Source organism: Mixophyes fleayi, unplaced genomic scaffold, assembly GCF_038048845.1.
Source record: "Mixophyes fleayi isolate aMixFle1 unplaced genomic scaffold, aMixFle1.hap1 Scaffold_1607, whole genome shotgun sequence".
In the NCBI taxonomy this organism is placed as follows: Eukaryota; Metazoa; Chordata; class Amphibia; order Anura; family Limnodynastidae; genus Mixophyes; species Mixophyes fleayi.
The window spans coordinates 1-72,089 of NW_027445994.1; the positions used below are offsets into that span (position 1 = coordinate 1).

General features: G+C 41.0%; 2 protein-coding genes across 2 annotated transcripts in view; one reads left to right on the forward strand and one right to left on the reverse strand.

Annotated features, from left to right (window-relative positions):
- Positions 1–98: 98 nt before the first annotated feature.
- On the forward strand, positions 99–15,794 carry LOC142115251 (mitogen-activated protein kinase-binding protein 1-like). The gene is made up of 6 exons (XM_075194117.1): positions 99–353; positions 4,715–4,805; positions 5,466–5,725; positions 6,115–6,915; positions 8,451–8,536; positions 12,319–15,794. Exons 1-6 carry the CDS (start codon positions 122–124, stop codon positions 12,622–12,624), a joined length of 1,776 nt encoding a protein of 591 aa, XP_075050218.1. The 5' UTR covers positions 99–121; the 3' UTR covers positions 12,625–15,794.
- A 50,041-nt stretch (positions 15,795–65,835) lies between these two features.
- The window catches only part of LOC142115250 (cofilin-2), a 30,328-nt gene continuing 24,074 nt past the window's right edge, over positions 65,836–72,089 (reverse strand). The window contains exons 3-4 of the mRNA XM_075194116.1: positions 69,609–69,685; positions 65,836–67,152 (exon numbers count right to left, since the gene is read on the reverse strand). Of these exons, the coding sequence (XP_075050217.1) occupies positions 67,037–67,152; positions 69,609–69,685 (193 nt within the window). The 3' untranslated portion in view covers positions 65,836–67,036. The remainder of the gene's footprint in view (positions 67,153–69,608; positions 69,686–72,089) is intronic.

Consider the following 72,089-nt stretch of genomic DNA (forward strand, 5'->3'; position numbering starts at 1 on the left):
TAGAATTAAACCTTTTACATTGTGAAGTCTTTGTACACGCACTTTGCATGCATTAAATGTGGTTAGATAAAGCTTCTAACACTGGAGTCCTCCATTTCAAAATATCATAGCCCCATCCAACATGGAAATGGTTTTTACTTTTTATGCTGTTTTATTTTGCTTCTTGTGCCGAGAAGATTCTGAAAGCACGGAGCCCCTGAGTGTAGATGGGAACTCGTCTGATCTAGAAGAGCAAGCAGAGGTTGGGGAGCTGGACATGCCCTGCCTGGTTCTAGATGGTGATATCCCACAGACACCTGATCAGGAAATGTTCCTCAAACAGCACTTTGGAAATCTGTCCGCTAACGGCCCAGGTTAATATGATTACCTGCAAAATTCCCTTTTATGTGTAACTTATGTCTTGTACCTGTGTGACAGTAAACATTCCTTAATGAGATGGAGAATTCCAGAAGAGATTCTGCAATGCTGTAGGAATCTATTTTAAGTTGCACTCTTATTTACTTGTTCCAGTGTTCTGTCTCCTCCCATTTTTTTTTCCTTGATTTAATTTGTAGTCCCCTATATCCACTCCCTTATTCTCCCCTATTGCCTCTTCTCAGCAATCTGCTGTCACTTACACTTTTTCTGTGACAGTCACCAACATTATTTACAGTTATTAATCAATGTATAAAGTGCCTTCCCTTTCCTGTAAATGTGTGAAGCAGATTGTCAGTGTGACATGTTTTACGGTGGTTCTTATATTTAGGTGTGTGTTTTTTGTTGTTTTTTTTTTCCCTTCGCAAAGGGTAATTTCCTCCTCTGACTCCATGCCAGCCCTAAAGAATGGGTTAATCCTCAATCAGCTGAGTAGATGGGGGGGGGGGGGAGGGTGTTAATTCCCCTGAAAGTTATACAATGAGACTCCTTCCTATGTGCTTGTTTTTGTTTTTTTGTTTAACGGTCTATTTAAAGCTGAGTAAAGCAGCGGTGTGTCTAGTACAGATTTGCTGTTTATTTTAATTTTTATGTGTATCTGGGCTTACCTATGATTCCCGGGAAGATCCAGAGGGTCCACATTTACTACTATTAGTGGTACCAGATTTATCCATATTTACTAACTATCTAGCAGAAAAAATGTAAATGATGTGCCCAACTGCCCCATCAGATAATGATGTCCCTTCAGGATCATCGCTTGCATGGAGAGCGGTGAGTTTGATTGTAGAAAGCATTACTGAGACCTAGTGCACAGCCTGGGATCAGCCCTGAAAAATTCGAAAGACTCCCTTTCCAGGTAAGCTCCTAGCTAGGGGTTTTCTCATACGTCCAATTGGGGGACACTGCTATACATAGGGATATAATAGGTGATACCAAGAGTCCAGGCACTTAAATAGTTAAATCTGTGAGTGACACTCCACCCCTGATATACCCCCTCCCACAGGAAGGATATTCAGTTTCATTTTTGTGCCTTTGGAGTAGCGCATATCAATCATCAGGGAGTACGCACAGTGCCAGGGCCATGAGCGAAGTGACCAGGATAATGCTGTGGGCAGAGAAACGCTTTCAATTATATCGGCAATATTAGTTCCAGGTGTAGACAACTGGGAGGCCGTTTATCTCTGCCGAAACAGAGTTCGTCCGGGAGAATGGTCCCTTCATCCGGGGGTCTGCAATCTCCTGGTTCAACGCTGGGGTTGTCCAGAAAAAGATCTGATGGCCTCGCAGTTGAACTTCAAGGTACATGGATTCTCTAGTGATCCCTTGATGGTTTCACCTAGTTTACCCATTCCCTTCCCTTCCTATGATCCCGAAGGTTCTCAAGAAACTGAAAAGGGAACAAGTGAAGGCCATCTTAGTGGCTCCGGACTGGCCGCGCCGAGCCTGGTACTCAGACTTGCTAAGAATGGTAGTAGAACCTCCATTCAGACTGCCTCTCAGGCTAGACTTAAGTCACTCAGGATCCCCTTCAGTGCCACTCGTAGGTCGGTTGACTTGAATGGTGTGGCTATTGAAACCATGATTCTGAATGCCAGGGGTTTTTCTGCTAAAGTAGTTAAGACCATGATCAAGGCCAGGAAGCCTTCATCAGCTGCTAATTATTATAGATCATAGAAGACTTTTATGTTTCATGGTGTGAATCAAATCATTTTCACACTTCCGGTTTGAAGCGCTCTAGGTTGCTAGCTTTTCTTCAAGCGGGTTTGGACAAGGACTTCCGCTTAACCTCGTTGAAATCACAGGTTTCAGCGTTGTCCATTTATTTCCAGAGTAAACTGGCCTCCCTCCCAGAAGTTCATACTTTCTTACAGGGTGCACTTCATATTTTGCCTCCATTTGTTCATCCTGTCGAGCCATGGGACTTGAATTTGGTTCTTCAGGCTTTCATTAAGCATCCTTTGGAGCCTTTACAGTCGGTGGAACTTCATTTTCTTAGTTGGAAGATGGCTTTTCTTTTGGTGGTGACTTCAGCATGCCGAGTTTCTGAGTTGGGGGCTTTATCTTGTTCTCCCCCATTCTTGATTTTTCATGAAGACAAGGGCGGTGCTTCACACTAAGCCCTCTTTTGTCCCTAAGGTTGTTTTCCATTTTCATTTAAATCAGGATATTATTGTTCCTGCCTTTCCTCAAAGTACTAGGTCATGGGATCAGTCTTCGTTGTTTTTGGATGTAGTCAGGGCTCTTAGGTGCTATGTGGACCACACAGCTAGTTTGTTCAAAACCACAGATCTTTTTGTGCTTTGATGCGAAGAAGAGAGGTTGGCCTGCTTCTAACTTCTCTTTAGCTTGGTGAATTACCTCTACCATTAAGCTGGCTTATTCAAGGTCAGATAGACCGTTGCCAGGAGGTTTCTCCGCTCATTCCACTAGGGCTGTGGGTACTTCCTAGGTGGCGCGTCACGGAGCTTCTGCTGAACAGCTGTACAACACATTCATTTCTCAGGAAGCCTGACCACAAACATGTGAAATGCAGTGGTTTAAAGAAACACTTGATGACTGCCGGTTTCCAAGCACATTCAGAGATACTGTGTCTATAACACAGCTGTGCACGCAGTTCAATATAAATAAGTGAGCTCAGGTTCTGGAGGGAAGCTGCTGACATACATTCATGGGCACGAACGATCTGCCTTTTTTTTACCACAATAGACTGAGAGAAATAGGGTTGTTGAAACACTGTTAATTCTTCAGCAATGATTTGTAACAAGGAAATCCTAGCTCCTGGAAATAGTATTATGCTCAATTGCATGCACACTGAAGATCATCAGTGGAGAGGCTGTGGAAGAAATAGCAGACGTTCCATTCTGGCCTTGTCCACCATGGTCCGCAGTAACATTGGAGATGCTCCTAGTTAAACCTTGGTCACTACCGCTTCAGTCATATCTTCTATATTAAGTGCTTAATCACCCAAATGTTGGAGGCTCTTCTTGATGGTGTGGAGATTGAGTGGTCATTGCTCAAGAGTGTAAATTAATCTGACAAGGTTATTTGAGGTGGTATTGCAAGCAAGAAAAAGTACTAGAACTGTTTGAACCCTTACATTAAGTTTCACAAAAATGGCTATTCTTACTGACCATCACATTTGCTAGAAGAGTGGGAGAACGTAAGGCTTTATGGTGTAAGGAATCATTTTTGAACATGTACACAGGTAAACTAGTACCAAGAGCAAAACCTGCCTTCAGTAATTTACACATTTCATATCCACCCAGAAATTGTACGTCCATCTTTGTCCTAAGCCATCTAATGAAAATGAGACGTTTACATACTGTAGAAATGGTCAGAGACGAGGTCCTTGTCTATGGCAAGGCCCATCCTAAAGACACCCTTGCAAGATGGATTTGAATAGTCATTTCACAGACTTTTATAGAAGAACAGATATGAGGTTGCCAAAATACAGATGGGCCCATTCCACAAAAGGTAGTGGCAACCTCCTGGTACACAAGGGTCTAGCTTCAGAAGATAATCTGGGCAGAGCAGCATGCTGGTCATTGCTTCGTTACTTCTCCAGACAATTACCTTCTGGATGTTGTGGCTTTGGCTGACGCTCAATTTGACAGAAACATTTTTCAGGCTGTTGATCAATAAAATATTTTTCATGCATTGATCAGTGTTGGCACCCTCTGTTATTACTTTGGTACATCCCATTTGTTGGGACTGCCATGGAGTCTGAGGAGGAAATTGGCAAATTATTTTCACTGATCATTTTATTTCCTTTAAGTACTCCATGGCAGCCCAAATATTCCCTCCCATGCTATCTGCTTTTCAAAAACAGCTTGGGAAGTCACTTAGACAAGGAAGGAGGCACATTATATATCTTATTGGGGCACCAAGTTTATTTTTCAACTGATTAAGGATTAACACTTTTTTTTATGTAATGGAGTATTTCAAGGAAATTAAACTATTAATGAATGTAATTAGCTTATTTATGACACAAATAAAAAGGGACTTTCACTATATTCTTTAATATGTTTTATTTTTGCATATGTGGTCCTATATGCCCATCTAGCACATTTCAAGTGCAGGTCTAATCCCTGGTCTTGGTTTGGGACTGCCCTGAGCAAGGTTGATACACCTTCTTTTGCATGTTTACTGATGCCCCTGAACATATGACCTCACAAAATACCATTTGTGCTGCGAATATACTGACTGTGTAATGGAAGGCTTTCAAAGTGTGTCTGGCATGTTGAGTCCATATGGACATGACAGATTAACATGGCTTTACACTTTTTTTTGTTACATTTAGAGGGACCGGTCCTGACCTCGGAGAAAAGTGAATGTGCCAGCACGAGCATCTCATCACGGTTCCTAGCACTGGCTCATATACCAGCTTTCAGGTTTATATATAGATTGTGTTAGATGTTAATATATCAGCCATTCTTGCTTTTCCAAACACAAAGGTTGATTCTTGTTGCCAGAATGTTGTCAGTAGGTGGCATGAATTAACATTTTTTTCTGCTGTAAGCTTAATTTTCCATTATATAAAGGCTTGTTTTTTAGGATGTCTGTAATATAACTGCTTGTCTATGTGTTTATTTTTTTATTCTTCTCTAAAACTCAAATGAATTATTTACTTACTAGCATTTTTAACTCATGTTGCAGTATCCAGGCGCATGAAAACATTTTCAGGCGGGATCTTTAAAGAAAAAAAACTAAATATTACGTTTTAGGCTTGTTTCTTTTAAATCTCATGAATCTCTGGGTAAACACTTCTAGATGCAGCTCCTTGTCTTATATATGAGTGTAAGACTGAAGCTTGTGCAGAGGGATATGTTTGTTTTTTTTGTTTTTTTTACAGCGAAGCACAGCCTAGAACTTGATTATGCATTATAATTTTGTAAAATTTATTTTTTCTTCATTTAGAGAGATGTATAGCCTTTCTTTTGACTAGGTAACACATTGTTTTCTTTACAAAGCAAAGATTAAACTCCGCATAACTAAGAACAAAAAAAAAACTTTAATACAAATTATTTCTTTCCTTCCTTTCTCTTAAACAGAGATTGGCCTGGGCCCAGCACTAGTCAAATGTCTGATCAAGAGGTCGGTCTAGACTGTGATCAGACCACGTTCATATATCCCACACAAGTTAATGGATCGGAGGCTTTGATACAAGAGGGTGCCAGCCCTCTAAAACCAGCCTACCAGAGGAAATGGAAGCAGCCAGCGGAAATAAAGATGGGGAAAATGGGGCCATTTTTTTCATCTGTTGAAACTAACATGAGAAAAACACAGTCTGTACATGATCTTGTACATGAAGGTAAGCACAAGGGCGAATGAGGTATAATTTCATCAAATAATTATGGTTAGATTTTATTGGAAATTATAGTTATTAAGGAGTAAAAATTTTCCTATAGATTGTAAGCTTGCGAGCAGGGTTCTCTTACCTTTCTGTCTGTATGTATTACCCAGTATTGTTTTATCAATGTTTGTTCCCAATTGTAAAGTGCTACGGAATTTGCTGGCGCTATATAAATGTTGATGATGATGATTTCCTCTCCACTATCAAACTTTCTGGTGTTTGTGTGTGGGGGGGGGGGGCTTGTTTTGTATTAAAGTCAAATGCTTACTAGTATTTAGAAAGTTTATGTATTTATACACTCATGCAAATGCAAAATTCTTATATTTTTCAACGTAATTTATTTGCAGTAAAAATGCGTCCACAGGCTCAAACTGTTGCAGAAAAAGAACAGAAGGCCATACACCGTCGGACCTTACCAGCCATGCTAATGAAGACAGAATGCCAGTCTTCACCACTCCAGGGCAAGGATGTAAAGCCATCTAAAGGCAGATCCTATATGAACCCAACAACTAGCTCTATGGCCAAGATCTCACGGAGTGTGTCTGTTGGGGAGAACTTGAACCTTGGTGAGGCACAGGAAACATCCGGTGGTTCAGATGTAAAAAACAACTCTTATGAACCTGAACTGGGAACTGTTTCTGTAGATCCAGAGAAGAGCCATCTCACATTGAAGGACGGTGTCCTTGTTAAACCTCTTCTGCCACTTATCACAAACTGCTCTTCACCAAAGACCTTTCAATCAAAGAACAGAGCACATCTGACTCTAGACATTGCCAAACCATTGCCTGACCGGCCTTTGCTTTCTTTTGGTAAATGTAGAAGTTCACTTGAAATTGAATCGCCAAGATCACCTGGATTTAGCTGGAAACCTAAATTATCTATCACAGATATGACTTGCAGGAGTGACAATCGAACATCAGAGGACATTAGTTCTAGGAAAGGGAGTCTTGAAGAGGCTGTCATGACGAACTGTAAACTCAATGAACATGAACACAGAGTGGACTCAGGCTCAGAATGCCTAAAGCCTAGTTACAGAGGGAGAGCCTCTACTATTGGTCACACTCCAGATCATAATCCAGGACTTTGTCCTGTTGAAACTATTAGGCCTAGATCTCCCTCTCTCAATGCAGCATCAGCACAGGACTCAGGTGGGCACAGAGGTCCACCCTTGGTGGTATCTCCCTTTAAGTCTCCTGTTTGTGTGAGTGACCTCGCAACTCCATCTCATCTCTCTCCGTCCAGTCTCTGGCCTTTTTCGTCTTGTTCGCACCTGTCTCGCTTTGTATGCCACTCTCAGAAGGGTGAGGCACTTGCTCCCTCCAATCTCTCCCCTCCCCCCTAATTTTTGCTACTTTAACATAATGTTACTTTAATGTTTGTATGTTTTTCAGGTGTTTGTCTCACCACCCACCCCTGCCCCTAAATATATTTCTCACAGATTACATTGGGAAACACAGGAAAGTAATGTAATGCAAATTGACATTGGCACTAGCAGTATGGCTACTAAGCTACTAGCCATACAAGATGCATTTGGATTCAAAGAAAAGATCTTAAGAGAAATAAATATAAAGCTCCCATTCTCAGCATGATGTTTTGTAACCCCAGTTTGCCCACCTTCTTACTGCATAATTTCCGGTTGTTTTGTGCAAAATAATCATAACCTCCTAATAACAATTCCCAGAATGCTTTTCCCTAACACCACTAATTTAATTTGTTATTTTGGGGTGGGTGGGGGTAGAGGTGTTGATTGGTGTGTGTGTTTGTTTGGTTTTTTTGTCTGTTTTTTCTTGTCCACATTATTATATCCTGGGAAAGACTTCTCCCAATTTCCTGGGAATGTTTTGGAGTGGTGGTATAAGGTGCCTTGGGCTCCTTATTTGGTGCTAATAAGATCTTGCTACCACTAGATATGGTGGGACCTATGGTTTTGCGTAAACTGGCGCTAGCATCAAATCTAGGGTTATGACTTATGGTGGAGGAGTGGTTTTTAAAACCTTTTATACTAAAAATAGTTTAAGAGGAAGAAATACATTGAGCCACCTTGCATTTTCAAGTATGTTCTGTATACATCAAATACAAGTGTGACCTGGTTACAGACAGAATGCTGTGTTTTTAGTGTTACAATCACAAACCTTCTTATAGAATAGAGTCGGACATTTTACAGGTGTGACTTTTGAATTGACTGATAGGTTGTTCCATAAATGGGGAGCTTGGTAGTAGCAGACAAGCCTGGTTCCTTATTAAATTTTAAAGTATTAGCAGGCGTCTGCAAGTCTCTCTGTAACCCATAGGATTAATAAATCTTTTCTAGTATTGAGGAATTTGTCCTGAAAGCCTTTGTAAGATAAAGAGGCAAAGTGTACTCTTAAGTCTGGGCTCTAGGGACAGCCAACCTAGATCTGATGGTGGGTTTTGTAGGTGCACAGTAAAAGAAAAGGGCAGATTGAGTTGTAAAATGCATCAAGCTTGCCAAGGTGAATTTGGGGGTTGTGTAATAAACTGCATCGCCATCGCCGCAGCACGAAAAGCCAATGCTTCACACTTTCAATAGAGACTATTTGAAAATAACCTAAATACAGTAGGCGGGGAGTATAATTAGCAAAAATAACCATTTGGGTCAACTACATACATAGAAATGCTGTACTAATCATTTTATACTAATAAATGTGACTTTCTGTTTCAGTGCATCCAGTCAGCTTTGAGCAGTGTGAAATGATTGCCTCAGAGTTACAGGACAGCCTACGACGGGCATTGAATCTCTACCGATCGGTGGGTGAATTAATTGCTAACTAATGAATATTCATAGTTCGTATGGTGTATTTTTTTTTTTTTTAACTCAAAATTTTTATTGCATAATAAAGTATGAATGACATAGACTTTAGACAACAAGCATATTGATTGGAATAATCATAGAGCATATTAGATATCCAGCAATGTCACTCACAAAACAGTAAAATATATTGCAATATAACAGAATGGTAATGGGTAAGGGGCGGGAGGGAGAGGGAATGGACATTGAAGGAGGTGTAGGGTAGGTAAGGGGGGGGGGGGGGGAGATGGTCGATTCATAGGATATACTTAAGAAGAGCATGTTCACCTTCAGAAGGGAGCGCTGTCAAATCTGCATGGGAGTGTTTTAAAGGAGTAGAGGGGCCAATGTTATCTGGAGTTGTGAAGGGAGAGACTATTTGGAGGAAGAGAAAGCTGCGGGGATCTTAGGCATAAAGCCAGGGGGCCCAGACTTGATGAAATTTGTCTTCTTTGTCTCGCAGCAGCGACGTGATTTTTTCCATGTTGGCAATAAACCATATATAAGATCTAAGAGAAGAGATGCGGGGGGGTTCGCCTGCTTCCAAAATTTAGCAATCAGACATCTGGCGGCTGCCAGGACATGCGAGGCAAGTTTTGCGGAGTGGGTGTCTAGGTCTTGTATAGGATAACAGAGGAGGAAGGACCATGGATCCTTTCTGATGGGGCATTGGAGGAGGGAGGAAAGAAGTCTCGATACCCTGTCCCAGAAGGAGGAGATAACCTGGCATGACCACCAAATATGCATGAAGGTGCCTCGATGACCACAATTTCTCCAGCAATCGGGAGAGGCTGACTGGTACATTTTTGCGAGCCTGTCAGGTGTGAAATACCACCTGTAGTAGACTTTGTACACATTTTCCTTAATTAATGTGGAGATGGAACTAGAAGCCACATTCAGCCTGATGGTCTCCCAGCAGTCCTCCTCCGGGGGAGGGCCCAGATCCCTCTCCCACTCCCTCTCATGTGCGTTCCCGGAGGGTATCAGTTTCCCTAGTAGTAGACTATACAAGGACGAGATCATACCCCTTCGCAGAGGGGAAGAGAGGCAGAGAGATTCAAATTGGGAGGGGGAGTGAGGTGAATTGTCCGACAGGAGTGACAGGAGGAAGTGCCGAACCTGCAGGTATTGGTAGAACGGCGGGTAAAAGTTAGGGACTCTGGAGCAGAGGGCGTCATAGGATATGGGCCTTCCTCGCTCAAGAAGGCTCCCCGCAAAACGAAATCCCGCCCTAGTCCATAGCCGAGAGAAAGATCGGGACTTTCCCGGAGGGAAGGTGGGGTTATGCCACAGGGGTATAATGTGCAGAGGGTTAGGAAAGATAGAGAGATGACCCTTGCAGGTCTCCCAGATCCGAGCTGCAAATTCCAGAGTTGGAAAACGTTTGGTTAGGACCTTCCGAATATCAGAAGGGACTCCCCAGAGGCCTGACAGGCCGGGTATGGAGAGATAGGCAGCCTCCAAGTCTGCCCATGCATGAGATGCCGGAGGAGCAAATGAGGAAGCTATTGAGCTAAGCTGGGCAGCCCAGTAGTAGGCCTTAAGATCGGGGAAGTCCCTGCCTCCACAGCCTTTAGGTTTTTTGAGTAGTGCCAGTCGAAGCCTGGGAGACCTGCCTCGCCAGACAAATTTAGAAAGGTGTTGTTGCATAGAGTAAATTTCGGATAGGGGTATTCTCACAGGCAGTGTCTGGAAAAGCGTATGGTGTATTTAATACCAGAAACTTTAAATGGGTTGTCTGCTTTGGAACCCTTTTTTTGTTGTAGCAATTGGAGGGGCCCCTGTTCTCCTCGTGCCACACACTTTTATTTTTGCCCCCTACTTATGCCATTTTGTTATAGAAGGGAGCTGCATTGACCCCTTGAGGGCTTGCACAGTTCATGTGATTTAGTTGGATAGAATGGAGAATTGAATGCAGCATCTGTTTGGATAGGAGTTGCAGCCATCCACTATAGTGCTGGATTCATGTTACTATTCCTGTCCTGGCTGATTGAATTGCATGGGTGGATCCCGTCCCAGGATTAAAATCTGCACTCTGCGAAATGAAGTGGTTCAGCAGTCGCATCAGGTAATTGTTGTCCCGTGGGAGGTAGAATTACTTGTCTCATTGCTTACATATTTACTTCTGGTGCATTGTCTTCTCCATTGATGAACTTTATTTCTCACTTATCCAATTGGGGGACACTGGGTTATAGCTCAAAGTAGGACACTGGCACTTTAAAATAAATTCCCATAGCTTTTCATTTTCTAAATGCCAGCTTGTGGGCAACTCAGCAGAACATGGTGCTTTACTGGGTTGCATCAACAGCGTGTATTACTTTTATTTTTCCCTTATGCTTTTGACTCTCACTGTGGTTGTTTGAATTCACTGCTGAGATTGTTTGAGTTTACCGCTCCAGTGCTGTAGATTAAGAAGATATTAAAAATAAAAATCTAAATCCTTTATCTCTGCCAAAGAGGCAACAATTTATTATACAACCTTTTAAAACATACAAGGTTAATTAGCTTGTACAGAATGTGAATAGAACATGTATAAATAACAGTAATAGAAATCAAAACCTTTTCATGACGTTTAAATGTCTTGTGCCGTCACAATACGACGATTCTCCTTTTTATTGTCTCTTTGTAAGAGACAATGGTTTAATAATAAAGTGTATTTATATACAGGTTCTATGACTGCAAATCGCAGGAGGAGTCGAGCACCTCAACATTTATGTAACACAGATGTGTTCAATGTCAGCGACATAGAAAATAGCCACAGTAGACCGTCTTCATATTAATATGTTGCGATCAATGTCTGCCAAAGGGATATCAAAATATGCTGGTGGATACTTGCGGCTCCTACTCAGTTTGTAAATGCACAATAGTTTATACCAGATGCTGTTCAGCCATCACACGTGATGCGGTCTCCCCATATGTTGTAGAACTTTCACACAGTGCAGTGTCGTTTACAAAAAGTTAAGGATCGATCACAAAAACTTACTGCACGTAGTACGCAGGGAGAATTCACAAAACTTCCTGGTGAAAGTGTGGATATTAAAGCAGGCTAGCTGGGAATGTAAATCCAATCCCACAATGTGGGACCTGATATGACCACAGACATGTAGTGCACATGACAGTAACAAAAGCTATGAGAATTCATGACACTGTCGAAATTGGGCCCACTATTCCCTATGGTCTCTGTGTCCTCCCAATTCATTCGGAGAAAATGATTTAACGAAAGTAGAAAAATCCAGTCTCCCTATGTAGATTTAGCTAGAAGTTGTCTTTACAGGCAATTCATTTGTCTACTTGTGGTTTATACAGAAGAACTTTCAGCCATTTTAATCAAGTGAGGCAAATATTAACGTGGGTTGCAAATGTAATACAGAGCAGTCTTCAGTATGTATGTTATGTTGGCTTGTGTGAATTAATTTATATACTCTGTGTGTAATAAACCATTTACTGTATATATGGGTTGCGCATAACCTTTACAATTGGTACAAACAAGCCTATGCTTTATTCTTAGTTCGTGTCTACATCGCTCCTCTTTTCATGTCTAAATTGTACAGGCGTTTTGACATATTATGAGAAGCAAGAAAAACTTTCCCAACTATGCCCTTTGCTCCAGTGCCATTCCACTGATAATGTATACTTGTTTTTGGGAATGCATTTCATTTTAAAATGGAATACATATTTAGGGGTATTGTATAAAGGGAAAGCTGAATGGAATGTAAAGTTTATAACATTTTACCTCCTCTAGGTGACCATATCGGGCCCAGCGACAAACATGGATCACTGCAAGATAGCGGACTGTCTAACAGAGACATTTGGCATAGTGAAGAGGGAGCTGGATTCCTTAAAAGATGGAGACTCTGGGACAGGGATGGGGGAAGATTTGTCTTCATGTGGACAGGACTATAGCAGTAACCTTGAACTTCCAGTAGATGGCGACTCGTCAGTTCATGGGTCTCAGCAACTGGGTGATGACAAGACTCTTGCCTTACTGCAGCAATACTCTGAACTTTTATTACAAGCAGTGGAAAAGAGGATGGATAAGAAACTCTAATTACATGAGCATTTGATGCACATTCAAAATGTTTTGTCTGTTTTGTTAGTGGTATTCTTTATCATGCAAACACCGCAAGCCAAAAAGTTTGCCTCTTAAACACTAAAATCTAGCGTAAACTGTCCTTTAAATCATCTAAACCAGCAAACAGAGTAAGAATGGACATTGTTCTGTTACGGCAATCCCCTTCAGACCAGCAGCACTTGATGTCTCAAAAACAGATCTTGTTTTGGCCTGGGACAATGGTTTAAAGTTGGTTTTTTTTCTGCCTTTAGTTACTCGCAGATGCTAGAACTTTTTTAAAGGAAAAGAAAAATCCAAATGGTTAAATTTTAGTACAATGTACATGTCTTTCACCAATCGGAGGCAGCCGTTTTGTGGGCTGTACGAATATTCTCATAGATATTGCAATTAACAAAAATGGTTGCCTCAACTGTGTGTAGGAAACTGTTACACTTTAACAAACCCTTGAATAAGTATTATATTTGTTGCATTATATATTTTAAATTTATTTATTGTTTTATTATTTTTTTTTTGCTCTAAATGTGTTTTATTGCTGTTTTGGTCCCTTGAGAAGTTTTCCATTAATATATACTTTTTGTCTACAGGCATAAGTTGGCATGCTACTATTTAGCTATTGAAGTGCAATCCATTGTGGCAAAGAATCATGGGAAATGTAGTTTTAGCAGTAGCTTCTGCCTTTTAAAATGGGCCTGCCGCTTGCAAATGGTTAAGGCAGACATTTTATCTTCTGAACCAATATTCAGCCTATTCAGTAGAAATTGGTGACATTAAGGCATAAGCCCCTTGCTCCTTCTTTGTCATTAGTACTGGATTATGGGCTTTATTGTTAGAAATATCAATTCCGTTGAATGCTTGTCTTCATTGTATGTAGCGGACATGACCACTTTAAATGCTGGCACCACATTGATTATCTCAGAAATGGAGCATTTTTTGAGGGATGTTTACATAGTTTATATTGCTTTTTTCTTGTGTGTTCATTGTTAAACGAATTCAAGTCATTTGTTACACTTTTTGAACAAGGGCATATTGCATTTAACTAGCATCTGTTTTACAATACCGAAGACATGGCAGTGAGAAATCTGGGGCAGCGTTTTACCATCCTCAGAATAGTTCATCTCTTGTAGACCATACATCATGCCAACCCTAAGCTTTATATAAAGGCCTTTCTGTCCACTCTACACATCTAGTCCGTACATAGTTTCCCTTTTATGCAGAGTCTCCACATTTTCCTTTTTCTTAACTATACATCTGTTTATTTCTTCTCAGTCTCACCATATGTTGAGTACATTGAGCCTTTTTCGATTTCCGTGGTTGTGCAGATATCATAATTTTTTTATTTTTTTATTTTTTGTGTGTGTGTTTTTACCCAAGTTTTTGGTTTATTTCAATTAGAATGTATATGGGTATGTGCAGATTTGACATAGATTTGAAGATTTTTGGCAATTTCCAGAGTTTGAGCTATGCATGCAGCATTAGTGCGGTCTAACTGTGTTAACCTCCCTTTTGCTGATCTGAAAGTGAGGCAGGTCCTCTATCTATACTAATCGCAATGAGGGGCGGTTTATATGTGAATTCATTGTTTGTTTTTAGCAAGTTGAAGATTTTTTTTTTTCTTTAGAAAAAACAACGATGTGAAATGTTTAACACTTGTAGTTCATATTTGAATTACTAGTTTTATTCAACAGAATAGGTACAATCCTACTTGTGTGTTCACCTTTTTGACATTTGAACAGAAGTGTTTGTTTTTTGAATGCGTATAAAGGAAAGTACATCTGATTTTTAATTTGGTATAGTTGTGTGTGCATGAGAGTGAATTTTGATCTTTTTAATTAAAATTTGGTTATTTTTCTGAATTACTGATGTGTCCTCAAAGTAAGTTAATATGCATTTATGCTATGCGTTTACAACTTTTTTCCCTTCCTTCCTTTCTGTGGACGTCCAATGCCTCACAAGATAAGTTGTAGAGCTGTATTTACCTTTTAAAATATTGCATTATAGTGATTTTATAAATTGACCCCATGGAACGGTAGTGTGAAATATATATAACTTTGAGCTGCTTATTTTTCCTATTTTATTTTCAAAATTTCACTCCTATACTAGTTTACGATTGCCCTGGATTAATCAGGAAACTGAGCCATTTTTTGTAAATAGAAACTCCGCCCCTAATACATAAAAATACGGAACTTTTCGGTTGGTTACATCGGTCTCTTGTATGTAAAGCGATGTTTCCTCTTTAACTGATGTAGGAGGTCTGTGATAAAAAGTATTGCAGGCTAAACCAGATTGTAAGAAACATCTCGGCAGCAATGCTTTATAAATGGAAAACAATGTTTTTGTTTCTCATGTGTTGCATTTTGTTTTTCAAACCAAAGTAAAAATTGTGTGTGGTTTGGCGATAACTGCTGATCTGTAGAACTGTAAAGACCAGGTCAAAAATCATTGCTTCATCATAACAGGATGACCAACAACAAACACATACGTTACATAAAATGCAAAGCTGTTGCTTAATACCTATGGGTTCCATCTGCACCAGTCACTGGTTTTGCTAATTACTGTTTATTGCTGTTGTAAATAGTTTAAGATAAGTTTCCATTAAAAGGATCCATGGGTAGAGCAAATGTGGATATAATGTTATTGGAGCATGGAGATGAGATGCATGAAGATGTCACTTAGGGAATGCTTAATTCATGAGAAAGCTGCATGCTCTTTACTCACTGTAAGCACTAAGGAAACTTGGACAACCTGTGGCCCCTTCAGTAAATGTGGAAGTAGATGTCCAAGCATGCTGGGACCAGTAATTCCATATTGGCTGGAAAGCCACAGGTTGCCTATTTCTGCACTAAATATCAAGTCACACCTAGCAACCCATTGCCCCAAACTGCCCCAGTTAGCAGCAATGGTACAGCCTCTGTTCTGCCTACACACACCAGATTTGTAAAAATACATGTTTTATACTTTAATACAGGGGAGGAGATAACAACATTTTGAAATGCCTTTTTTAATCATTTGGAGCAATTGTTATGTTTTGTGTGTTTTTGCACTGTGATCTGCCTCTTTCTCTTATTTATGAGAAGAAATGGCTGTTTTTTTAACAGTTCCTTTGTACTTCATGTCTTAATTTCAATAAAAGTGTGAATCTTTTAGAACATTGTTGTTTTTTGTGTACCCTCCGCCCCTCCCCCAAATAAATTAAATAAATAAAAAATATATATTTTTATTGTTGCATGGAGAATACAAAAGGAGAGATCATCTGGGATGGACATAAGAAGATAAGCAGTGAGTCCATACTTCTTGTTTTATCCTGTTGCATCTAGGCATATCCTGGTTGGTTGGCTGACCATTTCCTTGCCTTTCCAAGATTTTGTGTATAAACACGATGCTCATTCAATCAGAATTGCTAGAATGGAGGCTTGAACAGTCCTTCGATGGGTAGAGGATGAAGATTTTGTAGTTTTAGATTGAATTAAATGGATAAATTCCTGAGCAAATCCCAAAGCCTCAGATGTCAGGTAAGTCATGTTGCCTATTAGGTGTGAGGAGGGGCTTTCCGCATATGAGGGAAGGTGGAGGTTACAAACTACATATCCAATGCCGACTCAAATGTGAGGTTCAGGTGCCTCCTGTACATGAGGTCATGTAGCCAACGAACTCTGTGGCGCTCAGAGGGGTGGAGCCATGAGTCACTTTTACAGTCCAATACAGAAAAGAGAAGTTATGTATATGACTAGGGCCACCAATGACTCACGATTGCAGAGCGAGTATCATTTAGAAGCTGGTCACAATGGGATCGAGATGTAGGAGCAAATTGTAGAAAATCCTGCTTGGATGATGATGGAAGCAGGCACAATATGGTGCCCTTTAGTTTTCCAGGGTAGCTCAGTCTCGCACCAACCGGACTGCAACCCAGAAGACATGTACCGGACAGGAAGGCCGGCCCTGGCGCCTGAAGGAGCTGTCCAGTATGAGGATACTGGCTGGGAGACAGAGGGAGACCCGATGCAGAGCTTTGGCAAGATGTCCTCAGATTTTTTAAAGTTGGTAGTGAAGCCTGCAAAGAATATACATCTAGTTATTCCTGTGTTAAAGAAAGTTCTATTTGAATGACGTTAATAAAGTATACATTTAATAGCAGATTATAAAATTAATATAATCTTTTTTTAATCTGTGTAATGTATGTGTTTTATTAATTGAACACTAGAGGCAGCGCCGGTGCTAGGGTTCACGGCGCCCTAGGCAAAATAACGCCGCCGCCGCTCGCTCCCCGCCCGCCCCCCGCTCCCCGCCCGCTCACCAGATAAAAGTACTTAATTAAAATTAATTTAAATGTTACTTACCTTTTCTTCCTCTAGCTGCTCCTCGCGATACATGCTGAGAGGGGAGGGGAGAACTCAGAGGCGCCGCCGGACAGACTATCACATGATCACTGATGTCAGTCAGTGATCATGTGTGACTAGTGTGAGATGGAAAAACAGCACCCCGCCGCCGCTGCCCTTCTCTCCTGAACCGCTGACTAGATTAGAAAATCTAGTCAGCGGCGCCCTGCAGGTCCCGGCGCCCTAGGCAACCACACACACGCCCGCAACCTCCTAGTGGCACCCTCTAGTCCTCAGATAATATAAAAACTATGTTTTAAAAATATAATGGTAATATAGGAGGCAACTCCCGCAGCTATAAAAGGGCGATGTGAATTTCCGATTGGATTGTGAAGATAAAAAAAGACGTACAATGTTGACAATTACAATAAACACAATAATCTGAAAGACACATGGTTTTTTATATTTTTTTAATACAATAAACCTGAAATATGAGAATAACTCTAAAATACATATATAAAATACTGATCCTGTGAAGGAACGAACAAATATTTACTCTTAAGGAGCAAGCATAACGATCACCATGCCAGCATGTGAAATTAAAGTGTTGTTAAAGGTAAACTAGATTGTCCAATCCGTATGATGTGGTTCCAAAACAAAAGGATTTATTTGCAAAGTAAATTCAAAAGTACGCAGGTGTGACTAGTATTTAGCACAACCGTTTCAATCCAGAATGCCTACTGCAGTCTACTATATTTGATTGTATTATACTGCATAATAAAGTTACAGATCATTGATCAAGGAGTTGAGACCTCTCCTGATCTCCGTGCACAAATAGTGACAGTCTCCATTGTATCAGTATGCAAGTTGTTTTTCAAACTTATGCCTTCAAGCTCCTGCTTAGATCTTATTTATTTTTAACATACTTTAGCTGCAAATCTACGTTTAATACATTAATCACTACATCAATAATTGTATAAGCATTTCCTATATGTAATAACATTACTTACTATGCATAAAAAAAATACAGTTGCTATGCGGTTGCAAGCAATTAAGAAACATATCTTTTGACATTATAATATATTAAATTGAATGACTTTAAAAGTATATATTGAGCTGATGAATCTTTAAACCTCCATGCTCTAGCACAGGGTTGTCCAACCCGCGGGCCGCATGCAGCCCAGCACGCCTGTAAATGTGGCCTAGAAGGAGTCTTGGTTGTGGCAAGGGGGCAGCACTGTTAATGGAAAAAAAAAAATCCTGCAAAAAAAAAAAAAAAGAAAATACTTACCTTGCAGTCACGTCAGCTGGTACTCCGGCTCCCTCCCTTGGCTCCTCCTTGCGGTGCTCGCAGTGAATGTCGGGCGTGATGTCATCACGCCCAACAGCCATTGCGGCGCGCAGCACAGCACAGAGGAGTCACCCGCGCGAGAAGAACAATCAGCAGCACAGAATTGGAGAAGAGGACAGGAGAACAAGCCGATTAAAAGGTAAGTTAAGGGGGATTTTTTTTATTATTTCAAGGGACGCTGACCAGTGAATAAGTCACCTGGTCCTGGAGCATCATGGACCTTATCTCCCTGCTACATACTTCTACTTGTAATACTAATGGGGCATTATATATTATTCTCTTTGGCCCATTATAAGTTGTTATCCCTTAACTAACATAGTGGTGTAATTAGCAAAACAGGTCACAATTTGGGGTCACAGTGATGTATATGTCAGGTACCCCAGGCCTGGTCAGGGCACCCTGATATACAATGCCTGGCTTAAATGCACTTTATTGATATTGCATCGAAACAATACAAAAAGTGATTATAGTATAATAACTAGAGGATTTTTTGAACAGGGCAATTGAAAGGTAAGTATAGGGGGATTTGAAAAAAAAAAAGTGATATATATGTTAACTATGTTTTCTATGGTTTTTTGGATGATCAGCTATCGTTATTGTTAGTGTATCTTATGTGCGGCCCAAACCAACTCGTCGTCTTCCAATGTGGTCCAGGGAAGCTAAAAGGTTGGACACCCCTGCTCTAGCAGAAGATATGTGAATCAATGTTTAGATGATCCACACTAGCAATGTCCGCTAGTAGCTTTAAAAGTTAAATGGAATAAGATAAATTCCAAAGAAGATCTCCATTAGGAATAAATGAGAAATACCATCCACACATGAATAGTGTCATCCATTTAGCGTTTTCATTATTTTTTTTATTATTTTTTTTTTTATATTTTTTTCTCTCCTTCTGTGCCAATAATAAACTTCTGGTTTATCACTGTCAGGTAATAGGCCTATATTATGTACTGTTCCAGTCAAGGAGGTTTAGTACACCACTCCAAGTTCACGAAGGAGGCACAGGACTGGATTTGTATAAGTATTTATCCACTGTGTGTGGTTCGCAAACAGGTTTCCATATTTTCCCACTTTAGTGGCTTGGAGAAAATGTCGCCATAAAACCATCAGGTCCAGGGCTCTTAACCGACAGACGTCTAAATTGCGTTCTCCAATTCCATTAGCGAAAACAGGCATTCAATGTGATATCTCATTACATCTGGGGCCCTTGGATACTCCACTGTCGTTATCAGCATTTATTTACATAGCGCCAGCAAATTCTGTAGTGCTTTGCAATTGAGAACAAACACTGTATTAAAATAATACTGTGTAATACAGACAGATCGGTAAGAGGGCACTGCTTGCAAGCTTTCAATCTGAGACAATGGGAGTTTGCAATCTGACTGGACCAATATGCAATTGGTAGCAAAGATAAAAAGTGCGTAGTGTGCTATATGAACAAGTCACACAGCAAAGTTGGTCTGGGGATCAGAGAGCTCTCTTGTGTGAATTGTGTAAAGGGTGAAAATAGGGTACCATAGGTAGGTTAAAAGGGTGGTTGAGGAATTTTATAAGCATGACTTAAGAGATGGGCTTTCAGAGAATACTTTAAGGTTTGAAGACTAGAGCAAAGTCTTCTTGTGCAAAGGAGGGAATTCCTCAAAGTGGGTGTAGTCCGAAAAATATCCTGCAATTGGGAATAGGAGCTGGTAATGAGTGTGGATGAGACGCAGATCTTGTGCAGAACAGAGGTGTCAAGTTGGGATATATTTTGAGGCAAGTGAGGAGATGCATGTTGGTGCAGTTTTATAAGTTGCTTAGAACTAGAGATGGGCGGGAGAACCGAACCTGCCCGAACTTCACCTATCTGGCGCCAAATCGAAATCGAGGCAAAACATCATTGTGACGTCGTCGGAGCTCGTTTCTCACGATATTTGAAATCAATAAATGCCCACCTCCACAGCAATCCATCGCCATTTGACAGAGGGTGAGAGCAGGGTTAGGTTGCAGGCAGCATTAGTGCAGGGAGAGAGCAATTATTCTATACATTATTCTTGAAATTCTTCTAGCAATTGTTATAGCAGGAAGAGAGGAGGATAGAGGAGGCATTTTTGCAAACATTACCAACAGTTTGGGGTGGCATATTCCCTCCTCCAGAAACTATTTTCTGGCTGCAGAAAATCTTATCTAGCAGCACTATCTATTGAATATTTAGCACTACAAGTGCTTTGGGGTGTCCCATATTCCCCAGTGTGAAACAATAATTTTTCTGGTGCTGAAAGTATTATTAAAATGGATTCAAAGCAGTCCACATATGAGCAGGATCAGCAAGCAGGTGCTGGCACCAGTCCTGATGTTTGTCTTCCCTGTACGTCATCTGGTAAAGCCAATGTAAAAGTACATAGTCTTTTTAAGTCAGGGAAAAAAAAACAAAAAAATTAAAAAAATGTAACCATGTTGAAGAGAAAAAGATCTGTAAGTGATGAAAAAGTTAAATGGAGAGAAAACAAATTGCCAACATGCCATTCTACACACGCAGTGGCAAAGAAAGAAGGAGGCCTTTGCCTTTCTCTATTACTGCCAGATGTAAAAATGTTACTGAGCCTTCTTCTTGTAAGGTCACTCGTGAGCAAGCATCTCATCTCTCTCCGTCCAGTCTCTGGCCTTTTTTGTCTTGTTCGCACCTGTCTCGCTTTGTAAGCCACTCTCAGAAGGGTGAGGTACTTGCTCCCTCCAATCTCTCCCCTCCCCCCTAATTTTTGCTACTTTAACATAATGTTACTTTAATGTTTGTATGTTTTTCAGGTGTTTGTCTCACCACCCACCCCTCCCCCTAAATACATTTCTCAAAGATTACATTGGGAAACACAGGAAAGTAATATAATGCAAATTGACATTGGCACTAGCAGTATGGCTACTAAGGAATGGCAGCCATACTAGATGCATTTGGATTCAAAGAAAAGATCTTAAGAGAAATAAATATAAAGCTCTTTCTCAGCATGATGTTTTGTAACCCCAGTTTGCCCACCTTCTTACGGTATAATTTCCGGTTGTTTTGTGCAAAATAATCATAACCTCCTAATAACAATTCCCAGAATGCTTTTCACTAACACCAGTAATTTAATTTGTTATTTTGGGGGGTGGATGGGGGTAGAGGTGTTAATTGGGGGGGGGGGGGGGGGGGTGTGTGTGTGTGTGTGTGTGTGTGTGTGTGTGTGTGTGTGTGTGTGTGGGTTTTTTGGGGTTTTTTTTGGTCTGTTTTTTCTTGTCCTCATTATTATATCCTGGGAAAGACTTCTCCCAATTTCCTGGGAATGTTTTGAAGTGGTGGCATAAGGTGCCTTGGGCTCCTTATTTGATGCTAATAACATCCTGCTACCCCCAGATATGGTTGGGACCTATGGTTTTGCGTAAACTGGCGCTAGCATCAAATCTAGGGTTATGACTTATGGTGGAGGAGTGGTTTTTAAAACCTTTTATTTCTAAAATTAGTTTATGAAATACATTGAGCCACCTTGCATTTTCAAGTATGTTCTGTATACATCAAATACAAGTGTGGCCTGGTTACAGACAGAATGCTGTGTTTTTAGCGTTACAATTACAAACTTTCTTATAGAACAGAGTCGGACATTTTACAGGTGGGAAGTTTTAATTGACTCTTATAGGTTGCTCCATAAATGGGGAGCTTGGTAGTAGCAGACAAGCCTGGTTCCTTATTAAATTTTAAAGTATTAGCAGGCATCTGAAAGTCTCTCTGTAACCCATAGAGGTAATAAATCTTTTCTAGTATTGAGGAATTTGTCCTGAAAGCCTTTGTAAGATAAAGAGGCAAAGTGTACTCTTAAGTCTGGGCTCTAGGGACAGCCAACCTAGATCTGATGGTGGGTTTTGTAGGTGCACAGTAAAAGAAAAGGGCAGATTGAGTTGTAAAATGCATCAAGCTTGCCAAGGTGAATTTGGGGGTTGTATAATAAACTGCATCGCCATCGCCGCAGCATGAAAAGCCAATGCTTCACACTTTCAATAGAGACTATTTGAATATAACCTAAATACAGTAGGCGGGGAGTATAATTAGCAAAAATAACCATTTGGGTCAACTACATACATTGAAATGCTGTACTAATCATTTTATACTAATAAATGTGACTTTCTGTTTCAGTGCATCCAGTCAGCTTTGAGCAGTGTGAAATGATTGCCTCAGAGTTACAGGACAGACTACGACGGGCATTGAGTCTCTACCGATCGGTGGGTGAATTAAATGCTATCTGATGAATATGCATAGTTCGTATGGTGTATTTAATACCTGAAACTTTAATCGCAGCGATCGCAATTGAAAGATGACTGGCTGTCACTGCCAGCCAGTCATCTTTCACATGCGATCGCAGCTGCGATCATAGGACCCGCCCCTTCCCCCTGTCAGCTGATGTTCCCGCGCCGCTGAAGGGAGAAGAGCAGAGAGGCTGCATAGATCAACTTTTGGGTAAGTAAGTATATTTTAACCAGTTGTTTATATTGTTGCATATTTGTTGGCAGGCTGAACTTTCCAAACATCTTGACTAAGATAGAAGTATAGTATAACATTAGCTTCGCTAGTTGAAAAGGTCCTCGGTGTGTGTGTGTAACCAGGAAGGGCTTCTCTTACAGCCTAGGGCTAACTTACGATCCTTAGAAGTAATGTGAAAAATTATAATATATTGCCTGTAGGAGTTGTGTTTGAAGAATATTTAGAAGAGAGTTGATCATTCTACGTTGTGTTAGATGTTTACATCGCCAGATCACTTGGCTGAATGCATTATGGGAGCCCCAGAATCATATTGTCTGTACTTGGATTATATGAGAGAAGTCTGTTCTGTTCACCCTGTAGCATCCCGATTGTTTAATATAGTTTTTGTCCTGTTAGAGTTTTAAACATTGGTGTTCAGAAATGCCTGGAATTCAGTTATTACACCAGTATTGGCAGGACCCGTAGTGGATGTTGAATGGGTATGTCATTTTTTGCTAATAGAACTTGAGGTGTCTTTGATTTTTATTGCAGAGTAGATTGTTATACACCAATTGTCACAAACTAGCTATGTGACTTTTATAGGGGTGGCATAACTAATGAAATGCAAGAAATAAACTGTGACATTGTTGTGGCAAAATCATAATACTGTTAAGTCCGTGATTGAGTGTGAAATGTCACTGTGTAGGTGTTCTAAAACATACGGGCAAATCTAACTGTGATTCTGCGAGGATGAGCGTTTCTGTCGTGGTGACTAGTTACTCTGAAATCACAAGGAGTCTTTTGTTTATATACTGCACTAAGGTGCTATCTGTCCTTCGTGGACTGACCACTCCCCCTCTAGTGTCTGGTCCCGCCTCTATGATGGCTGACCACACCCCCTTTGGTGGGCCCCTAGTGTTGCATTCCCCGGTGGGCACTTCATGCCCCAGTCCGACACTGTTTGGGCACATACCTGTACCGTTATAATAACCAAATTGGCGCCTGTTTTACAGAATGCTCGGAGGTTAAGCCCGCTATTATTGCGATTTTGCCACAGGGACCAAAATATAAACTGATCTCGAGCAGTGTGCAAGGTGAGAAAATAAGAGTATTTATGTCGTTGAATATAAATTACAGATATTGCAGTTAAATGTTAAACATTTTTTTATTTCCTTGTTTCGTAGATAAAGAAATCAAAGGGAATAGAAACGACATCAAGACCTGTTCTGCCACAAACCAGTAGCACCTTTAAAAATACTAAATACTAAAAAAATAATACTCTGCAGAACTCAGCTCTGTGATTGGTATGGGCGCGCTCACTTCTCATGCGGATCTTTCTGTGTGTGTTAAAATTTTTGTACCTTTTCCAGCGATAAAAATGTTGCTTGAACACTGTGTGGTTTATTCTGGGTACTTCACAATTATAAGTTAATAAAGGTTAATATAACTTTAATAGGTTATAAAGGTATAAGTGTATAAAGACGCAAAGGGTAATAACACACATGCTTTACACAAGTGTAATGGTCTGCAGCCAGACAGGTGCAATATACATCGATACAAAACACAGTGATGTGCGGATTCCGCACCACGTGGGACTGGGATTGACATAAAAAATTTACATACACACGCCCCCCAGGTCGAGGAAGTATCGGAGGATTGTCGTGGATCGGTTGAAAGTTTATACACACTACACAGCGGAAACGAGATTGGACCGAAAATATTAAACGGTATGACCAACCAAATGAGGCGATAATAGTCCATTTGGGCAGACTTTCGACCATCGTGTCACTGCACACACTGACCCGACTTTTGAACGAGCGGTCGTATGTCTGCTGTTTGAGCCGATTATTGGACGAAAACAGTGTAGTGTGTACCCAGCTTTAGATATTTTTGTTATGGTTTTCCAAGTCATCAGCTTTGTCAGTGCATTGATTAGCTTGGACTGAGCTTACATAGTTTGGCAGATTGAAGATAATCTTCCATTGTTAGGATTTGTTGATCTGCTTTATCAAAATGCCAGTTTAGCTGGCTCTAACACAGTGTCCAACAATTCCTTGATTCCAACAGGTTTCTCATCCAGCAGTGGCACCAGGATGGCAGTGAATAATTTTTAATGTTTAGGGTACTTTGGACAACTTATCTCTTTTGAAGAGGAATTTGAGAGAATGATCTGAGTTGTATAATAATGTCTTTGTGGGCCCTCTGCTTGTGAAGAGGTGAGTGTTTTAGCTGTTCTTCTTTAGGTATTCAAGAAATTTTCCATTTAATAAGTTGTCATAGTAATTTATGAAATTGAAAGCGGAATTTTTGTACTTACAGTCAATCCATTTCTCCGAGTCCACCTCAAGGAAGCAGCAGGTGCAGAGATTTGGTCAACTACCTTGGGGTTGGGTGAGGGAGCAGGATAAAAGATCTGAAGACTGAAGCTCCTCCCCTCTCCCAGCCCCATAGCCTCAATTCAGAAATTGTAACGTCCACAGGATAAAAGAAACACAAGAAAAGTAACCAAACACACAGTCCAAACAACACACATAACTGAACACTGAGCATAAAGGGTTGGAAAACCATTTCCCCAGATGGTTTTATACACGCAGTATCCTATTTTGACCAGATTGTGCAGTAATATATATGGATCCTTATCCTAAGAGTGTACTTAAAGAGGGAAAGTTATAAATAACTATCAATGTATAGATGGCTTTGTTGAAATGGATTGCAGGAAAATGATGATCTCACCTGTTGCACAGATCTGCATGATTATGATTTAGTGTCTATTTCTCCTATTTGCCACATCTGCGGCTCTGTTTGGATATAGAAAACAAAAGGAGAGGGATTGATTAATTTAAGCAGATTTCTCCACCACACTCCTGAGCAGGGAAAAGTACAGAATAAAGTAAAATGTACGTGCAAAGACAGCAAATTAAAATTGTCCTCTCCGGGATGCAAGTCTCAGAATGCTGGACATTATGGGCCTGATTCATCTTCAAAAGTGGCTATATGTTGCCGTATGCAGACAGAAAGGACCCAGGGCAGGATCGGCAGATTTGGGAAAGTCTCCCTATGCTAAGAGCGTGAAGCAGTGGGAGTGCCGGGGTCGCGTGTATACACAATTCGATTGGTTCAAGTTCAGGGCATCTCTTAGGTATGTGATTTTTTTAGTCGTCTCATTTGCACCAGCTACAGGGCAGGTGTAAGTGTCGACTGATAGTGATTACTACAAGTATGTCTACCAGAACGTGTCTTTGCAAGTATTTCATATAAACAAATGAAAGATTTTTTTCTTTTACATATATTTTTATGAATGATTATAGTAATAAGAAATATTAATTTATCTTTATAAAATAGTTTTTTTTTTGCATGCGTTCTGATGAGACTTTTTATATTGCACATATGTATGTGCCTATCGTGCACTGGATCCTTTCTGTCTGCATATGGCAAGTAATGTATAGCCAGAACATACACCCAGATTCAAATGGAAATGTTTGTTGAGATCCGGTTGTATTTGAATATATATTTTTCATCAGCTGGCAAGGCTTTTAGCTGCGCACATGGGGGATTTATAAATGGTGTGGTATTGTTGAAGGGAAGATGGCACAACTGATACAGCAATCACCCCAAATGTGACTCCACCACCTCCAAGCTCATGGCTACTTGGGGTGGAAGTGGGGCAGCTTCCTTCTTCACCATATAAACATATCAGCATGACCTATTTAGAAGTTATAACGGGTTTTGTAAATGTAGGCATACTGTCTCCAATGCCTAACGAACAGATCATACTTGTGTTTTAAGTTCATCGTACTTTACTCCATTTATTAATACAAAATTATCTCAATACAGTTTAAACAAACAAAAAAAATGATCATGTTCCACTAGTTAGCTCATACTCTCCTGGAATTCCCAGGAGGCTTGTGCATTTCGGGGAGTCCTCCCGGAAGAGTAGGCAAACCTTCCGGATTCACCGAAATTCACGGCATTGAATGGCGGGGGCGGGGCTTACTCACGTCATTAAGCATCGCCCCTGCTATTCAATGCCGTGAGTTTCGGCATGTTATAGTGGGGGCAGGGCTATGGTGACGCGACAACATCGCCACGCCCCCTGTTACCCCCTGTCACATGAAGTTTTGAAAGTTGGCATGTATGAGTTAGCTCAAAGTGATGCATGTGTCTTTTCATACATGGGGTAGTTTCAAAATGCAAGTGGCTATAAGTGTTATTGATACCTATTCTGACCACCTCAAATATAATGCATATATAATTTTTTCTTCTCTTCCTTAAAAACTGTTCTGACGCAGCCAGTCTTGTACCCTGAGACAATTGTCCTGTGATATTAGTTGGATGCCAATGAGCTATAGTAACCACTTTTATTTGAATATGGCAATATGTTTTTTGTAGTAAAACAATGTATTATGTAGTTTTGCTGGCATCTAAGACTGTTTTCCCCATTATAAGTTTGACCCATTGACATGACTTCAAATGTATGTGTTATTCAATTCTTTTTATGAAACTCTAACATGACCTATAAATCCAGTCTTGCATGTTTTGTGCCCAGTGTCTGTCATTAAATACATTTTAAATAGCTGTATAGTGTATATGGGGATAAATGCTAAGTTATTACCTGTTGTCTGTTTATTCTGCCTACTTTTACTGCAACTGCAGCATATTCCTTTGGTGGCATGCAAATTATAAAAACTACAGCATGGCCGTTTTCAAAGGCACAAATGTAATTTCTTTTTAAATTCTTTATTTAGTGAGGAAACAAGAAGAATACAAACATCACAATACTCATCAAAATATGAATATACAGGATGTTTGTTCATTAGGTTTATGACTTATATCTGTGGAAAAGCAGGGAGGAGGAAAAGGATCAGAGATGAGGTAGAGAGGGAGAGAAAAAAAAAGGGGTTGAGGAGTAGGAAAGGCACTGGTAACAATGGAAATATAGCTAATGACAATACGTGCAACATATCTGGAGACATACGCCCCATACAGTTAAAGATCAAACATCAACAAGGACAAGAATCTTACCCGCGGTCTACCGCACCCATCCCGCGGGGATCCAGAGATGGCCCAAAGACTATGTTCCAATAGTGGGGGGGAGAGCCAAAGTGGATAGACAACTATGGCTTTCTTGTAAGTACCACGGGGCCCACACCTTGTCGAATGTATGTGGTTTGTCGTGGAAGTAGTATGTAATACTTTCCATGCTTGCGACATGCCAAATGTAATGCCGCAGTTCCTGCATAGAGGGAGGATTAGAGTCTTTTCAATTCTTGGCTATTAGGGATTTAGCTGCTGTTAGGATATGGGAGATAAGCTTGTTGCAAGGGGCGCTCTCATCAGGTATGGGGCGAGAGAGAAGGAATGATCAAGGGTCCTTATCAACCTGTTGTTCTGACAGAGTTTATAAGCGAAGGACCATGTCCCAGAAAGGGACTATATATGAGGGCAGGTCCACCATATATTTAGCATCATACCCCTCTAACCACATTCTCTCCAGCAGCTCGGGGTAGTCGAGGGAAACATACTAGACAGCTTGTCTGGGGTATAGTACCTCCTATAATACAATTTGTAGGCTGTTTCCTTGAATAATGTAGAAATCAAGCTCTTAGTAATCCCCTCCCTGACCTCCTCCCAGCAGGATTCATCTGGGGGGCCCTAGATCCCACTCCCATTCCCGTTCATGCTGTCCTGGCGCATCAAAGGTGGTCTCTATAAGCCAATAATAAATCCCAGATATCATTCTTTTAGTAAGTGGTTATGCAGACACAGGTGCTCAAAAAAGTGAGGGTCCAGAGAGATTCAAGGGGTGGCAAGGACACAGCAAAGTGTTGGACCTGGAAATAGTCAAAGAAAAGCGGGCAAAAAGTTTCAAATTTGTGGTAAAGATTCGACATAGCAGCCCAAGTTCCATTGATGACAAGGTCCAAAACCAACAAAATGCCTGCACGTAACCAGTGCTTAAATTGTTGTGACGAATCACCGGGAGGGAAGCATGGGTTACTCCAGAGAGGAGTCAGGGGGGAAGTGAGGGAGGATAATTTGTATTTGATCCGACATGAGACCCATAGGGACAGACAAAACTTGAGAGATTGGAGGGAGGAAGCCTCTGGTGGTCTGTCTACATTAGGAAGGCCCCAGACTGATGACAGGATAGGGACCCCCGTGAAGTGGATCTCCAAGTTCACACACGCTATGGTCTGGGGAGGGACATAGGTAACTGCAACCTGGGTCAAATTGGATGCCAAGTAATAGAGTTTGATATCTGGAAAACCTCTGCGTCCCCGAGCCCTGGGCTTCTTGAGTATCTTATTTGTCTGCCATCGCAAAGCAAAATAGCCTGTAGGCTGGCCCTGAGAGAAGGGGGGCATGTAGGAGCATGGCATCTGATTTCACAAAGTTAATTTTGTAGCCTGACAGAAGGCTATACTCATCCATAAGACTATATAGGGCAGGCAGAGCCTCCAGAGGGATTTGTGAGGAAGATTTGTTGACAAAGAGCAAGTCGTTGACAAAGGGGGAGACCTTAAATTCCCGGGGTCCCACCACCACACCTTTTATCATAGCCGTCTGATGGATCATTGCCACCAGGGGCTCTATGACTAGCGTGAAAACTAGGGGTGACAGGGGGAAACCCAGCCTCGTCCTGTTAGAAAGGTAGAGGGGTCGGATAAAGAGCCGTTAACCAAAACCCTAGCGGTGGGAGAATTGTAAAGGACTGATAAACCTGTCAAGAATTCAACGAGAAGCCATACGTCTTCAAGACATGAAATATAAAGTTCCAAGAGATCCGGTCGAATACCTTCTCAGTGTCCAGGGAAAGCAACATAGCTGGGGGACTCTGGTTGATTATTTTGACCAGGTCTATCGCACGAAGGGAATTTATCCCTGGCCTGACAGCCTGGGATAAATCCCACCTGATCGTAGTGGATCAGATCTGGGAGGACTCTATTTAAGCGAGTGGCCAGGATCTTTGCATATATCTTAACATCTACATTAAGAAGGGAGATAGTGATTGTGCAAGCTACAATCCTAGTATCTTTCCCTTCCTTATGAATTACTAGAATGCACGTTTCCAGCATCGATTTAGGAAAAGGGTCGCCGTGTAAGACAGCATTGAACATGGTGTTGAGGTGGGGGACCAAGGTCTCGGAGAACCTTTTGTAGTAGGCCGCAGTAAAGCCGTCTGGGCCAGGGGCCTTAGAGGTCATTTGTGCCTTGATAACTGCCAGTTTTTCCTCCAGCGTATTCTCCTCGTTTAATTGTTGTGTTGAGCTACAAGTGAGTGGGGGGAGATTTGCTTGTCTCAGGAAAGCTGCTATGGTATCTGCACGGAGGGGGTGGTGGATGCTTCCAGGGGTCAAACTATCTAAATTATACAATGTAGAATAAAACTTCTGAAACTCACAACCTATATGCTCCGCGCTATAGATGGGTGAGCCAGAGGCTGACTTCAGGGCCATAACATTATTTTGAGATCTCTGAGCCCTCAGACGGGCAGCTAAGATCCTATGTGCTTTGTCTCCCCTCTCATAGAACATTTGCCTCGACCGTTTCAGGGCCATGGCAGTGGACTCCGAGAGGAGGAGATTCAGGTCAGACCGTATTTTAAGAAGCTTATTCAGTGTAGCATCGTCTAAGGAGAGCTTGTGTTGTCGCTCCAGAGCCTGGAGTTGGATAGCTAATGTTGTGCGTTTAGAGATGGACAGTTTCTTACAGCGTGAGGCCATGCTAATAAGGTGGCCCCATACCACCGCCTTATGAGCTTACCAGAGGGTGGCACAAATGTAGTTTAAGCTGGTAGGGCATGTGCGCTAGTAGGCAGAACAGTTACTCCTTTGTTTGTGCTAAAATGATTCATAATCAGGGGTTGGCTGTGCTGGGGGGGCAGGGGCGTATCTGTCCCCCGGGCCGGTCCCATAATGGGCTTCCTTGGGATGGGTCACTGAGCCTTCTGCATTTTTTTTCCTTTAAATTGTTCCTGATGGACTGCTGCTGAGTCGAGTTGTGCCCCCCCAACCTAAAAATTGCCAGCCCTAACCTGCTCATAATACTGCATTTTATGTCTTAATTTGAGTAATGGCAGATTATTGAAGAAAATATGTTTCTGCTGTCATTACTCAAAGCCTGATCTATTACAAGCCACTCTTCCTTTTGTCACTAGGTATAATATGTCTGTTCTGAAACGACAAATGCTAATAGTTGTGCAGTGTGCAATTATAAGTCTTGAAGTGTCTATTGTCATCACTCCCACAAGTAGTACAATTGCCAGTGTGTGCTGGACTTATATCTTTGATTTGTCTGGAACAGGTGACATTGGAGGAGGTCCTGGGTGTCGCAGTGTCTGAAAGAGATCCCTCCTGTGGCGCAAAGACTGGTCTTGTTGCATATCCAGCTGGGTAAGTTGATACTTTTTTTGTCATTTTCCAGGGCTTTTTGTACAGCAGCTTTCTAATATATTAACCAATTAGGAAGCTTGATTCTGACTTTTGTAATCTATTCCTAGAACATGTCTCACTTCTTTCATTTTTAGTGTGTAACATTTATTACATTTATGACTAACTTGGGCTATTTAGACTGTTAGAAGAACCAGTACGTTTTTGTATATACGTATGTAGTGAACTCAGCATGTAAGTTTGCTAGGGTGCTATTAAAAGCATTCTCTTCTGTCCCCGAATGTTAGGGGTTTAAATGTTCCGCAAAAGCGATCTAGCTTATTACACACGCTTCACATAGACAGGGTGGATGTAGCTTTTATACAAGAAACCCGTTTTAAGAAAGGTATAGCTCCTAAATTTTGTAATCGCCATTATCCAACAGGTGTCTAATAATTATTCTTCCAGTAAGACGAGAGGAGTATGGATTCTATTTGATAAACGCCTCCGACTAACAGAACTCTCTAAGTCCATTCTAGAAGAATGTAGAGTCCTTTTGGTTAAAGCTAGGATTTCCAACCAATTATTTACTTTTGTCAACATATATGCACCAAATAGTTCCCAGGTTACCTTCTTTTCCACCCTCCTGATAGGGATTATACCTTTTTCTCACATCCCCATTCCTCATACTCTCGGATTGACTATCTTTTTATTAATCACAAGTTTCTTGATTTGGTTGATGGCTCTTGGATAGGGCAAATGACGGACTCCGATCACGCTTCGGTCTATATGATGTTATGTGCGTATTCTCGCTAACCAATAACTATTGTCGAACCTCGATTTGTGTTTCCAAAGCACAAAGATTTATTCGCAAATAGTAGAATAAATATGCTCAAGCGAAGTAATAGTAAATACAGCCGTTACTTATCGCAGGCGCTCTGGATCCAGTGCAGTCATTCAATCCTGAAGTCTGGGGACAAGAAGTCTGCCCTCTGGATCACAAGCTGCTGCTTATATACACAATCACATACAGTAATACAATGAAGATGGAATAGCTTGCATCTATTGGTCCAGGTCTCAGGAAGGTCCAAGGTGTCATCATCATTGGCCAGTTCATACAAAGGAATCCAAAGGAGGGGGTCATCTCAGCAGGCGGTATGCTCTGCTCTTCCCGCCAATATTCCTTAGTCTTAAGTAGTTCATAATTCCCTATCATTCATAACTTGTGTATGCACTCTGCGATTCCCTCGCAGAGTGAACCAAACAGTAGGATATGTGACAAGGTTCATTATGATACCACTCATGATGTTATTCCTTCAATCCATTCCGTGTATTTCACTAATATGCATGTAACTCTGATATAACAAATAAATACTACTATATTTCGACATAACTGACTATGTGTTGCAACTACCATTACTGTGTACTATTTTATAAGTATGCGTGTTTGGGCGAATGTATGGTAAAAGACCGATTACTGTTGCTGCCACGTGTAGTGGATGCGTACGCCCTTTCACGCCGTAGCGTGCCCTTGTACGTCATATGCGTACCGTACGCATCTTTTCAGACAAAGACAACCAAGTTTGCTAGACTTTAATTGAAATGACTTTATCCAATTTGCTGACTTCGACAATGACTATCAATATGGCTGTCCCCCCTCCCAGACAATGGATGTGGAAGTTTAATAAGTTACTCTTACAAGAGCATTATTGTAAATCCCAACTAGAGTCTTCCCTTGATGATTTTATTTCTATAAATGATAATGGTGAGATCTCTAAACTGGTGGTTTGGGAAGACCACAAATGTTTCTTTCAGGGTAAGTGTATACAACTAGACACTTTTCTCAAAAAACAGAGGGCGGCCGTCAGGGATGCTCTCTTTTTAGGCATTAAAAAATTAGAGACTGATCACAAGCATTCTCTCTCCCCCAAGACTTTGGTTGAGTTACAAAATAAACAATCTACTTTAAATAAACTGTTGAATGATCGAATGAAATTTGCATGGAGAACATGTAGAAATAAATATTTTCAATGGGGTGATAAACCGGGACGTCTTTTGAAAGAGCACTACGAGCTCAAAGATCTCTCACTTACATTCATTTGATCCAAGATACTAAGGCAGTCCTGAAGCACACAGACAAAAATATAGTGGGAGCTTTTCGGGATTATTATTCTCATTTATATAATATTCGGACCTCTTCTTCCAGTGAAGCTGAGGACTCTAGGTTAGAAGAGATAAATACATTTTTAAGGGATATTAGTTTCCCCAGGATCTCACAAGAAACTAGCGATATGCTCGACTCTGCTTTCACACTTGCGGAACTCTCTGAGGCCATTAAATCTTCCCCATCAGGGAAAAGTCCTGGCCCAGACGGCTTTTTGATTTCATATTATAAAGCTTTCATGGAAAAACTTAGCCCCATTCTTCTAAATGCTTTTAATGATGTATCTAGTGCAAATGGCTTTTCGCCCCAGTCTTTAGAAGCTCACATCACGGTCATCCCTAAAGAGGGGAAAGATCCTTCATTGTGCCCCAGTTACCGCCCGATTTCTTTATTAAACATAGATGTCAAACTGTTTGCCAAATTTTATACAAGAAACCCATTTTAAGAAAGGTATAGCTCCTAAATTTTGTAATTGCCATTATCCAACAGGTGTCTTTAATAATTATTCTTCCAGTACAACGAGAGGAGTAGAGATTCTATTTGCTAAACGCCTCCAACTAACAGAACTCTCTAAGTCCATTCTAGAAGAAGGTAGAGTCCTATTGGTTAAAGTTAGGATTTCCAACCAATTATTTACTTTTGGCAACATATATGCACCAAATAGTTCCCAGGTCACCTTCATAACTAGAACCCTGTCTCGAATTGAGGATCAACTTGAGGGTGTAGTAGTGTTGGGTGGAGATCTGAACTGGGCCTTGACTCCTCAAATAGACTCTTCCACTGGCGCTCCTAGAACATCTCTCAATGTCACTCACCGGACTGTTAGTGTCACTAAGTTGGGACATGGATCTCTCTCGCTCCTGCCGGCGCCTCTCTTTTGCCGCGGCCGTCCGCCATCTTGACGAAGATTGCGCATGTGCAGAAACCCTGAACTGTTAATACCTCGCCTCTAGTCTCATTGGTCAACTAATCACCTCTCAGTATTTAAAGCACCTGTTGCCCTATTCCCGTTGCCTGTTCTTGGTTCTCATTCCTTGAGGCTCTGAGGTGTTTCCTGTTTCTGCTCGTGTTACCTGCCAGCTCTTGAACAAGTCTCCTCTCCTCATCGTTAGTGGAAGTTACCCGCTGCAGTCTACTCTCAATACCTCCGTTACCTGCCTGCTCCCAGACAAGTCTTCTCTCCTCATCGTTAGTGGAACTTACCCGCTGCAGTCTACTCTCACTACCTCCGTTACCTGCCTGCTCCTGGACAAGGCTCCTCTCCTCATCGTTAGTGGAACTTACCTGCTGCAGTCTACTCTCACTACCTCCGTTACTTGCTAGCTCTTGGACAAGTCTTCCCTTCACATCAAGTGGTACAACTTGCCTGATGCGGACCACTTACGTTACTTCATTCCACGCCTGCACCTGGACAAGTCTTCCCTGCACATCGAGTGGTACAATTTGCCTATTGCAGACCACTCACGTTACTCCGCTCCACGCCTGCACCTGGACAAGTCTTCCCTGCACATCAAGTGGTACAACTTGCCTATTGCAGACCACTCTCGTTACTCCGTTCCACGCCTGCACCCGGACAAGTCTTCCCATCACATCAAGTGGTACAACTTGCCAATTGCAGACCACTCACGCTATTCTGTTACACTCCTGCGCTGGATAAGTCTTCTCTACATATCCGTAGTGAGACTTACCAGCTGTTGACCATTCATGTTTCCTTGTGATATAGCTACTACTCTGTATGGTATCTATTGGCTGGACTAAGTCTACAAGTGCCTCTGTATTGTAGCTGCAAGTCGCTGACTTTTCCATTATAGTGCTGTTTAGTCGTTGCCTAACGTTATCCAGTTATCGAGTACTGGCCTGCTATATGCTACCTGTGTGTTAGACACTTGGACTCTTTTCTCATTTGATTCTGTTCACTAGACTGCTGAACCATCATAGTTCCACGGTGCCAAGACTCAGCATTTATATTATTGACATTCCTTTCCTCTATTCTACTGTATGGTTCCATCGATTCACCACACTACCCAGAGGTCCGTACTTCTGGTAAGTGTAGCTACATCTGGTGAATTCTGGGTAAAACTCCTAGTGCCCGTGACACTCAGATTCTCGTAGGGTTAGAAAGGAGTTTCATGGCGCCAACGCTTGGCGTATTTTCCACCCTTCCGATAGGGATTATACCTTTTTCTCACATCTCCATTCCTCATACTCTCGGATTGACTATCTTTTTATTAATCACAAGTTTCTTGATTGGGTTGATGACTCTTGGATAGGGCAAATGACGGACTCCGATCACGCTTCAGTCTATATGACTATCAATATGGCTGTCCCCCCTCCCATACAATGGATGTGGAAGTTTAACGAGTTACTCTTACAAGATCATTATTAAGAGGGGAAAGATCCTGAATTGTGCCCCAGTTACCGCCCGATTTCTTTATTAAACATAGATGTCAAACTGTTTGCCAAATTAATTTCTAATCGGCTAAAAAAAACTTCTTCCTAATCTGATTTCTAATGATCAAGTGGGGTTTATTCCTGGAAGAGAGGCGAGAGATAATGCAACCAAAATTATTGATCTTATACACGCAGTCTCCATTTCCTCGACTCCCATGGTCCTCTTGTCAACTGATGCTGAAAAAGCATTTGACAGGGTGGATTGGTGTTTCATGAGAGGGATTCTAGGACATATGGGAATTGGTCCCTCCTGTCTAAATAGAATCCTAGTTTTATATAGCTCTCCCTCAGCTAAAGTCAGAAAAAACTGTATTTTATCTGATTTCTTTTCTATCTCTAATGGAACTCGCCAGGGTTGTCCATTATGACCTTTCATTTTTGTTTTATTCATTGAGGCTCTGGCGAGGGCTATTAGGTGTAACCCAGATATTTCGGGCCTACAGATAGGAAAATATCGTTTAGCTCTATTTGCTGACGATTTATTAGCTATAGTCACCAATCCAGTTATATCTCTCCCTAATTTGATGTCTGAATTTTTAAAGTTTGGCCATCTTTCTAACTTTAAAATAAATTATTCCAAATCAAATATGCTCAACATTTCTGCTCCAGAACAAATGATTGCAGGTCTCAAGGAGGCGTTCCCATTTAAATGGCAAACATCACATATACGCTATCTAGGGGTTTCCATTGCAAAAAATAATGACCAACTTTTCCGCCTGAATTACTCTCCGTTGTCTAAAATTTAAAAAGAATTAGGATCATGGTCCCTTTCCGAAGTTTTCTTGGTTTGGCAGAATGAGTATCATAAAAATGAACATATTACCCAAGGTGTCATATTGTCACGGGCACTAGGAGTTTTGACCCAGAATTCACCTGATGTAACTTTACCCACCAGAGGCGCGGAGTCTAACACAGTGGCTGGTCTTCTCCAGGAACTCCCGCAAGGAAGTAGGGGTTTTAGCGACTTCCACTGTGCAGGTCGCGGCCCTCTGGGGAGTATGGTGAATATGCGGATACAGCTACACACAATAAGTACACGGATCTGCTTAAGCTGAATAGAAGAAGGAATGTCAAACGATGTATATATAGTCTCTGAGTAGTAGAAACAATGGTAACCCGGCTAGTATGATGGGCAGTAATAATGGGAGGAGAGAGTTCCAAAGTGCCTAGCACGCAGGTAACTTTAAACAGGCAGATGCTTGACAACTGAAGAAAAGTCTATACGAGCAGCCAATAATACAGTGTAGTAGAAGAGTCAGCGACTCGCAGCTATCACTACAGAGGCACAGTAGCAATTATTACCGAAAATAGATAACATACAATGTAACTTAGAGTAGGCTGCGGCTGGCAGGTATTACCACTGGCGTGGAGTGAAGACTTGTCCAGGTGCAGATAAGATACGAGGTAGCATGGAGCAGTCTGCGGCTGCCAGGTATTACCACTGACGTGGAGTGAAGACTTGTCCAGGAGCAGGTAGAATACAAGGTAGTATGGAGCGGTCTGCGGCTGGCAGGTATTACCACTGGTGTGGAGTAGAGACTTGTCCAGGTGCAGGTAAGATACATGGTAGCTTGGAGCGGTCTGCGGCTGGCAGGTATTACCACTGGTGTGGAGTAGAGACTTGTCCAGGTGCAGGTAAGATAAATGGTAGCTTGGAGCGGTCTGCGGCTGGCAGGTATTACCACTGGTGTGGAGTAGAGACTTGTGCAGGTGCAGGTAAGATATAAGGTAGCGTGGAGCGGTCTGCGGCTGGCAGGTATTACCACTGGTGTGGAGTAGAGACTTGTCCAGGTGCAGGTAAGATACATGGTAGCTTGGAGCGGTCTGCGGCTGGCAGGTATTACCACTGGTGTGGAGTAGAGACTTGTGCAGGTAAGATACAAGGTAGCGTGGAGCGGTCTGCGGCTGGCAGGTATTACCATTGGTGGGGAGTAGAGACTTGTCCAGGTGCAGGTAAGATACAAGGTAGCGTGGAGCGGTCTGCGGCTGGCAGGTATTACCACTGGTGTGGAGTAGAGACTTGTCCAGGTGCAGATAAGATACAAGGTAGCGTGAAGCGGTCTGCGGCTGGCGGGTATTACCACTGGTGTGGAGTAGAGACTTGTCCAGGTGCAGGTAGCGTCCACAGCAAACGGGTACCATAAACAGGAACAGGAAACTCCCTGGTACCGCAGCAGAATGAGGACCAAGAACAGGCAAAGATAGAAGGACCGCAGGTGTCTTAAATAGTAAGAAGTAATTAATCATCCAATGAGGAGAGGAACAAGGTTTTAACAGTCTGTAGGTCTGCACATGCGCAGACCTCTGGTCAAGATGGCGGGCGGCCGCGGTGCAAGACAGGCGCTGGCAAGACAGAGAGAGACACACGTCTTGAGCTAGAGGAACTAACAGTCTGGTGAGTGACACATATATTATGCAAGCACTATCGATTCAGATTCCCAAGGTATTTATTGATAATCTCTAAAAAACTAATTAGTAGATTTGTCTGGGGGGGGGGATGGGGGAGAACCCAGATTCAAACATTCTATTTTATATAGATGAAAGCATCAAGGGGGGGTTCAATTGCCAATGTTCCAAAGTTATCTTCAGGCAGTATATTTGAATATGGTCTTGGAGTGGACTAGAGGAGGGGATGCTAAGCAATGGGTGGAATTGGAAGGTGATTCTAGTGAAAAATATTTGAGTGCTCTGCCCTGGTTGTCTAAGATCCCTAAGATAAATCACCCTACGGTTGGGCCCACCCTGACGATGTGGAATAAACTCCGCACTTGGAGTAGTGTGGTGGCCTTCCCCTCCCTTTTGACTTCTTTCCTGTCTAATTCAGATTTTCCTCCTGGCTTGTCCAGAATTTCATTCGATAGATGGTCTAAAGCTGGGATTGTTAGTCTCGGCCAACTGGTGGTCAATGGGAAACTCTGTTCCTTTCAGGAACTCCAATCTACATACTCTCTACCCTCAATCGAGTATTGGAGATACTTTCAGGTGATGCACTATGTCAAGTCTATAGGAGGTTACGGATCTCTGGCTAGGGAACCTTCTCCTTTTGAGGCTTTGTGTTTATCTAAAAATACACCCACTCATACCATATCAGGGATTTACAGAATCCTAATGAATGATATATTTCAGGCTACTCAATCCTATATAGGTCCATGGAAGTGTGACCTAGCACCTTATATATCACAAACCTCATGGCCCAAGATTTATTAAAATACTCATAGTTGCTCTTTGAGTGCCTCGGTCTTTGAAACACATTATAAACTTCTGACAAGATGGTATAGATGCCCCTACACACTGCATAAATTTCACCCTCAGATGTCCTCATTATGTTGGAGATGTAATGAAACTTTTGGCTCTTTGGTGCATATATGGTGCGAATGTCCACAAATCACACCCTTCTGAGACAACCTTATTAGGCTCTCTAAGCTCATTGTTGGTCATGAGGTCCCTGAAGATCCGGATTTTTGGCTTCTGTCTCTTTCTAATACTCCTTCATCTAAATACAAGAAATCACTTTTAAAACATTTAAACAATGCAGCCAGAGCGGTTTTTCCTATGCAATGGAGATCACAATGCCCCCCTTTGGTTAAGGATTGGTTTACCAGAGTGGAGTTTTACATGTCTATGGATGATATTCTTTTTTCTGTAAATGAAAAATACTCAGATTTCACAGCCACTTGGTTTAGCTGGTTGGAGTTTAAGGAAACAGAAGAATTTAAGATTTTTTTTTGCACACCCGCTATGATCGACTGAGGGCTACATACATAACAATAACTCTTAACTCCTATATGATGTAATTTAATGAAATAAATAGAGAAAAAGGGGGGGGGGGAAGGGATATATTCACCCTCCTTTTCTATTTCTATTTATATCTTGCCTAGGACTTAGAGGCAGATACACCTCTCAACCGATTAAATATGTGATTTGACAGATATTCATATTCCCCGTGAGATTATCAGAGGATGACCTGAAGAGTTTCTCACACTCTCCCCTTCTTCCTGTTCCTTACCTCCCTTTCCTCATGTCCTTCCCCTATTCTTTACTTCTTTCTGCCCCTTATTTTCTTTTTCTTTCTCTGTGTCATGTTGTGTATATTTAGATGTAAAAAAAAAAGAGGGAACATTGATGGGGTTTTTTTGTTTGCTTTACTACAATTACCGATGGATAGACTTCTATTATATAGATCTTGCATATTTTTCTTTGACATATTTTCATTGTATTATATGCATATCTACACTTCTCTAATTGGTCTTATGCATCGTTGTACATCCTCTTTCTAATAAATAAAGAATTTATAAAAAAAAAAAAAAAAGCATTCTCTTCTTTGCAAATGTTTCCACTTGTAATTTTTTTATTTAAAAATGAAGCGGTAAATCAAAATGTATGAACAAAGAATAAGAAAATGGTCACTATTAGGACACCATCTGTATATTATGCGTCTATTCTTTACAAACTTGGTAACTATAGATTTTGCACACTATGCTGCTCTGAAACAATATTATGTCATCCTTAAGTGAATGGGAAATGCTGAGTATCAATGAAACAGGGGAAAATAAACTGTAGTTTGGCCAGATCAGATATCTGTGTATCTTAAAATAATTAAGATCACCAATTCCCATTTCTGATTTTGGAAAATGGGGACTAACTTTAACTATTTGTGTAATTAGAAATGTAACTCATCTGTGCCCTATACAGTTTTGCTAGAGGAAATAATGCATTAACCCTTTCTTCTTGGTGATTAGGCAGGTCATTCACAGTATTGACATTACTCAACCAAGTGTTGTGGGTATGTGCATCCCTCAGGCCAGCAACTTGTTATATAATTCTCCTCTTCAATCCTCTATGGAAACCATTACAATGGATAAGTCCCCTTCTAGCTCAGGTAGAGACAGGTTCAGTATAAACACCCCCCAAGAGTGTATATAATGGCTGCTTCTCTTCCCATACATCATTTCCAGTCTCTAGTTAGGCAGGTCAGGTAGTGTTTGCTATTTTTCTGTAGTGGGGAGCTTGAACCCTTTGTGGTTCAGATAATGCACCATCCATGGTGTAAGCCAAGGATTGTGCTAGCTACCCGGTGACCACCAATCTACTGTCTCTGGGAGTAGGTCTGGTGTGTAAATTCAAATTGCGTGCCAGTTCACTGACATCCGTGAGTGCAAAATGTATAGCCGGGCAAGCACAGGACTGAGAACTGATTTCAGTGTTCCATGTTCCTGGGAAAAAAAGACTGCTACCTTCACTGTGACTATACAGCAAGCAGACATCTTGTGCACAATGAAGTCCAACCCTAAACAGCTGTAGGGCACCCACTCTAGTTATGCCCATAAGTTAGGGTTGCTTATTATTCTTTCATTAATCTTGTAGTTAGCTGTTAGTAATACCAAGATTGAGATTCTTAATGGAATTTAAAAGACTCCTCTAGTAAACAAACTTGGAAGATTAAAGAAACACCTATTATGTTTAATTTGAATAATGTGGCAATTTTGCTCAGACACCTATACAAGTCTATTTGGATAAATGAGGAAACAAATTGCAACAATATCCCAGGGAAACTTCTTTGTTCAGTCCAAGACTTCATAAACCCCAGCAGATTTTGAATGCTTGCACAACAGTCTACAAACTTTAAGAGGTGCTCAGGCAATTTCTCTTTTTCCTTCAGGTCAACAGGGCACAGATTATTCCTTGTTAGGAAATAGACAAGAATCTTTTGCACTGTTCTGGATTTGAAATCACTGAACAGGATTGTCCATACCAGACATGTTCACATGGAATCTGTGAATTCTTTCCTCGCGGCCAGGGAACTTTCTCACGGCCATAGACCTTCAGGATGCCTATTTTCAAATTCCTGTTGCAGTTCATCAAAGGAAATTTGTCAGGTTTTGGATTATGGATTTGCACTTTTAGTTCACTCGCCTGTTCTTCGATCTGTCAACTGCAGATCAGTTCAACATGGAGCATTTTAGTCAAATTTTAGACAAATACATAGGCAATACTATGTACGCTACTTTTAGGTGCACGCAGCTTTGCCTTCACGGGCAATACAGTATGAAGCGGGACATACCTGCCAACTGTCCCTGCAGTCGGACCAAATCATCATCATCATTTATATAGCGCCAGCAGATTCCGTACCTCTTTACAATTGGGAACAAACAGTAATAAAACACTACTGAGTAATACATACATACAGAGAGGTAAGAGGGCCCTGCTTGCAAGCTTACAATCTATGGGACAATGGTTTGATACACAAGGGTAAGTGCCTTTTTTCTGACACAGTCCTCTCTGCTCTTCCAGTAGCATTCTGGGAAGTGTCATTTTTCTTGACAAGCATGGAGAGGTACTTCTAGGTCAGTAATGAAGTGGTGTCTCTTACTTTAGTGGGATATCACAGTAAGCTCATGAAGCTAATGTCCCATTTACATACATTGTTGGGGTACAGTACCTATGCAGACTTCAAAGCATTTTTTAAAATTAAAGTGGGGGGATTATTGAATCACTTAAATGCTGACTGTCTCAAGCTTCAGGAGGGAAATATTTTCCAATGCAAGTTAAATTCCATAGACAGTCTTGTGCAAGGCGGTTGGGGAATTTGTTCTAAAACAAGATAGCAGACGCAACTCTGCATAGTGTCCCTGCCCAATCAAGTTTACCATCCAATAATAATAGGGGCTGGGTGCATCAATTTACTTGCACAAGGTCACAAGAAACCAATACAGAGATTTAGACAGCATCTCCAAGTCTGTATTATTGTTATACAGTCATGCCAAAGGATTTAACCACTGAGTATTTTTCCCAGAACCGAATCCCCTTTTCAATTATTGTGATCATAACTAATGTAATGTTTTTTGCTTATTTTTTAGGTGCGTTGTAGTGTGATTCAGTCCCAAAAAGAACAAACAGCACTTTATTCTAAACAAATGACAGTGACGTTGGCTAATATATTATTACCGGCAAGTAGTAAACCATCTCCTTACTTACTAGGATATAATAAACTTTACTCTACACAAGTATAATTTGTCGTCCGCATTATTTCAATAATGTGTCCCGCTCATTCTTATATAAAATGTTATGAGAATTTGCTGTCCATGGTTATTCATTCCGAAAAACCTAGGATTATCTTGCACCCTTCCCATTCATCCCTGTTTCCTCTTATATTTTTACATTACCAGTCATCCTATCAAATTGATTACACTTTCAGCTATATATACAAATTAGATTTCATGCCCATTTTCTTCTCTCTTCAAAAGAATTGCTTTAAAAATGATAGGTATGTTTAATATCTACCCCAGCAGAAAACTGGTCCCCAAAAAATGAATATTTACTGTGCGAATAAATAGGGCAAAGCTTGTAAATATATTTTTTTCTATAATCTCATTCTGGGTGAGGGATGTTTATGGAAACTGGTACTTAGGAGGATGGTGCCATAAACCTATGTTAAGAAAATGAGACAAACAACAGCTTGGTTAAAATTGGTTACTGCACCATTTTAATGTGCACAAATTTTCCAAAATGTCACCATATGTATTCAGCCAGCTAGGTGGGAGAACTTATAGGGATGATTAACAAAATACAAATGTGGTACAAAATATTCAGAAATATGGAATTGTACTTAAATAGTTCAAATCCTAATAGTAACTGACTATTAAATGGCAGTTCATGCTATAACTTCTACAGACTGATGTCTATTATCTTAAACCAAGAAAAGCTGCCATACAGGCATGCACTTAGCAGTGGTTTCCAGTTGCCTCAGGACCAGTCACTTTTGTCACTCATGCATTGACCGCCTAACACACGTGGGGCAGGCAGCACATGACATTGTTTAGTCCCACGTGTGAATGAGGCCAGAGGCAGAAAGAAGAGTCTGCCATTGAATTCTGCAGAGCTAGATGGATTCTGCAGAGCTAGGTAAATGTGAGGAGAGGAAGGCACAGATGTTACTATCATTGGGAGGCTGGGTAGATTCTGGTGCCTGGTTTTGATATAGTAAATTGAAAAGTTTTTGCAGTATATATGAATTTAAATAAGCTCCAGACCCTCAATTTTGGTTAAAAAATGAAAAACTCAAATATGCTTCAAATTCTGCTTTAAACTCTTCCTAGCTAAGTAAAATGTTTCACTGCAGAGTACGAAATTGATTGTGGTGCCTGGTTTTGAAATGGGAAATGAAAAAGTTATTGCAGAATATAGAAATTTACATAAGCCCCAGACCATCAATAATGGTCGAAAATTAAAAATGTAAGCATGCCCCAAATTCTGCTTTAAATTCTTCGTACCTATGTAAAATGTTTCACTGCAGTGAAAGAAATTGATTGTGGTGCCTGGTTTTAAAATGGTAACAGAAACAGGACAATGAAATTTTCAAGTGTGCCCCTAAATTGTGATCAAAAGTCTTCCTTGCTATGCAAAATGTTTTACAGTGGCGAATGAAGTTAATTACTCCTGCCTGGTTTTGAAGTAAGACCATAAACTGCTTTTGCAGTATATATAAATTTACATAAACCCCAGACCCTCAATTGTGGATGAATATAAAAATTTCAAGTATGCCCCAAAGACTGCTTTAAACTCTTCCTTGCTATGCAAAATGTCTAACACTGGTGAAAGATTTTATTTGAAAATGAAAATTACAACTGTGCCTAGTTTTGAAATGGGAAAGGAAAACGTTATTGCAATATAAAGAAGAATACATAAGCCCAGGACGCTCAATTTTGGTTGAGTAGGAAACCTCAATTATGAAAATTTCAAGGATGCCCCAAATTCTGCTTTAAGCTCCTCCTAGCTATGTAAAAAAAGGTTTCACTGCTGTGAAAGAAGTTGATTCTGGTGACTCATTTTCAAATGGAAAAGGAAAGAAATGTTGCAATATAATGAAAATTTACATAAGCCCCAGGCTCTCAATTTTGATTGAAAATGTATTTTCCAAGGATACCCAAAATTCCGCTTTAAACTCTTCCTAGCTATGCAAAAAGTTTCACTGCAGTGAATGAAATTGATTGTGGTGCCTGGTTTTGAAATGGGAAATTTTATTTTTTTTTGGGTTGAAAAATAAAAATTTCAGGTATGCCCCAAAGACTGCTTTAAACTCTTCCTTGCTATGCAAAATGTCTAACGCTGGTGAAAGATTTTATTTGAAAATGAAAATAACAACTGTGCCTAGTTTTGAAATGGGAAAGGAAAACGTTATTGCAATATAAAGAAGAATACATAAGCCCAGTACGCTCAATTTTGGTTGAGTAGGAAACCTCAATTATGAAAATTTCAAGGATGCCCTAAATTCTGCTTTAAACACTTCCTAGATATGCAAAATGTTTCACAGCAGTGAAAGAAGTTGATTTTGGTGCCTCATTTTGAATTGGGAAATGAAACGTTTTTGCAATCTATAGAAATTTACATACGCACTGGCCTGTCAATTTTGGTTTCAAACTAGGTGTAGGAATGTGTCGCCTGTCCACTGCTGACGTGAAATCCTTAAAGGTAGTACCCGAGAATAAATGTAATCTGGTCGGGTACATGAGAACAAATTTCCTCTTTCGTTTAAGCAGAGCAGAGCAGATAGGGGAAAAATATTTTCATGCTGTAGAAACTTCTGCAGAGAAGTCCTGAAAGGGATAAAGACTCTTCCCTTCCCAAGAAACATTGTGTTCTTATCTGCCCCTCTATAGCAGGCGGAGACATTATCTCTTGTTGGCCCCAGCCTGTGAGCAAGTTTCATTACAATAGGGCCAAAGTCATCTGGTAAATCAACCAGAGTAAACAGGATGTTGGATACAAATTGTAGAAGTGCCTGACCTTTGAGTGTCTCTGATAGATGCACAATACACAAGTTGTTTCTGTGGGAGCGGTTTTTCAAATCATCAACATGGTTCCATAATTGACTGCGAGATTTAATAAGAGATGAGACCTCTGACTTTAGGAGAGAAACCTCTTGGAAAAGTTCCTCAATCCTACTTTTATTTACTTGAGATCTTTGAGAGGTTTGCTTAATTTGGGTTTTAAGTTCATGAATTGCAGTGGATTGCTCCTGGAGTAGGGGTTCCATGGTTTCTTTGATAGCTTTCCTCATGTCAGAGTAGGCTATGGGGCTCTTTGAAGAGCTGACAAAATCTGGGTCACGGTGAAGATCATCTGCTTTGGTTTTCTCTGAAACAGAAGCAACAGAGTTCCTCTGCTTTTTATCAGTTCTCGCACGTTGCTGCTTGAAATGAACAAATATTTCCATTTTAAGGGAGCAGATAGAGGGTGAGCCACTGCAGGGGTTGGAGGGTTGGTCTTATTCACATAGTAAGCAGGTTCCCTTTGGGATTATTTATTTGCATGATAGATGAAGAAACAGACAATGTTTGACTGGGAGAGTGTTTCCAGATGGGTAGAGAAAGAAATAGGCATTTGCTACATATAAAAGCAGCCAGCAGAATATGAGTTTGTAAACACAAAAAAGATTGTAGGTTTGCTATGGTCCTGAAGCTGAGTTGGCATGAAAGTATAAAACTGTTGCAGTGTCTCAAAACCCCCAGCAGGTGGCAGCAAAGCTCTGAAGAGATTAGATACGCTTTTTATACACGGGGCATGAAAGGCTGCTGTTTTCTAATGTCAGAGCATGTAATTTAGAGCTTGGTTCATTATGAAGTGCCGACTGCCTTTTCCTAGTGTGAGGGGAGCCCAGGAGGAACAGATGCCAGATGTTATGTTTTTGGGGCCCTCCACAGGAGATGGAGACAGTGTCCAGCACAAAGTGTGGATGAAGAGGCATCAGGAAACAACTTGCAGGAGGCACAAATCTGAAAACAGTGCCCTTCTGTAACCCAGGTGCACCTTTCAGGGACAGTTCTCATTGAGGGCATCGGGGGCACCCCAGTGGTCTCACTTGCACTGTGAAGATCGCATCTGTCAGATTCCAAGCAGGAAACCCAGCAAGGGGTTAGAGGCGCGCCATTCAAGATGGCAGATCGACTGAGCTCCACTTTCCCTGTGGGAATTCCAGAGCGGCCACTAATTGTGCAGGCTGGAGAGAGGGAAAGGCAGCAGGAAAGGGGACCAGCACCCAGATTGAAAGTTGGAGGGAACGAGCAACAACATTTTAATTTCCTATTTCAAAACCAGGCACCATAATCAACTTCTTTCTGTGAGCCTTTTGAATAGCTAATAAGAATTTAAAGCATCATTTGGGGCATGGTTGAAATTTTCATTTTCCATCAAAATTGAGGGTCCAGTCTATTCTGGTGCCTGGTTTAGGAACAGGAAGTGAATTTGAACTTAAAGAGTTTGCATAATTTCTTAGACCCCAAATTCTCAATTTTGGATGAAAATGAAAATTTCAAGGAGTATCCAATCACTTATTTAAATTGTATGTACCTCTGCTAAACCTATCACTAAGGTGACAGATGATAATTCTAGTTCCTGCTGTTCAAATGATAAGTGAAATTGTTCTTGCAGTGTATGTGTGTTTATATACAGGAACAGTGCTGGCCCGGACTCGGCACATGCATGCACTCTGGGTAATTATTAATAAGATTATCACTAGATCAGAAGTGGCAGAGGTCTGGTCTGTTTAATTTGTGGAGCAGAGCCATCTTCTATGTAAGAAATACATATGGTGCCGCTTTGAGTTTGATATTATAGGTTTGCAAAGAAAAAAATAGCTTTCTGCATGTAGTGCATGGAAAACTTGGAAACAACTTCCCATTTGAGAGAAAACATTGTTATCTGTGCAATAATTCAAAATGCAAAGCTAAGCAGGTGGGTAACTGCTGATCATTTCACTGCAAATGTCAACCTGTGGCATGAGCAGTCCATTTAATAACAGGAACTCCAGAGAGCATGATATTACGTTCAGGTTGTGGTGCATAAACCGCTTATCACACCTGCCAATGCACATTTTTTTACTTCAGTCATGCAAAGAGAACAGGTAATGGTTTAAGGTAATATGGTTATATGAATCTCCAAAAAGTTTCCAGCAAACAGATCTGGATACAGCAATAATGTATGCATGTATTTCATGAATGGAATAAGCCCAGGTAGGTGTCACTTTAGGATACTCCAAAACATATATAAAAAGCCAACAATCTCCGTATGATATTTAGTACAGTTAAGGGACACCTGTAATTTTACTTTATATAGTTTGTAATATGTGCAATATGTTGAATGCAGAAGAATTTATCACGGCAGCCTGTGTGTGGAGTTTATAGACACTGAGCAAGAACTTTTGACTATTTTTGTCTACCATTCACTAGATAGTTGGCTAATATATGTTTACAATTTAATACTTGCTGGTTGTGACTGGATAGACCGCCTATGCCACCCTGTCTCTTGTTACTGGGAACCGTCTGGGCTTACTTTGCCACCGTCTCCTTTCGTTTTTGCGAATATGCCCCTCCTGCCACAGTAGAAGGAGCCTGCTGCCACCACTGGACTCCTTTATGGCATCCAGAACCACGTTCCTTCTGGATAACTGTTGCTGCTAGTGTACTCCCGTGCTGGTACACTTGGGCTGGTACCCCTGACCGCTTACTATGGATCATGGTGCTGTGGATGGATCCCCCCTGGCCTATCACAATGGCCAGAGCTGCTGGGTAGCCGCAGAGCGGTGGTACTGGAGAGCTGGGTCCATAACTCAGAAACAGCCGTAGGCCAGATTAGATTTAGGGTCTAATCTGTAGGTCACAGGATTACAGCAATATTGAAGAAGTTGTCAAACAGGGTCTTGAAGCAGAGAGTGATGTTTATTTCGCTCAAGTGTCCTGACAAGGACAGTTCCACTGATTAAAGGTGTCAGTGGACAAGTCAGATAGAAAATCAGAATGATACATTTCAGTTTACAAGGGCTCTCTAGTTATGCAGTTTTAAACACTGCCTCACAGGCTATTTTTAGAATCAGGATGCAACCTGTTTACCCAAACTTGGATTTACATGTAATGCAAAGCTAACAATATTTACGCTTATCTGTGATATCCTAAAACCTTGCTGTGACTTCCTGCATCTTATCGTGGACATCTGACAGCAAGTCTAATTACCCCTTCCTTTCCCTTAAGGGGTATTGGACACTCACATCAAAAGGTCTAATCAACATGAGATTAGCATGGGAGCTTGCTTCCAACAGAATACACATTCCCTCCAAAGAAAAGAATTCTCCAAGAAAAGTTGCAAACCCCAAACAAGGCATTTCCTTACACCAAGATATAAGAAAGACTTTCTAAACAATGGCTTATTGTATCAGATATATACATCAGAAATAATGCATTTCCTCTGGCAAGGTTAAAACAAACAAGATTTCCTTTACCAAAATATACACAATATAAAAAAATAAGTGTATTTGTAATTATATAAATAAGCGCCCTGAACTATCTCCTTTAAATAAATGTATACCATAAGTTGTTCATAAGTGATCCAGTTACACTGGTAAATCTGACTTTGGACATGTTTAATTTATAAGCAACTGATAAATAGGTGCAATACCCTGTTTAGAAAAACAATTCTATAAGAAAGATAATTAAGGTTCCCATAAAAACAAGTTTTTCTGTCCCCTCTGTGCTCTGTGTTTCCAAATCTTTCTACAATCCATAGTCCTTCAACATTCCCATCTCCGATAGGGTGGACTTAGACCATATAGGTGAAAACTTAGTGAACCATCTTAACTTTACCTTTACAACCATAGAAAAGATGGGCACACAGGACTCACAATGGGCATTCGTATTGGAGTTTTCGAACAGCTTCGCCCAGGGTTAGGGTAATATTTTCAAGCAGCAAGTAATTTTCCATACAGCTTAGCAACACTGTACATCCGACTCAAAACCTTAGCGAATCACAGCCGGTCCCAGATATAGCAATCTGAACAGCTGGCTGTCACTGGCGTCACCGTAGTCACTTAGCAATGAATACACCTTTTCTGCCACCACAAAGGATTTATTATGGTGTCCTTACGTTCACCAAAACCACTTATTAATGTTTCACCTTTAAATCATATACACATGTAGCATGAGCCTCCCTGGGCTTTGTAAGTTCACAAAAATCACATAGAACACACTACATTAAATTTATTTAATCTGAAAAATATTTTCAAGACTTTGCTACAAAAATTAATAACGACATACAATATGTTGCACAAATAAGTTTCAGAAAATAAAATAGTAAATAAAATCAGAGTCACTACTTACTAGTTAAGACCTGGGGGTAAATGTATCAATGTCCAGATTCTTCAACTCCGGCGTGTTCAGCGTCTTCGGCGATTAAATTTAAAGCGGCGCTGCATTGTAAAGGGAAACTTCCCTTTACAATGCAGTGCCGCTTTAAATTTAATCGCTGAACACGCCGGAGTTGAAGAATCCGGACATTGATACATTTACCCCCTGGTGTGTGAGGGAACACAATTGAGAAGGATGTGACATTTCAGTCTTGATAGACCCCCTCATGAAAATGCACACTGTAATGTCTAAAGCAAAAGATTTTAAACCCTTCTTACAGGCTCTTCACCTCCAACTTAGGAATTACATTTTCAATTAAGTCAGATTGATTGCCAAAATGACACAGAGCTTTCCGAAGTAAATTATCTAAGATATATGTCTGGACACCTCAGAGAATCTCTCACCTCTGCTCTGCTTGAGTTGCTAGATGGTTTACAACTTTGGGGCTTCAAACTCATCCAAGATTCTTATCTATCCCAGTCCTAGTTAATTTCAAAAAATTAATTATACTTGCATAAGTTCAAACTCTTGTCATCTAGCAAAGCACACGTTGAGATTACATTACAAGGTTACATAAAATATTCACATTGTCATACATAAATTCAACAGAAAATAACAATCAGTCATTAGATATACTACATAATTGTCACACCTCCCACTAAACCTAGGACACAGAGAACTGTGACCCGTCACTGTCCCTCCTGTCTATTCACCACTTCTGCGCATTGGCGCGAGAGGCCATCTGCGTTTCCATGTTCTGCGCTTTTCTGCTTTCCATTGTCCCCAAAAACTCTATTCAGCCAGCTTAGAGGATTATGGTCTGTGATAATGGTGAAATCTCGTCCATACAGGTAAGGCGGTAGCTTTTGAAGTGCCCATACGATGGCTAGGCACTCTCGTTCAATGGCAGCATATGCCACCTCCCGGGGGAGTAGTTTTCTATTCTGGAAAATGATAGGGTGCTCTTCCCCCTGCGCTGTCACCTGGCTAAGGACAGCTCCTAGTCCAGGCTTGGCTAAACTGTAGCACTCCAGGTGTTGTGAAACTACAAGCCCCAGCATACCCTTTCAGCAATAAGCTACTATATATTGACAAAGAATGCTGTGGCTTGTAGTTTCACAACACTTGGAGTGCCACAGGTTAGCCAAGCCTGTCCTAGTCCATAGTTAGACGCCTCGGTCTGTACTATAAACCTTTGTTTAAAATCTGGGACCTGTAGCACAGGGGACTGGGCCAGAGCAGATTTCAGATCCTTTTTTTTCTTAAGTCAGTTAGAGGTTTGGCTAGGGTGCTATAAAGGGGCACGGACGTTCGATAATACCCAGCTGTACCTAAGAAAGACATTACCTGTTTTTTCGTGGTAGGGGTCGGCCACGCCGTGATAGCGTCTACCCTGCCTGGCTCTGGGCGGAAGGTACCTCCCCCTACATGGTGCACCAAGTACTGCACTTCACGCATGCCATGCAGGCACCTCTCTGGCTTGATAGTCAGACCTGCCCCAGTAATTCAGCCTAACACACTTTTCAGATAGATCAGGTGCTCCTCCTAGGTCTGGCTGAACACCACAATGTCATCCAGGTAGGCAACTGTATGTTCCTCCTGGCCCTCTAGCAGGTCATTGACCAGGCGCTGAAAGGATGCAGGGGCATTTTTCATTCCAAAGGGCATGACCAAAAACTCAAACTCAAACAGCTCAAATGGGGTGCTAAATGCAGAGCGCTCAGGTGCCTCGGTTGACAATGGGATCTGCCGGTATCCTCTACTGAGATCCATGATAGTGATGTAGCGTGCCTGGGTAAGCTCATCTAGTAGTTCATCTATCCTAGGCATAGGATCAAACAGAGTGGCATCATTCAATCTGCTATAGTCTACACAGAACCGGGTGCCCCCACATTTCTTTGACACCAGTACCACTGGTCTCAAAGAACCGTGAGACTTTTGAATTATCCCAAACTGCAACATCTCTTCTAGTTTAATTTTCATTGCTTCTAGCACTTCTAGTGAAGTACGATATGCTGGCTATCTGAGGGGGGTCTTGTTGCCTGTGTTTACATGATGTGTGACCAAGTGTGTTTTTCCAGGTTTCCCTGTAAAAAGGGGACTGATAGGGCTTTAGCATGTCAGCTAGCTGAGAGTCAGACAGCTCTTCACTGCAATGGGCGTCTGCTAGGAAACCTTCCTCTTTAGCAATGGTTGCTAAAACCACCAAGAGGTCAGATTCCTGATCGATCTCATGCAGGCTACACACAGCTAATACACAAGCTTCCCTTATCTCAGGACAGGGGGTCTGTAAAGGGACAGGGTTAGATTTCAAAACAACACAATTTATCATCAGACACCTCTAGCCGTGCAGAAGCTGGAGGAAGGGGGGGTTCGAGAGACTGATTCAGGGTCAGTGTTACCTTCTGGCATCCCCCATCCCTCCCCTTCAGGGGTTAACTCTGAGGACTTGGCCTGCACTGCTTGCTGGCATGTGAACACTGACACTTCAGACAGTTTACACATTTCAGTTACACTCATTTTCCCTGTCACATCCTAGTTTACACATTTTAAGTTTACTACAACCTACATTTTTCATGTCACGTCCTTGCTTACACATTTCATGTACAATGGAACCTACATTTTTCCTGTCATATCCTGATACCTGGGTACAAACAGGGGTACTCTCAGCAGATTCTAAAACAGTTGCAGGAACTTTGTCACCAGTCCCTACCTCATGAGAAGAGGTCAGTGGAAAAACAGGTTTAGATTCTACCACAGTACCATGTGTGACATTCACACCATTACACATCTCACTATTATTAGTGGTTTCCAAATTATCTCCAATTCTTTATGGATTTTCACATAAATCCACATAATTGCAAGAGATAGCACTGGCACCTATCAGCTTCTCACCCTCACATATCTCTATCACATTACAGGATGCGAAATGATCACAGAGCATTTCAGGTACTTCATACAGAGTGACATTTTTCTCGGTACAAAAGGCCATTTTCCCAACAAATTCTATCTTCCTTACTTTCAAGCTGGAACTGACTGACCCTCCCACTCACTGTCGATTAAACTGGGATCAGTGTTTTGTTCTGTTCTAAAAGTGTCACTTCCGAGCTTGTCAGTGTTGCACACAGCATGAGGTCGTTCATTCAAATCACTGCCTGAATCTGCAGCTTCTACAGTGAGGGAGGGGGTGGAGGGGGATCAGCTTCTAGCGAACTTACCTTCACACTTTCAAGGGTTAATGCACAGCTCCTCTGTGCTGCTCTCCGGGTCACTACTGCTAAGACATTAGATACATTTTCACACTTTGGCTCACCTTCAGAATTCGGCACATGTAAATCAATGTGACTAGCTAAAACATTAGCAGACATGGTATCACATTTAGGCACAATTTCACACATTTTGCCCTGATCAAATTCACAACCCAGGTGATTTAAAGTGTTAGTCTCTCCAACAAGAGCATTATCATCAAACACATTGACACATAAGCTCTCCCTCTGCATCACGGGTACCTGCAGATCTGCATGAGTATTTTCAGCAGCACATGAAACTTCATTACATATTTCTGTACTTATTTTATGCTGGTCAGTAGAATTCACCTGGGGACGAATAGGGTTAGTTTCCTTCCCAAATCAGTCCCCAACTGTACCGTGGCAGGGAGATTATCTAGTACCTCAATATCCCGTATTCCTCTGCCAGATCCCCAATCTTGGTACACTTTGGCCAGGGGTACTGCAGAATGTTGTTCCCCCCCCTTCTCACACAGCAATAGTCTTCCCGGGAATAATGTTCTCCGGACTCACTAGAGCTGGATGTACAAGAGTCAGGTCTGTGCCAGAGTCTAGCAACCCAAGTGCGACTTGGTGTTCTACCTTAAACGCTTACAGATCGTCTCTGGGGCGTTCTTGGGGTCCTCCTGCACACAGGACGGCCGGCACTGGCTTTCTGGGCCCCCCACAGGAGAAGGAGTTGTTTTCTTCTTTCTGGAGCAATTGACACAAATGTGCCCCACTTCATCACATGTACAACACCTGCGACCAGTTGCCAAAACAGGTTTTCCTCCCGCCTCACCGAAAGGTGCAGCAACAGCTAGTATGGCTGAGTGGGAACTCAGGGGTGATCCTCCAGGTTGCCTCTCTTTTTACGTAGTTTGCCCTGGCGCTCCCCAACTCTTCTTCGTTACCGGAGCCCTGGTAACTGTGTACTTGTCGGCCAGGCTAGCAGTCGTTTGCGCTGTCTTAGGGTCACGATCCACAACCCATTCCCTCACCTCAGCTGGACACAGTATGAGGAACTGCTCCTGGAGAATAAGATCCTTTAGCTTATCATAGTCCAGTACCTGCAATCCCTCAATCCATTGATGCATCATGGATGATAATTACGCTAACAGTCCGGCATAAGTATCAGAGGGACTGCGCCTTGAGTTTCGGAATTTCCGCCGGTAAGCCTCAGAAGTTATATTGCAAGGCAATAACAAAGCTTTCTTAATTGCGACATAATCGCCGTCCAGTTCGTTCCTGGGGAAGGTCTGCAAATGCTTCCAAAGCTTCCCCTCAGTCCAGTGGTTAAATAGCTGGCCCATTCACTGGGATCCAGCTCAAACTGTCGGCAAATCCTTTCAAATCCCCTCCGGAATATATCAAAGTCGCCGTCTTTTTCCAACACAGGGAATAGGTTGTGCCTGGTTTTTTTCCTACCCGGACCTCGGTCCACCGATGGGCTGCTGAGCCTGGCGAGCTCCAGCTGTTTTTTTTTTAGCGTTCAACTTGTCGCTCTGCTGCCTCCCTGTCTGCATTGGCTTGTCTCTCTACAGCTTCCTGATCTGCGCAACGTTCAGCAACCTCCCTGTCTTCTGCAACCTCTTGGAGTTGCTGGATCAGCCACAGTGATGTTGCAGGGTCAGCATCCTTCAGCTGTTTGAGGGCAGTATGAAGGTAACTGTCCAGGGTAAACTTCCCACTTGATTGAACATAGGTATTTGCAGAGAGATTTTCTCCACTGCCTCCTCCGAAACTTGGTTTCTGATCATTCTCCACAAGCGCTTGAATCACTTGTTCTCAGTTCCTGCCAGGGCCGACAGCAATTCCTCTTTCGACACACAAAGCCAAAAGCTCATCCTTTTTCATCTGTTATAGCAGGGGCCATCCTGGACCTCACACTTAACCAAATAAAAAATAGAAAGAAAACAAGAAGGGGGGGAACAGAAACTTTTTGCGTAGTATGTCTTTTAAAAATTTGTAAGCCTTTGAGCATAATCTCCAGTCAGTTAGGATGCTGACGCTCTCTAGAATCACACACCACTAGTTCTTATGATGAAAAGAAAAATATTAATAACAAGTCATACAATATGTTGCACAAATAAGTTTCAGAAAATAAAATAGAAAATAAAATCAGAGTCACTACTTACTAGTTAAAACCTGGGGGTAAATCAAGCTGAGAGTTTTCTGGTGGGTTTGAAGAATGGAGATGTTGCCTATAGCAAACAATCAGATTCTAGCTATCATTTTGTAGAATGTACTAAATAAATAATAGCTAGAATCTGATTGTTTTTTCAAACCCGCCGGAAAACTCTCAGCTTGATATATTTACCCCCTGGTGTGTGAGGGAACACAATTGAGAAGGTTGGGACATTTCAGTCTTCACAGTTGGCATAATGCAGTCAGGCAGGTAACCTTCTCCCAACATCCACCAAACCCAGAATAGCCCATCTGACTGTCGAACAGAGAAACGTGATTTATCACTCTACAAAACACGTTTCCACTGCTCCACAGTCCAGTGTCGGTGTGCTTTACACCACTCCATCCAATGCTTAGCATTGGTCTTGATGATGTGAGGTTTGCATGCAGCTGCTCGGCCATGGAAACCCATTCCATTAAGCTCCCGCCGCACAGTTTTTGTGCTTACATTAATCCCAGTGGAAATTCGGAACTTTTCAGTAGAGCGTTGGCGACTTTTACGCACCACGCACCTTAACAGTCATTGACCCCGCTCTGTGGCTGAGTTGCTTTTGTTCCTAAACACTTCCACTTTCTAATAATACCACTTACAGTTGACCTTGAAATATCCAGCAGGGATGAAATTTCACAAACTGTCATATTGCAAAGGTGGCATCCTATCACATTACCACGCTTGAAGTCACTGAGCTCTTCAGAATGACCCATTTTGTATCACAAATGTTTGCAAATAGAGACTGCATAGGTGCTTGATTTTATACACCTCTGGCAACGGGTCTGATAGAAACACCTAAATTCAATAATTAACAGGTGTGGCTTAATACTTTTGAACATATAGTGTATATGCTAGACATGAGCACACATAGGGGGTTGTGTTTGCTACCCCTTTGCCCGCACTCTAATTATTTTTAAATAACTCCTTTCATGTCATACTCCCAAACTGTGGAGAAGAATTTACAATTACAATTAAAATGAATGATGAGCCTGCAAACTGTCTGAGGGCTCATCAAAGAAACTAGGTCGATTGCTATAACAAATATATTTTTATAATTATAGTTGGATTTATCAAATGCAAATGGAAAATAACATGGGTTGAAGTCATTGTGATAAGATGGACCGCCTATGCCACCCTGTCTGCTGTTGCTGGGAACCGGCTGGGGTTACTGTGCCTCCATTCCCTTTCTTTATCCTAAATGCGCCCTCTACCCGCAGTAGGAAGGGATTAAGCTGCTGCCACCAGTAAACTCCTTCCCGGCATACAGAACCTGATTCCTTCAGCGTAACTGTCGCTGCTAGTGTACCCCATGGCTGGTGTACCTGGGCTGGTATCCCTGATCTCTTACTATGGATCAGGGTTGCTATGGATGGATCCCCCCTGGCCTATCACACTGGCCAGAGTTGCTGGGTAACGGGCAGAGTGGTGGTACCAGAAGCCGGGCCTAAACCTCAGAACAGCTCCGAACGGATTAGAGTTGAGTCTAATTTGTAGGTCACAGGAATTTCAGCATGGAAAGGTTGTCAAGCAGGTCTTTGAAGCAAGTGATGTTTATTTGCTCAAGTAGTCCTAAGATGGCCAGCTCACACGCAAGTCTGCGGTACTAGCGATCTTTCCAGAAGTATATATGGTACAAGAATGATACATTACATGCTCAAACAGCGCACTTTATATACAATTCTGACATAACTTCAGCAGGGGGTAAGTCAGCCCCCTGATCTGAGATGGTTACGCAACGTCTGCGCCATTTTTAGTATCAGGATACATGGATTTACATGCAATGCAAAGCTAACAATATTTACGCTTATCTGTGATATCCTAAAATTTGCTGTGATTTCCTGCATCCTGTTTTATACACAGAGGAAATCTAACAGCAAGTCTAATTAAATCTTCCTGTGCCTTCAGGGTTGTTGGACACTCAAACATCAAAAGGTCTAATTAACATGAGATAAACATGGGTCCTTTCTTCAGACAGTTCCAGAATACACATTTCCTCCACTCTATTGCTAACTTAAGAATTCTTAAAGAAAAGTTACAAAACCCCAAACAAGTCATTTCCCTACATAAAACATCCCAATGTAATACGATAAGTGCTTTTGCAATTATACCTTGTTGCCTGCACCTCTGTTTGAAATACATTTCTAGAATAAATTATTTCTACATGATCTAGCCACAAATATGTATTTGTGGCTGGATCACTTATAAATAACTTATCTGAAGGGAGAGCATTGACAGTTAAGACAGGCTGCGCAGTAGCAAGTTGCTTGCAATGTAAGTGCCACTATGATTTCTGATTCAATTTTATAGAGAGGACATATTATAATCTCATAATATAATTTTTTTTTATAACTGAATAAAGGTTAAAGACCACATCAAGCAGTCAAAAGGTTAATGCATTAAAATATTTGTTTTGGATGTTTTAATGGTATAATAAAATAGACACACTCTTTTCTGTTACATGAAGTATATTAACAGACTATAGATAGCATAAGATTTTAAATACCAGTGTGTGTTTTCGTAATTTGCTAATATAAATTGTTTCATAATCTTGATTACGTCACTGCTGTGTGTTCATTCCGATAAGATTTACTGTCTAATGCCCAGCTCAGCACCAACCAATCAAAAAGCAAATTTTTTATCCTACAAGAAAAAAAAAAAAAAAAAGGAATTTGACCTCTGATGGAACATAACAGCTGGGGTATGCTGTCCTATTACCAAGAGCCTGTAACTCAACACACTGGCAGAACAGCATCGAAAGATGCTGCTACTGATATTTCTTTTACTTCAATCATTGTGGTTATAGCATCATGGAAGCAAGTTCTCTTTTATAAGTTAAATGAAGACTTGATGGTGTAAATGTTACTAATAAAATAGTTTCATTATGAATCTGGAGATTGATCTATTGTAGAAAATGTCTTTATTATAAAAATACAAAAGTTAATGTACAAAGAGCAAAAGTGCAGACCCAGAGCATAAATCCTTTTTTTTTTTTGTTTTATGGGGTAGAGTATAGTTTAGTGGGCCAAGATTGAGCCTTCGGCAGGGTGCAAACATTTGCAATAGCTCATTGGATGTGAAGATAATTCCGTCTCCTCTGGGAACTGCACCATTCCCTATATTTGTTAAATTAGATTTATTACCAATGGTGGGGCTTAGGATTGGGAGTAATGGGGTAAAGTGGAACACGATGTCCACAAGATATTGTGGAGTGTTAATATATAACAGTGAGGTTCTGTCAATCTACAGCAAAATCAAATTTATTATTCAGAAACAATATATTACTAAAAATGTTTTTGGGCAAATAATGATTAGCAACAAATATCATATAATCACAAGTTTCTAATTATAAGCAATGCTAATCACAAATATTTTACTCTTAATATAACACAATATTCACTTCCTTTGAGTGTTTTGGCAGCAGTTATGGAAATTGCACAGCGAATTTAAACACATTTTTAAAGTTCTGCATACAGCATAACACAATTACTCTTATCCTTTCTCTATGAACAATCCGTTATGTGGAAATGAATGTAGCTAGGCAATATGGCTGCCAACCACAGGATGGAGAATGTCTCTGAGGTGATAGTTGTTACAGTTATAATGGAGGTTCTGTGTGACTGTGAGGTAAGAGTCTCTGGCACTGGACACACATTACACTTATCTGGTGATGTGTGTCCGTCAAATCACACTATCAGCCAAATGTTCAGTACATTTCTTCTTACAAATTGGGAGGAATAAATAATACTGATTTTCTGATAAATATGTGAAACTATTTGTTCTTTTCCTGTCAGAGTAACTGTCACTTGCAAACAGGTAAATATATCTCACTGTCTCATCGTCTGTTACCTCTTTCTATCTCTTTATCAGTTTCTCTTTATAATGCTATCTTTCACACACTTTTTAATGTATGTCTCAGATTTCTTTTTCACTGTGGTCTCACCACCTTTGTTGACTGCTTCTCCTCTGTCACTCTATCAGTTTTTCTGGTCACTGCTGCTGTCACTCCAGTTCCTGAGCTGACTTTTTCTCTATCTGTTTTCCTCTGTTTTGGCTTATTTCCTCTGTTTCACAAGGCTCCTCAGCCCTGTCTCTGTTACCCTGCTTCTTTTTTAAATCACAGTCTCCACAGTATATCTTTCTTTCCTGTTACATACAACAAAGTACTTTCCAGCAGCCCTCACAGACTGGATTTACTTTGGGTCCTAAAGTATCTGGCAGTTTTCCGGGTATCACACATAAGGGGGAATTCAATTGGCTGTGTTACTGTAAAAAGTAACGTGGCCTGTGCACTATTACCGCTATTATGGTAATAGTGCGCTTAAATACCGTTATTACGGTAGTTTCAACACCGACTTTTTGCTTGCAGCTCCCTGAGCTGCGAGCAGGAAGCCTGGTTAAATTTACCATAATAACGGTATTAGCGTTATCGGGGCGCTGCTTTGGGGGGTATTGCATTCCCCCCATAGACTATATAAAATGTCAGATATAGATGAGTCAACTTCTTATACAGTCTCAGGTCTATATAGTAAGGAACAACGGTTATCTGTTCTCTTTCACAGCTCGGGATCAAAGACCTTTAAGATGTTGTCAGAAGGACTTCAAAGTTCAATGATGGTACCTTATTTTTTCATATGATGGCACAAGGAGCACTATATATATATATATATATATATATATATATATATATGTATGTGTATATATATATGTATATATATGTTTTAAATGGTGAAGCCACCAAAACCTACAACCCTTACAAATAATGTGACCATGACAGCGTAGTTATAGCCTTTTAGTTAACACCGTCCATATTGTGCTTCTTATCTGTGCATCACCAGCCCCTCTCATGATTGCGCTTACTTCATACAGGTTATACGAATAGCTTCAATGTTTCAGATAATCCAAAATGTAAGATTGCTCCTCTCATTTGAATAGCTCATTCTTTGGACCCACTTACTCGATAAGCAACATTACGCCTACCAGAAGGGACTGAAGATATCAGCATTTGATGTTCAAAATCAGTCACAGAATACTTGGCTGGTATATATGTAAATAACTCCTCTCCAAGGTGGTTAGCTTGCTTGAAGTGATCTGGTCCCCTGTCAACGCATTTCAACCCACCAAAAGTACATTAAAAACTGAGATATATCCTAAAATATTAAAATAAATTAAAGAGCTGTTGGTTATGCCATTAACTGAATTATTTAACCAGTTACTGTAAACATAAGTAGTCCTAGAGGGCTCTAAAAGTACAAGTGTAGTCCAGTAATATAAAGAAGAGGATCGAGTTAAACAAATCGGTTTTGATTGGGTTACTAAGACATATCTCCCAACTGCCCAATATAGGTGGGAAGGTCCCGATTTAAGGGGACTGTCCCACCGCCCTGTGGATAATGAACAATTGGCAGATGTGCCCCACTAACAGGTGTAGGTGGCACTGAAGTAGTGTTTTTATGAGAAGGGAATGGAATTGGGGATGGCCCAGCACCTTAGAATTATGGGCACATCCTGAGGGGTATGTAGCATGCTTCAAAATGTGTCGTGCTCCCTATGAAGTGTTACAACACCCCTGCTTGTGTGCACACCACTTATTCACAGTGTGGAATGCACACTGTCCCAAGTTAAAGAGTCAACAAGTTTGGAATACGTCATATAGTTTAATTGGCTGCTATCAAAATTGACCCTAGTTTCTCTCTATCTGTTTGTCTGTCTGTGTGTTTATGTTAGGGAGTTTAGACTGTAAGCTCCAATGGGGCAGGGAATGATGTGAATGAGTTCTCTGTACAGCGCTGCGCAATCAGTGGTGCTATATAAATAAATGGTGATGATGATGATAGATGGATATGATAAAAGTAGATACAATACTGATTTATGGATAGACGATAGAGAGTTGCAGTAAATGGAAAGGGAAATGCTACCAGCGGAGTACCACAAGGATCTGTACTTGGACTAGTCCTCCTTATTTTCGTTAGTGGTGACATTGCTATTGCTATTTAACATACAGTATGCCTTTCTAAGCGGATACAAAGTTATGTAACACTGTAGACAGATAGGAGATGGAGGGGTGACCAAAAGCATTGATGGCTTAAGTAGATTAGAGGAATGGTCAAGAGTGTAGCAACCAATGAGCCTTAGTTATTGAGAGATGCCAAAAAAGTGATAATTCTTATATAGCATAGGCAACTAAAACATAAGTTTTCGCTTTATATAGAAGCTCTTTCATTGTATATATCACTAACTGTTTTGGGGGAAAAACAATTGTTGCTGACCGGGGACTCGACAGAATGTTTTATTATGAAAATTTAGGAATTCTAAAATCACAGTTAACATAAAGTGCATAGCTCTGCCATTTCTGTCCAGTGATGACAAGACTGGGAATGTGTTCGCTATTAATAGGTCTGGTGAATGAGTATCTGCAAGCAGGATCAAATTACAAACTAATGTTCCTACAGATTACATGTCCTGTATTCCAAATGGCATCTTGCAGAGAATACATTTAGAATTCCCATGCAAGAGAATACATTAGAAAGGCTTTTATTATGTTCCATCACATGTTCAAGGCCAAAGGTTTTCATAGAAGCACTAAACATAATGGTCTGCAAATCTTCTTTTGTGAAATCACCTCTATCTGTATAATAATAAAATGCAGATTAATAGATATCTAGGGATCCTCAAATCATAAATCTGTTTAAGCAACTGCCTAACAGACCCATGACAGATTTATATTGAGAATAAGCCAAATAAGGCCATCTCATAGAAGTTACTTAAATACATAGAGTTCTTAACCAATCACAAATGATTAGAAATTATGCATATATTATATATACTTTGCACAGTATATACATTTGTATAACAGTATACTGTACCCATTATACAGTTTGGTGACTACTGTTGTTACATTATTTACTTTTTTAATAATACTTTGTAGAAGTTTTGGTTTTAAATGTTTGTTTGTTTTTCATCCAGAAAGCTGTAGTCACAGTGTAACATCTGTTTTTCCCCTTCATGAATAAGGTTACAAGTTACATAGAGGGCTCTTTCTTAGCAGAATTTAAAATGGTAATTTCAGATGCTTCCAATTATAATGTTGTTGGATCAATAGATCTGGGTGCTGTTACATTACTCTTGCATTTAAACCTCTGAATTTTGTAATAATAAACAGCTTTTAATTGTTACATAGTTCTATTATTTTAGTGATGAGCACAGTTTGATTTCCCACAAAAGGTTACTGCTGCTCACTTCTTTAGATAAAAGAGAACATTAACTGTGAGTGTTATTAGTAGCTTGTGTACAGGGCTGCCAAGAGGAATTTAGGGCCCAGGTACAATAACTTCATGCCCCCCTTATAATTGAGCATTGAAAAAAAAAAATCGTGCTGCCGCACAAGTGGTAGTGGGTGTGTTCGTGCAATTGGGGGCGTAGCTATGCATCATTGGGGCATGGCTAGCCGGGGAAAAACACTAGGCCACCCTCCTACAGAAAAAAACCCTGCATTGTTGTGTACACCATTGGCACAAGGGTTCCGTGCCCGCTTGCCGGAGCGTGACATATGTCCCAGCACTCCTGACTTTCAGGACATCTAGCACCATAGTGTAGTATATACAGAATGCAGTGTGTATATAATGAGAACATAGCCTTGGCCTGCCCCATACATTGGGCAGAACACTCACCAAAAATTGGGATTGTCCCACTAGAATCACAACATTTCACAGACTGTCCTACTCTCCCTACCTGTTCCTGTCACTTTCACCACCTGTGGCTGCAGGTTTCTTTAGTTGCGGCTTGTCTGGATCCTGGAATGCTGGGAGCCGCCCTATTTGGAAAAAAAAAATGGGTACATTTAGAAAATTCCAACCAGCCTCCGCGTTAAATCAATATCACCCATGATTAATAATTAGGTATTCCTCCAGCCCAACATTAAAATAACAGTATTCCTATTTAATAAATAAACCTATTTCCCTCCCTCCAAACAGCCCCAGCAATAAATTAATAGTTTTTACATTTCATAAATATACCTATTTCCTGCAACCATTCCTGCCATTAAATAATTCAGTTACATTTAATAAAGAGACCTCATTCAATACCCCCAAACCACCCCATCTTAAATTAATAGTCCCCACTATTAAATTGCCCCACTATCAGCCCAGAAACAAAATTGCACCCATTAATTAGCCACCACCTACCTCACACTACATTGTCATCACACACACACATTACCACAAGCCCCCTGTGCCATCACACACACACACATTACCACAAGCCCCCTGTGCCATCACACACACACACACATTACCACAAGCCCCCTGTGCCATCACACACACACACACACACACACACACACACACACACACACACACACACACACACACACACACATTACCACAAGCCCTCTGTGTCATCACACACACAATACCACAAGCCCCCTGTGCCATCACACACACACATTACCACAAGCCCCCTGTGCCATCACACACATATTACCACAAGCCCCCTGTGCTATCACACACACATTACTGTGCCCCTTCATCATCACCATGCTGTGCCCCCTTATGATCACACTGTGCCCTCCATGCTGCTTTTCCCCCATTCACCTGGCCCCCCTTCATCATACTGTGCCATGCTGCTCCCCCTTCATCACTCTGTTCCATGCAGCCCCCCCTTCATCACACTGTGTCATCCTGTCCCCCCCCCCCCCCTTCCATTCATCACTCGGTGCCTTTGTTTTCCTCCCCTTGCCTCCGTTCCTTTACTTACCATTGTATTGGCTTCTTTCATCTCTTCTCTTCTCTTCTGTCTTCTGTCTTCTGTCTTCTTGCTTGCTCCTGTGCCGCTCCTCACTGAATTCAGTGCAAACGGAGCAGAGAGGAGGGACGAGGAACGTCGGCGCCATGATCACGTATTTTTTTTATTTTCTTTTTTCAGTACCCTGCCCCCCCACCAATGAAGGGGGCAGAGCCACCCCCAACCCGCAGAAGAAGAAAAAAAGCGAAAGAAAAAAAAAGTGGCAGAGAGGTAAGAGGATCTGCTTGCGAGCTTGCAATCTATAAGACAATAGATGTTTGATGCTTGAGGTTAAGTGCTACATATTACATGTTATGACCAGATTGCAAAGGTAGCAGGTGCTTAGTGGGCTATATGATCCAGTCACACCGATGTTGGTCAGGGGGTCAGGGGTTAGCGGGTTGATTGAGTATAGAAAGGACACATGCAAGTCTTATGTGTACTGTGTAGAGGGTGGTAATAGGATGCACTACGGAGGATAAGAGAACGGTTGAGGAATTTGATGAAGTCCTGTAACTGGGAATGGAAGCAGGTAATGTGTGTCCGTGTATGTGTGGTTATGTATATATGAATGAATATGTATATACATAGATAGGTAGATATATTATCAATGTAAAACCTCCAAGCATAAACGGGCCCTAAAAACCCACCTTTTTCTTAAAGCCTTTCTGTCTCCCACTTAACTTCCTACCTTATCTTCTGCCTCTGTCCCCCTACTCTCCCTCTCTCCCCTGCGTCTCTCTGTCTGTCCACCCCTCCCCTTAGATTGTACGCTCCTCTGAGCAGGGCCATCTCTCCTCCTGTTTCCACCACTTCTAACTCTGCTCTCCAGCTACTTAGCCCTCCTCCTCGAGGGTCCCTCCTCCACCCCACGTCCACTCTCGCTCCCTCCTCCCCCCTGGGAGTCTCCCTCTCTTCCACGCCCTCCTTCTTGGGCCCCATCGTTTGCGGATCCTCCCTCTCCCTTCCCCGCCCTCTCTAGCTGTGCATTGAGCTTACTGAGTTGCTGTGTTTACTGTACTGTGCTGTCTCCCATTGTATTGTGATTTTGTTTGTCTCTGTACGGCGCTGCGGACGCCTTCTGGCGCCTTATAAAGAAATATTATTAATAATAATAATAATAATAATATAGGGAGGAACACCTTTGCTCTCTCCTTCCCTCCCCTCACTTACCTTTTTGGACAGCCACCACCTCTTCCTCAGTCACTACTGCTCCACAGTTACTGCTCAGAGAGGAAGGAAACATCAGAGTTCCCCTTTCCACAAGAAGAATTTACATTTGGAGCCCTAGAACATTATCTCACATGCACCGCATTCTGGGGCTTGAAATTCCTTGTAGGGCCAGCAGAGAGCTTAGTGACGTCAAACACCGCACAAGGGTCCAGGGCCCCAGAGCAGCAGGAGCTGCAGCTAAACAAGGCCAGGTAGCTGAGAGCCTTTTGAGTTCCCTTGACTGCCAGCCCCGTAGCAGCTGCTACCCATGTAGTTACTCCCGTGTGTGTGTGTGTGTGTGTGTGTGTGTGTACGTACGTACGTACGTACGCATGTAGACATATATATATATATATATATATATATATATATATATATATATATATATATATATATATATATATATATATATATATATATATATATATATATATGACAATTATTAATTTAATATAGAAACCTAAACAAGACTTCTGTGTAATAATCAAACATATTTTATTCTTGTTTGGCACAAACTTACACAAAACATTGCTTTGGTTTAATAACTGATGATTGCAATTCAAACTAATAAAAACAGTCATCGGCCTTTCAAATAACATTAAAATCTGGAACAGCAGAAAAAAAATGTGCCTTGTGCAAAATGTCTGTTAATTATAATAAGTATAATGGCACAAGTTTGGTCTAATGCTGACACCAATACGTTTGTGGAAACTATATTTGGGATTATTTTTTGTGGTGTACTTTAGTTTACTATTGAACAGTACACACAAAGCTTTGCTCTTAATAATTTTAACATCTGTTATACAACTTTAACACCATTTTTGGCAACAGGTAGGAACACTTACACATTTTTTCTTATTTTATCCCTGAAGAGCAATTTAAATATCACATGTATGTTTTGTAGATGTTATTTCTCCAAAATGCAATAAGGCAGTCTGGATGTAACGGAGACACCAAAAAGATTAAAAAGAAAACCCACAATATACCTCTATGAGAAATATGTCATGTCTGATAAATATTTTGTTCAATGCTTTATATATAAATTAGTAATAAAGAGATTTGAAATGTACTCGTCCTATGGTATAAAATATTATCTTCACCTACGTTGCTTGTTATATGGGCCTGGTTAACCTTGTGAAACTAACGATCTGCCTTTACCTTTATTGCATTATGTATAACAAAAGAGAAGGACTGGGATGTTACTTGGATTTATGTCAATCAAAAAAACATTGAGAGGGTGCAGTGTATGGAAAATAATAAAGGGCTATTTGTTTATTCTAATTTAACCCATAGTTTTTCCCCAAATATGAGTCTCCTCTATATATACTGTGGATCAATCAAGTTTAGACACGTACAAGAGTGTTGGAAAGGTAAGAAATATATATACTAATAGAATCTCTCTGAATGGGTACACTTACTAATGGTTAATAAATCCTGCTTGCAATCCTTTCTATAGAAGCTGTTCCATTTATTTTGAGTTTGTAGGGTAACATTTGTGCACTAATTTAGTTTGTCACTTCATTTTCTCAAGCACCTAAATGGTTTATTCGATTCATGGAGGAAAGAAAAAATGGAAACAAAAATAAAAAATAAATAATCTATAACCTTCCCTATGGTCATAATGGGAAATGCTATTTAGGTACTCTAAGCTTCCACGGTATAGGAATTGGGTTCATTTTAGCGGAACACCTTCAAGTGAAATAACCACATTCCCTCCTAGTTTATCTGCCAGGGTGCATCGGTCTTTAATGTCATCCATTCCATTCACTTGCCACTCATGTTTGATACCTAAAAATAATAAAAAGACGCCAGACACAGTTTACTCAATGAAAGTCACATAAGATACATTATAATATACTGATACATTAGATAGAAAGCTAGGAATCTATAATCATAACAAACCTATTCTAGCTTGGTTGACCTTTCCTCTTACAATGAAGAAAGAAAATTAAACATTGAATTTATGATATGATCATATATATGTTACATTAAAAACCTAAAATTAGTCAAAACCAGGTCTTACTAGTCAAAACTACTTCTAACACAGCCCTTTCATCAATAAATGTTCCAACTAGTATTCATGGTGTACTGTTGGTAAAATCTAGGAGTAACTGATAACAGCTATGTTATTCATTTATTTACAATTTTTACTAGGCAAAATTAGTTCTTCTTGAAATAAGTCAATTAAAATGATTTCCTACACTTTTCAAACCTGCACACAGTTGTTTCCTGAGTTGTATATGCTTCATTTACTCTTTGCAGTTAAAAAGTTCAAACTTGCACAGACCTGAACTGTGTTGGTTACACGTTCTGTTTACAGTATGACTGAGGATAAGCTTATGTGAGGAGGATCAGGTGACAAATTGGAAAGTGTGTATCATGAAGAAACTACTTAATCTATAGAAAGATAAAGAGAGTCACTACAATGCAATGACAAGAGATAATTACAGTCAGCTTTTGCAAAGTCTGCTGTAAACTAGACACCTTTGCAATACAGTAGATAAGAATTATGTTCTCATAAGTCCTAGCAAGGAAGAGGCGAGCAACTGAGCACATTCGAAGGCAGGGTTTTAGAACAAGCCAACCTGGATGTAGAAAATATGTTGGCTTCATGGATGAAAGACAACCACACCACAAATTGGTCAAACGGCCTCCGCTTTGTGCAATTTATGAAAAATAGAGCCCTTCATTTGGGGATTAAAAAATCGCCATACAAACCCATGTTCGGTACTGATCCAAGAGTTGGCCTCTCAAAATCCACTTTGCTGGCTGAAGTTATAGAAAATATCCAGGCTGAAGAGCAGATAAATGCAGAGAAGAAAGAAACAGAGAACAGCTACATAGAAGAAGAGGGAATTCTATTTGCTACACGGTCAAACATTTCTTCAGCCAGAAAAGAGCCCAGAGAAAATTTTACAACACAGGCCAAGAGAATTAAAGTGATTGCTGATGCAACTCATCCTCACATTGAAGTTGGAGGTAACATCATTTTACATATTCCAGATGTGGACAGAGCAAACTCAGACCTTCAAGACATCATGGGAGTTGTGCTTGACAAAACCCTTAACAGTCTGAACAATATTGAGATGAAGGATGGAGAGTGGTGGATAAGTTATATTGTAGGTAGGTGCAGCGCCAAAAACAGAACATAAACAATTTATATTTCTTCCAGATCTGAGTCTGACATCTCAAATATCCTTGATCCGAAAACAGGGAATTTCCCACAAAACTGCAGCGAGCAAAGCAGGAATAGGTACAGGACAAGGGTTTGCATGCAAGAAGGATTGTACGTCCAATCGATACTTGTTCAAGAAAAAAGGAAATCTTTGCAATGTGAAATGCCACAAAGCATGCCTTGTTGCAATAAATGAGGAAGGTTGTACTAATGTTTTGATTAATACTCTTTATTTCCCTAGTTACTAGCTAATTACTTTAACCTAACATACAGTTTTCACTGTGAATTATTGCAGTCAATACTATTTTTAACTAGTCAGAATAAACTATAGGATTTATAGTGGATACTAATACTGTGTTTAGTTAATTCTAGATTTAACTATTTAGAACTATTATGTTGAAAATAGTTTTGACTTTTGAAATCTGGTTTTGACTAATTTTGGGTAGCATATACATTATGATGGATAGCCAGAATGACGCCAAGAAGCATGATAATGTACACATAGGCAAAATGATAAAAAGAATGACAAGGTGAAAATAATTTGTCTGTGTAAACAATACTAAAAATTCCCTTAAGGTGTCTGCACACTCTGCAATATCAGCAGCAATATCTATCAATTGGCCTAATAATCTTATTGAAATAGACTACATTATTATCAGAATGTTGGTGAATGCAGTCAGTAGGTGACTGGTAAAGTCATGTATGTACAACCATCTTCCAACTACACTAACGGGTCCCTGAGATCATGCTTCTTGACCAGTGTCCTGACAGATTCTCATCCAAATTGGACACCAACTCAGTCATTTACTACTCGAACTGAGCAGAAGGAATTGACCTATGAGTGGCTAGCATTAAAACACTAGTTAACCCTGCTTAATTTTAGTTCTTCCATTGACATTTTTCCATAACCCAACATAGGCCTGTATGCTTGGACACTGGAAAATGTTAGTGATTAACAATTGGGAAATGGATTGGCGAAGTAAGGAGGATTATGACCTACAAAGACTTTTTGTTCTAAATGTACTCCTTGAATTGATTTAGCTTGTTTATAAAACCAAAAAGTACAAACCTGTAAACTTCTTCTTAATTGCATCTTTTGAACTTGCATATATCATCTTGCTTTTAAGCGGTGCGTTATCAGGAGCCCTAGAAAACAAAATGAAAAAAACAAAATAGCCCAGTTCTGACAACAAATAATTGTTATCTGGAAATGTTTACAATATCAACACTGATAGGAGACATAACAAGCATTATGACTCAAACCAGAAGTATGAATTATCACAACGCACAACATTTGCAGGTGTGTTATATCACATAATAATCTTGGATCAACTGTGCTTTCAGAGCAGATACCAAAAAAAAAACAACTAGGTAAAAGTAGAGTTTAGCTTTGCGTTTACTGAAGAACTATGACCTCACTCAATAACCAGTAATACAAATCTAAATCAAGACAAATGTTGAGTTATATATTTTAATACTGCCTGCCTGGCTTCAGAAGCATTTTTAGTTGCATGTTGTCATCTGGTCTGACAAGGCGAGGCCTGCACTCAATTGTGGTAGGATCCAGCTATTTGTGCTAGTGTGGTGACATGAAGAAAAGGACTATAGCCAGCTGCAGAACTATTGCCGTTTCAGTGGGTGTGATGGCTATAAAGGTGTGGGGGCCTCTGCTCTTACCATGTGTGGGGGGTGGATGCATATGCAGTGAGGCCCTGTTTGGGCTTTCAGTTTCGGAACTGAAAACTGTGCATGCTTAAAAGTGTATAGCAGAGGCCAGGGGCATGGACTGGCATTACCAGACACACTTGCTCCTCTAAAATTTTGCTCTGAATGTTACACCCCTGCCTCTACCTCTTTACCGAACAATTAGGGTGAGTAGGGTGAGGAAAAAGATCAGATTCCAAACTTCCTCCAGCATGAACAGCAAATAAGGGGGAGAAGGCAGGTAACTTATGATGAAAGCTGACACATTCTCAGTCTTAATATACCCCAGGGAACAGCAAAGACCCTTGTCTAGGCCTATTTGTTCAATGTGAGAACTTTGGACAAAGAGATTTTCAGAAGTTTATTACTCTTGCTAAATGAAGGTAGGGATTGACATCAACATAATTGATTTAAGAGGTTCCAGTGTGGCAGTAGGGCTTACGGACAGGTATTGAAATACTCTAAAAGAGAGGTGGGCAACAGGCAGCCTGCGTGACCCCCACTCAGGGTCGAACTGGCTGTCCTGACAAATGCCAGAAGGGCCGATGGCTAGATGGACCGATACAGGGACAGGCCATTTTTTTCTTCCCGGGACCCGGCATTGCAGTCCCAAGATGATGGGGCCGTTCCTAGCCTACCAGTGGCTTTTTAGTGGCTGGATCCTCCCCAGGACCCAGCCACCTTACTAAAAATGCTGCGCTGGGGTCGGGGGGTTTGGCCTTGCCGAATCTACGGCTTTATTATTTTGCCTCCCAGCGGTTGGGCGTAGATTTGCATGATTTCTTGGTCTCCGAGACAGGATCTAGTCATACACGTGTGCAGTTTCTTCTGGCTGGAAGAAAGGTTGGGAGGGACCCCCCTTTGTTAATACAGGCCATGAAGGTTTGGAGATTGTCAGCCCAGATTGGGGGTGGATTGGATTTGGATCCGTGCACTCCACTCTGGGATAATTTGGATTTTGAAGAAATGATTAGGATGGAGGGAGCTGGAGCTTGGCGAATCTACAATATAATACATATTGGGCAACTGTATGAGAATGGGATATTATATTCATTTGAGCAACTTCAGAGATTATATGAACTACCTAGGGGCTACTTTTATAGATATTTGCAGTTGAGAAATGCTTTGGCCTCGTAGTTTCGGGGAGCTGCCTCGAGCTTTAGTGCAGATTCCTTAAGGGTGCGACTGTCAAGGTTGGGCCAAAGGCGGCAAATTTCATTTTTGTATTCAATATTGGTGGAAGGATCTGGTGAAGGGGGCTTGCCGGAGCTGCGATGCAGGTGGGAGGGGGATTTGGGGAGACTTAGTGACAAGGCGTGGGATATAGTGTTATGCAGCCCAAAAGAGGACACTGCATCAGTCAGATTTTGCCAGGTCCAGTTTTTTCTGTTACACAGAGCGTATCTCACCCCTCTTCGGATTTCTAAATTTAGTGGGGGTCAGAGGGTGCAGTGTCCCAAGTGTAGGAGTGAGAAAGGGGACTTTTGGCATATGCTCTGGGAGTGTCCGTCGGTCTCATCCTTTTGGGGAGAGGTGGAGGATTGTATTAAAAAATTGGAGGTGGGAGTGGTGGCCTTGACTCCAAAACTCTGTATATTTGGTTTAGGCTTGAACAAAAAAACCGGTAGACTTATTAGACTGCTTATCAACACATTACTTATGTTGGCAAAGGTTGGTGATAGCTAGGAAATGGATGGCACCAGAAGGTCCAACTTTGAGTAGCTGGATTGACCTTGTTAACGATACAGTCGGCAATGAAAGGTTCATGTACACCAGCAGGGACCTAGTGGATAAGTATGAAAGAATATGGTACAGGTGGAGGATATCCCCATATGTCACGGAAGGG

Coding starts and splice junctions, on each gene's coding strand:
- LOC142115251 (XM_075194117.1), top strand. CDS start 122: ATGGAAATGGTTTTTACTTTTTATGCTGTTTTATTTTGCTTCTTGTGC. Junction 4,806..5,465: donor GCTCATATACCAGCTTTCAG/GTTTATATATAG, acceptor TCTCTTAAACAG/AGATTGGCCTGGGCCCAGCA. Junction 5,726..6,114: donor ACATGATCTTGTACATGAAG/GTAAGCACAAGG, acceptor ATTTATTTGCAG/TAAAAATGCGTCCACAGGCT.